This window comes from Nerophis lumbriciformis, linkage group LG04 (genome assembly GCF_033978685.3).
Source record: "Nerophis lumbriciformis linkage group LG04, RoL_Nlum_v2.1, whole genome shotgun sequence".
NCBI lineage: Eukaryota > Metazoa > Chordata > Actinopteri > Syngnathiformes > Syngnathidae > Nerophis > Nerophis lumbriciformis.
Genome location: NC_084551.2, coordinates 32,805,487 through 32,877,575, shown reverse-complemented (window position 1 = coordinate 32,877,575; position 72,089 = coordinate 32,805,487). Strand labels below are relative to the sequence as shown.

At 38.8% G+C, this 72,089-nt stretch overlaps 3 protein-coding genes across 4 annotated transcripts in view; 1 reads left to right on the top strand and 2 right to left on the bottom strand.

Annotated features, from left to right (window-relative positions):
* tyrobp (transmembrane immune signaling adaptor TYROBP) overlaps positions 1–3,608 on the bottom strand; it is an 8,518-nt gene extending 4,910 nt beyond the window's left edge. The window contains exons 1-3 of one of the 2 annotated variants that reach the window (XM_072913003.1): positions 958–3,608; positions 837–889; positions 680–742 (exon numbers count right to left, since the gene is read on the bottom strand). In XM_072913003.1, the coding sequence (XP_072769104.1) occupies positions 686–742; positions 837–889; positions 958–1,105 (258 nt within the window). In that variant the 5' untranslated portion in view covers positions 1,106–3,608 and the 3' untranslated portion in view covers positions 680–685. Of the gene's footprint in view, positions 1–616; positions 743–836; positions 890–957 lie in introns of those variants that run through there. The other variant, XM_061952821.1, reaches the window with a different exon arrangement.
* Positions 3,609–6,994: 3,386 nt separating this feature from the next.
* Positions 6,995–19,650, bottom strand: hcst (hematopoietic cell signal transducer). The gene is made up of 6 exons (XM_072912918.1): positions 19,611–19,650; positions 11,816–11,859; positions 11,522–11,592; positions 9,046–9,066; positions 7,487–7,630; positions 6,995–7,410 (listed from the first exon to the last, which is right to left on the bottom strand). Exons 3-6 carry the CDS (start codon positions 11,565–11,567, stop codon positions 7,367–7,369), a joined length of 255 nt encoding a protein of 84 aa, XP_072769019.1. The 5' UTR covers positions 11,568–11,592; positions 11,816–11,859; positions 19,611–19,650; the 3' UTR covers positions 6,995–7,366.
* Positions 19,651–34,182: 14,532 nt separating this feature from the next.
* nfkbid (nuclear factor of kappa light polypeptide gene enhancer in B-cells inhibitor, delta) lies at positions 34,183–71,871 on the top strand. Its single transcript, XM_061945416.1, has 12 exons — positions 34,183–34,287; positions 48,770–48,906; positions 48,990–49,020; positions 50,266–50,453; positions 51,411–51,583; positions 61,012–61,117; positions 61,198–61,344; positions 64,003–64,054; positions 64,960–65,117; positions 70,234–70,350; positions 70,430–70,594; positions 71,653–71,871. Exons 1-12 carry the CDS (start codon positions 34,272–34,274, stop codon positions 71,725–71,727), a joined length of 1,365 nt encoding a protein of 454 aa, XP_061801400.1. The 5' UTR covers positions 34,183–34,271; the 3' UTR covers positions 71,728–71,871.
* The last annotated feature ends 218 nt before the right edge of the window (positions 71,872–72,089 follow it).

The following is a 72,089-nucleotide window of genomic DNA, read 5'->3' as shown; positions in this document are numbered from 1 at the left end:
AAGGTCACGGGCTTAGCTGCTTACGTGCAGTGATTTCTCCAGATTCTCTGAACCCTTTGATGATATTACGGACCGTAGATGGTGAAATCCCTAAATTCCTTGCAATAGCTGGTTGAGAAAGGTTTTTCTTAAACTGTTCAACAATTTGCTCACGCATTTGTTGACAAAGTGGTGACCCTCGCCCCATCCTTGTTTGTGAATGACTGAGCATTTCATGGAATCTACTTTTATACCCAATCATGGCACCCACCTGTTCCCAATTTGCCTGTTCACCTGTGGGATGTTCCAAATAAGTGTTTGATGAGCATTCCTCAACTTTATCAGTATTTATTGCCACCTTTCCCAACTTCTTTGTCACGTGTTGCTGGCATCAAATTCTAAAGTTAATGATTATTTGCAAAAAAAAAAAGTTTATCAGTTTGAACATCAAATATGTTGTCTTTGTAGCATATTCAACTGAATATGGGTTGAAAATGATTTGCAAATCATTGTATTCCGTTTATATTTACATCTAACGCAATTTCCCAACTCATATGGAAACGGGGTTTGTATACAAATACTGTAGCAAGTTTTTTTTTCTAATTTTACTCACAAGATTAAAATAAGGCAATGAAGATGAAATCATAAACAACAATCTTTAACATATTTCAATGCACAAGTGACAACAGTGTTAGGATACAAAGTTTCACTTCCTAAAGTCTTGAAGTTCACTGTACACATCTGATTGGACTCCATGTAACTCCTACAAAAAAAACACATTCATTAGCTAACAATTTCTATTTTCATAACATGAATAAGTGTCGTTCTTATGAACCAAAAAATAAACTCCACTAGACCTGGTAGGGAGATTCTGTTGACTCTGCTGTTTTTTCATTGGCGGATGATCCGACTGGAAAGATTTCATGTTAGTGGCAAAACAAAAACTGTCACGCTGTCGGTCATAAATCTAACACTCACCGTTCTGTTCTGCTTTCCTCTTGTAGAGGGTCACAAAGCAGAAGATAGAAATAGCGATGAGGACGGTCAAGATGATATCGCAGGCAATAATTCCTACGACAGACTGCATGCTGATGAGATAACAGGAGGCACACTCTGTTGAAGACATAAAGAAACATTAAACTAGCTCCACCTCCAACAGGAGTACAAATAATTACCTTGTCCCGTCGAGCCTGCAAGACAATGTTGTTAATAATGACGACTACAGACACACTGGATATCATTCACAACATAAAGTTTTCACACTTAACTCACCAAATAGAGAACCCTCAACACAAAGTGTGTCCTTCATGCTGGTTTAGGGCACAGTAGTGATGTCCCATCAGAGAGCGGAGACAAGCCCTTAGAGGAAGTCATATTTCCATGGTAACTTGATGGAGGAGGAGGAGGAAGGGGCCACTGTTTGCACTTCCCTCATTTGATAAAATGTTAACCAATGGAGAGGAAATCATCGCTCTAATAATATTAGAAGTATTTTATGAAGTGAGAGACATCATGTTTTCTATTTAGTACAACCATTATACAGTATTATATCACGCTGCATTTACAAGCTGCAGTAGTCTAGAAGCAGCGCCATCTGCTGTTGTAAAGGGACAAGCTACAGTAGTTTACGAGGGCTATGACTTAGAGCTACCAAAGCTCAGTTCAAAGGTCAAATTACAACACTATCCAATCAAGCTTCTCGGCATTTCTGTACAACATTCACACACTAGGGCCGATTTAGTGTTGCTAATCAGCCAATCAGTCTGTCCAAGAATCACAACTTTGTCCAACGTCCACGCACATTTTGGCCAGTCAGCCTCATTTTCACCAAATTTGTCTCTGAGCGACACTCACACGCGTACATCAACTGTCCAATCTAAACTTCTGTTTATGTCTTGTGTAGCTGAAGCAGGAACAGCAACATTTAGAATACAACAACATATTAACTATCTATTGCTCAAACAGCACAAGTGTCATCCTGCCACATACACTATATTGCCAAAAGTATTTGGTCACCTGCCTTGACTCACATATGAACTTCAAGTGTCATCCTATTCCTAACCCATAGGGTTCAATATGATGTCGGTCCACCTTTTGCAGCTATTACAGCTTCAACTCTTCTGGGAAGGCTGTCCACAAGGTCGCGGAGTGTGTTTACAGGAATTTTCCACCATTCTTCCAAAAGTGCATTGGTGAGGTCACACACTGAGAGTTGGTCGAGAAGGCCTAGCTCTCAGTCTCCGTTCTAAGTCATCCCAAAGGTGTTCTATCGGGTTCAGGTCAGGACTCTGTACAGGCCAGTCAAGTTCATCCACACCAGACTCTGTCATTCATGTCGTTATGGACCTTGCTTTGTGCACTGGTGCACAGTCATGTTGGATGAGGAAGGGGCCCGCTCCAAACTGTTCCCACAAGGTTGGGAGCATGGAATTGTCCAAAATGTTTTGGTATCCTGGAGCATTCAAAGTTCCTTTCACTGGAACTAAGGGGCCAAGCCCAACTCCGCTTCAGCATCCACTGACCCCTCTCTGTCAGTTTACGTGGCTTACCACTTGGTGGCTGAGTTACTGTTGTCCTCAAACTCTTCCATTTTCTTATAATAAAGTCGACAGTTGAGTTTGGAATATTTAGGAGCGAGGAAATTTCACGACTGGATTTGTTGCACAGGTGGCATCCTATGACGGTTCCACGCTGGAAATAACTGAGCTCCTGAGAGCGTCCCATTCTTTCACAAATGTTTGTAGAAACAGTCTCCATGCCTAAGTGCTTGATTTTATACATCTGTGGCCGGGCCAAGTGATTAGGACACCTGATTCTGATCATTTGGATGGGTGGCCAAATACTTTTGGCAATATAGTGTAGCTCAGACCTACTTCCTGTTCCTATCTCCACGCTAAGCCTTCTAGGTAATGTAAGAGTGAACATTTAGCAACACACCGCCGTCCTCACTTCCTTGTCTACAAGTATTTACATATTTATTTAACCATCATTTATCTAGGGCAGTGATCCTCAACAGGCGGACCGCGGTCCATGTCTGGACCCAGCGACGTGTCCGTCCGGACCCAGCACGAATTATAGTAAAAAAAATAAAAATAAAATAAAAAAATGTTTTTTTTATTATTATAATTATAATTATTATAAAAAAATATAATAATTGTATTTATCTGTGAGTTATCGCTAGCGCAAGTCAACGTTCTTTGTTGTTTTTAGTCAAATATCTCCACGTTTCGTTTACACTTCTCGTGTCTCACTCACTCCGTCTCTCTCTCTCTCTCTCTCTCAGAGAAAGAAAGAGAGAGAGACGGAGTGAGAGCGAGAGAACGCCACTCTGATTGGCTAATTCCGGGGTATGGGTTGTCATCTCTTTCACAACGACGCGCTGATAGGCTGTTACCGCCTGGGTCATGTGCACAGTGCATGGAACCTTTCGCTGCAGGCACACAGTTGTCTCGTATCGCTACTTCGCTAACTGTTCACTTGTCAGTCACTGAATGTGAATCAAATCACAATGGCATGCTCCAAGTTGGCTCAGGCTGGTAAAAGAAAGGTGGACAGGGAAAACCGACGTTTCAAGGAAGAATGGACAGAGCAATATGTTTTCATCCTACCTACTGCAAGTACCAGACCAATGTGTCTACTATGCAACACTACTGTTGCTCTGGTGAAAAGTGAAAATCTGAAACGTCACTATCTGAAAGAGCACCGCGAATTTGAAGAGACATTTCCTCATGATTCAGAGCTAAGAAAAAAAGAAATCACGAGGCTGAAAAAGCCATATGAAACATCAAGCAAGATTTTTGTTAAATCTATGACACAACAACAAATAGCAACAGAGCAGTAACGTGCGGTGAGGTTGATGGCTGGTGAGGCACTGACTTCAACACAGTCAGATTTACAAACATATGAACCCTAAAGAGTATCTTATTCACCATTTGATTGGCAGCAGTTAACGGGTTATGTTTAAAAGCTCATACCAGCATTCTTCCCTGCTTGGCACTCAGCATCAAGGGTTGGAATTGGGGGTTAAATCACCAAAAATGATTCCCGGGCGCAGCGCCGCTGCTGCCCACTGCTCCCCTCACCTCCCAGGGGGTGATCAAGGGATGGGTCAAATGCAGAGGACACATTTTTTCAAAGTTCTTATTTATTTTTGTTTCAAAGAAAATATTTCATGTATTTTATTGGATATTTATTTTATTTTTGTTAATTTTAAGAAAATGTTAAACTACCTACCTCCTGCTATTATATAAGCTTGACCGATAATAAACGGACCCAGCCTGTTTCAAAAAAACATTTGTGGACCTTCAAGATTTGTACTTGAGGACCCCTGATCTAGGGTAAGCCAATGAAGAACATATTTTCGCTTGTATTGGTGACCTAGCAAATAAGCGACATTTTCATGACAGACATGTTGAAGTGTGATGATAATCTCTCATCATTTCTGGTTTACCAACACAGATGAGCGCTATAGCACGATCTCAACTGTACACAAATGTTTCTGATGTGCGGGGGTAAATGTGTGGGAACATAAATGAATGTTTAAGATGGACAAACACTTTTCAAGCGTAACTTGTGGACGACAGAGCAGACAGCGGACACGAAGAAAGCATTTGGGTGGTGTTTCTTTCTATAATTCTATGGACCATGGCTACTAGGGCTGTGAATCTTTGGGTGTCCCACGATTCGATTCAATATCGATTCTTGGGGTCACGATTCGATTCAAAATCTTTTTTTTTTTTCAATTCAACACGATTCTCGAATAAAAAAAGATTTTTTTCCCGATTCAAAATGATTCTCTATTCATTCAATACATAGGATTTCAGCAGGATCTACCCCAGTCTGCTGACATGCAAGCAGAGTACTAGATTTTTGTAAAAAGCTTTTATAATTGTAAAGGACAATGTTTTATCAACTGATTGCAAGAATGTAAATTTGTTTTAACTATTAAATAAAACCAAAAATATGACTTATTTTATCTTTGTGAAAATATTGGGCACTGCTATGTTGAAATTGTAACTAATATTGATACTGTTGTTGATAATATTCATTTTTGTTTCACTACTTTTGGTTTGTTCTGTGTCGTGTTTGTGTCTCCTCTCAATTGCTCTGTTTATTGCAGTTCTGAGTGTTGCTGGGTCGCGTTTCGTTTTGGAATTGGATTGCATTGTTATGGTATTGCTGTGTATTGTTTTGTTGGATTGATTAATTAAAAAAAAAAAAAAAAAAAAAAGTTTTATAAAATAATAATAAAAAAAAAAATCGATTTAAAAAAAAAAAGAGAATCGATTCGGAATCACACAACGTGAGAATCGCGATTCGAATTCAAATACATTTTTTCCCACACCCCTAATGGCTACTCATGCACACATACTCCTGCTCCCACCCATTAGCCACCGCTACAGCCCACGTGGTATGAAGGACAACAGAGCAGCACCTGAGTGGCTGGCTCCCCTCCTGTTGCAAGTTTTGTGGTTAATGTGTGCTTATTGGGTTTTTTTCTCGGTCCCAGTCTGTGACACCTCCTCCCACAGGAGCCCAGTCTGAGATCAACTTTTTTTTTTTTACACTCATACCTCCCCAGCATCTACCTTTCCCCCACCTTTTACTGGGCGCCGTTAAGTGGCGACCCATCCCCGTTCCTGTTCTGTCTACTTGTACAATGTTTGCTGGTCTAATCTTGAACAGGTTTGTGGTGAAAATTAAATGTCTTTGTACTTATGCCGTGACAATAAAGAGCACACTGTACCAAACCATACCATTTTGATCATTAATTACAATGAATTAAAACAGTCATGAGTATGTGCTTTTCCTGCCATCTAGTGTCTACTTTCAAGTCTGTGCGTGTGTTTATTAAACGATTAAAACAACACGGTATTTGTTTCACAATTTTTGTTGAAATCCGGGACTTTTTGAGGTTACAAGGAACACTTAAAACATTGATGACAAATTTATAAAATCACAAGTTGCTTAAATGGTTTTGAAATTTATAAAAAAAAAAAAAAAAAAAAGCTTCAAAACATCGCTGTCGTGAGCTCAGGCATTTTATCCCGCAACCATCCCGAAAAAGCCCAAGAAATCCTGCAGGGACTGATAAATATACACAAAGGCTATTCAGCTCGCCAAATTCGGCACCAATAAAAACTATGTGCACATTTACTATTTATTATTTATTGCTCATGTTTTTGTTTTTCATTGTCTTTTACTTGGACAGCATGGTGAAACAGGGGTTCGTACTTGTGCCTCACAATAGGAAGGTTCTGGGTTCAATCCCCGGACTCGGAGTCTTTCTGTGTGGGGTTTGCATATTCTCCCCGTGATTGCCTGACTTCCCTCCGGTTACCCCGGCTTCTTCCCACCTCCAAAGACGGCTGATTGGCAACACTAAAGAGTCCCTAGTGAATGAATGTGAGTTTGAATATTGTCTGTCTATCTGTGTTGGCCCTGCGATGAGGTGGCGACTTGTCCAGGGTGTACCCCGCTTTTCGCACAAATGCAGCTGAGATAGGCTCCAGCACCTCTGCGACCCCGAGAGGGACAAGCGGTAGTGTTTTACTTTTGTAGCTGTATGCAGAAATGTGACCACTGAAGTGGCAGCTGAATGCATCAGCTCTTTGAATGTATTTTGTGTTCTTTGACGTGTCCCTCTTGTTTTCATGTGGTTTATACTTTATTTTTGTGGAAATGTTGTATCTGTACTGCAACCACATAATTTCCCCATTGTTGGACAAATACAGTCATATCCTATTCTACAAATTTTTTTGCAGCAAACTCCTAAAAATCACTCCTGTTTTACAAGAAACTAGCAAAACACTTTTCAATATATATGTAAAAAACAGTGTAAAACATACTATAAGTACATAACTGTAGAAACATAAATGACATAATTGTAGCAAATCAAAACATGGTAATTACACCGTACTTAAAGACATAGCAAGCAGCCAACTATTTGCCATGTGGCCTGGTCAAAATGTTGTGATCAGGAACGTAGATTTTCTAAAACACATTTCCTGCTAAAATCGACAATGGTAACATGCAGTATAGGGATATCAATCAAATACGTAATCTGAATGGGCTAAAAACAATAACCTCTTTTGTTGTTTGGCATAACAATATTCAAGACACATTTTTCTATCGCGTCACGGCTGCATCTCTTGAGCTTACTGGTGTGTGTAGGTGTGTGAGTGACGAGGAAAAAAGCTCTGATTTGCTTGGGGGTAACTATGCAGGTTTGTGCAAAAAAACTGAATATAAAGCAACTTTTTGGTGGGAGCGAAATGACAGTTTTATATTTGGTCAATTCACATTTGTTATATAATAAACAAAACAAACTAAACATGTACATTTCAATTTGTACGTTTACAGTAAAAAAATAAAAACAAAATAAAAATCACGTCCTGCGTTTGGCCTGGAAATTCATATACACTGTTTTACCTGTGAAGAGATGTCAGATGGGACAATATGTTAATGAATCACCTTTGCTGGAACACACGCACGCACCCACACTCACCCTCCTTATGAGGGGGCTTTTTTGGATGTTGATTGATGGTCCATCGGTAGGTGAGGAAGACCAGGATGAGGGTCAACAGTACATCTGCGCTAACAATGCCTGCAAGCAGGCCAGGCTGGATGTTGTAGCAGGAAACGGGGTCGTCTGACAAGTAGACAGCACACAACACAAGGAGAGTGGGCGCACTGAAAGATGACTGGAAACAATGATTCAAGCCTGCAAGCTGTGCAACTGCAATTGCACCTACACTAATAAACATATTGTCAACCTTAACACTATTCAACAGTGCTATTCAACTAGTGGCCAGGGGGCCAAATCCGGCCCGGGAAGGACACTATACCAGGCCCCGAGTCCGGTTACAAAATTGAGGGACAAACATTTTTGCAGCAATTTCCTAAAAACACCAGTGCTCCTGTTGTATAGAGGAACTTGGACCACAGTAAACACTTTGGCAGATCCTTGCGTTGACATTTTAACCTTGCTAGCAAACATAGAACACTGGGGTCCAAACTTGTGATTTACACAACTGAGGCGTTCCTCAAAGCACTCCTTTATGTCCTCTCCTTTTTGGAAGTAATATGATTTATGTAACTAAGGTGTTGATATAGCTTGTTTCTGCAAGATCAAGTCAGTAGTCAATTGTTCAACTTCTTTAGATGTATGGTGATCCTCAAGGTTCCATTTTCTTTCTTTCTTTCTTTAGTTTATTTCGAACATGGACACACTTACAGCATAATACATCACACAATTTCCTATCATTTCACTTTACATCATGTCCGAAAAGGAGTAGGAAGAAGCAAAGCTTATTTAACCCGACCGCTTTCCCACTTCAGAGCGTTTATAAATATATACATTCATTTACTGACTTTTTTATATTAAAATGACACTCGTGAATGAGTAATACAACAGTTTTGTAACATATAATTAATTCAGTCATTATTAACATACTGAAATGAAGAATATATTATTTTCAATAAGGTTGAAAGTGTTTCTTATAATTCCTCTTTCAATTTTAGGTCCTCCTTTTTTTCATCATTTGGGCTACCGGTATTCAACTACAGGCCCGTGAATTCAGTCTTAAAACATTGTGAGAGACTCACATTTTTGCAGCAGATTCTTAAAAACACTTAAGCGCTGTCATAGATACGATCTTTTAACTGGCTTTTTCACAGAATGTCTTTAATTGAACTGACAAAAAAACATATGTCAAAATTGAATGTCGACTGTAGAGGATGCTGATTCTCTAATAGTGTTTTTCAACCACTGTTCCGCCGCGGCACACAAGTGTGCCGTGAGATACAGTCTGGTGTGCCTTGGGCGATTATCTAATTTCACCTATTTGGGTTAAAAAAATTTTTTGCAAACCAGTAATTATAGTCTGCAAATGATGTGTTGTTGTTGAGTGTCGGTGCTGTCTAGAGCTCGGCAGAGTAACCGTGTAATACTCTTCCATATCAGTAGGTGGCAGCAGGTAGCTAATTGCTTCCATCAATCCATCCATTTTCTACCGCTTATTCCCTTATATACCTCACAAATAGTGTTGATGAATGTGTACATACCTGTGAATACCACAGTTAGGTCTGGAAAAAAAAAGAAAAGAAACACATCACACTCACTTTTTAAGTGTGCAGGGCCGCCCCGCCCTATAAACAGCTGTGGGACCCCATGATCCGTGGAGGCTCAGATTTTGCGTGAAGAAGTACAATTCAGTTCAATTCAAATATGTTTATATTCAAGATAATATAGAAATTTCACATGAGAGGGTAAAAAAATTAAGGTTGACTGACCTAATGGGAAAGAAAAGTGTTAAATATCGCCTACCACAGGGAAGCCAATTCAAAGCTTTTACGCCGCTTCAGCATTAATTGAAAAACAAAATGCAATAAATGGGCAACAACTATGACAAAACAAGTGTTCTTTCGGAATTATATTTTTAAGTAAAAAGGTTTGGCTACGAAATAAACTTAAATATTTTTTTTTAGAAATACTGTCATAAATCTGCAATGGGGCAGCGTGGCACAGATGGTAGAGCGGCAGGCCAGAAACTTGAGGGTTCCTGGTTCCGCTCTCCGAGTCACTGCTGTTGTGTCCTTTGGCAAGACACCTCACCCACCTTGCTCCCACTTACACCCACACTGCTATAAATGTAGCTTAAAGGTGCCATATGTAATGATGTTGCCAGAAATGGTACTGCAATCACTGTCAAAATTATGTAGTACCCTCCTACTCTCCCTGACTGAGGTTGCCAGATACGCTGCCGAATCCAGCTCGATCGACTGGGCGACTCCAAGGAACTTCAAACTTCCACTGCCTCTTACTAGGGGTTGAGATGCTGGAACCATAATAGCTGAACAGACAAGCGTTTTGTCAACAACAAATCTCTAACCAAGACGTTTTATGCAGAAATTTGGCTATTTTGAGGAAGAAGTGCGCCATACCTGCGTACAACATCACAACAGATGGCAATCACATGGTTATTGTCAGTACTATCAGAAAACAAAGATTAAAACTAACTACAACCAACGCTAGCAACGGTTATTCTGGTGAAAATAAGTAGAGCATGCTTAGCAGCCTAATATACACCCAAAACTAAAGAGGAAGCATTTTAGCAAGGTATGCCTATAGGCTACACGAATGAGGAATTATTTTATCATGTGATCTGGCTGTCTCCATACATTCACGTTGCATTGATGACAGCCATGCGAATGTTACAACTCATTTCCTCAGCGTGTCAGCATATTGAGAACGAAATAGGCACCGACACTACCCATATCCACATAGGTCTTATTTGTTGAAAGTATATTTTGCCCTGTCAGTTCGAATACACATCGACATACAGGCTAACGGCTATATATTTCCCCAGTTAGCCTGTATGTCAATGTGTCATTGAACTAAGCACCGTCACACTAAGCATTCGTTGCATGAACATACTAGCTTTGTTAGACAAGATCATACACTGTATTGGACAATGTAGTTTACATACGAAATGTCCATTTCCATATATTACAAATAATAAGAAACACGTGAATGCCTGACTTACCTATCAAGTAGGAAATTAGCAAGTTTGGCGTCGGATGAAAAAATCTTCTCCGTCTTCAATCGTCTCCATCTTTCAAAGGCATCCCTGATACAAATCCTCGTTTTGTTCATGGCTTTGTCATGAATAAGTTGAGAATCGTAACGACGCCTTTTAGATTTACTAAGGTCTGACATGTTTAGTAACTTTACCAGTGGCAGTAGCTCGATGAAGAAGGCGATGCGTAACTGGCAACTTGGATGTGACACACTCACAGACTTTCTAATTGGTCAAACGGTAGAGGGCGGGACATCAAAATGAAAACAATAAAGGGATTTCGGGGCTGTAAATCTAATTTTGAAATGAGCATATCTCGACTGAACTACTGTTATCACTTTTCGAGGTATTCGAAAAGAACATGATTTATTAATGCCTTTTGACATATCAGGGCCATTTAATGATGACTTGACATGAAATTATTACATATGGCTCCTTTAAATGTAGATAATGGGTTTTTCAGTGTCAAAGCCTGTCTGTATTTTGTATATTAAATGATGTATATTTTAACTGTGGGTCCCTATCCATAAGCTCTACACTTCTAGGGATTCCCTTTTTGCAAAACAGACTCTAATATTAACAAAATAAACAATCATGCAATATAAAATCATGTCTGTAAATAAAGAGCTTTGAGTCATAGAGAAAAAGCGCTATATAAATATAATTCACTTCACATGACGGTGGTCGAAGCGATGCCAAAATAGCATTAAAATAATTACATTTTAAGTTTGAATAAAAACAGTATGAAAATCTTTTGGCAAAAATGTATAAGTGAAACATTTCTGTAAAGGGGGAGGGGCTCAAACTAAAATTCTTCTTTGGACCCCAATTCAACCAGTGCTAGAAGTGTGGAACAATTGGTTTAGGCTTGGGTTAATCATTTTTGTAATGTTTGTGGTTTCATCTTCCTGCATAAAAAAAAGGGTGCTAACATTCTAGCCAGAAACAAAACTAACACTTACTGCAGAGTATGGAGACGAGCATAATAGATACTCTCCTGGGTGTCATTTTGTTCCAAGTTACTGCAGGCTTTCTAATGGACAAAGAAACAAGTTATATTAAAACATTGTTAATGTAATGAACTATTCTATTGTTCTACAGTATTATATATTCTTGTATTTATACTTTCCATTTTAGATTGAAAGGTCATGAAATATGATGCAGGTAATTCTTCCATATAGGAATTTCAATGATGTTGAGTCTTATATTTGAATTCCCTCTTTGCCATCGTAAAAGTATTAAAGACATGTTCTTACTTCGTCAGCTGCTGTGCCTTCCACAAACCAGAAGAGGATGTGATCTGAGAATGCAGCGGTTACATTTTAGTTGATTTTCGCTAATGACGTCACATTATGCCCTCCCCCTTGTGGAAAAAGGGGTTTTGATAAGACTGTTTATGGGCTGTCAAAATATTGCATTTTTAATCAAAATAATTGCAAGGTTTTTTATAGATTAATTTCAATTACTAAATATAAATCACTAATTTTAAATGTATGTTTGTTTCATTTTGCATTAGCAAAGAGAGTCAAGACAAAAGGGGATATGCACTTAACACGTGTATTGAACATATTTATCATGATAACAGGACAAGCGGTATAAAATGGATGGATGGATGTTAACAAAAAAGAAACAAACCTTTATCCACATTACTGTGGACCTCTTTTCAAGCTTGGAATTAAATACAGGTTGGATAGTGATGTTGTTTTTTGTAACAGCAGAGGGCGCTGTTAATACATGCAAGTGTGTATATTTATATATACTGTACCTGTATATTGTAAAAGCTACTGCAAAGTGGAAAAAAAGACTCTTAAATGACAATTTTTTTTATTTTAATTCAAATCCACCCCAGCTTCTACTTTTTTTCTATTACATATTTTGAATTTTTTATTCATTAAATCATGTATTTATTCTTCTTAATTTTACTTACATTGTGTTTATTTTATGTGTCTTCTTCTTCTGTGAAGCCAAACATATCATTAGGCAATTACCAACAACCAAGCATTTACAATTAACACATAAGTTTAACGGCGTATTGATACTGAGCATAGAATTAAAAGTGTGTTTTCTATTATCACATTCTTGCTACCACTTAACCTGGGGTTTTTGTGTGGGTTCCAGAGGGCCAAATTAAAATTTACATTTATATCCATAATCTGGATTTTTTTTACCTACAAATTTACTAAGACTACGTCATATGTATGAGGCAATAATATCGATAAATTACGTACGTTATTGGATCCAAAATTTAGTTTATGGGCAAGTGGGTCTATAAGGTCTGTAAAATAAGTATGGGTACTTTTTTAGGAGACACTATATTATCATACAGTATATCACGCACATTTGCTTCGGTACCTATAACATAAAGATAAGATGTAGTTGTTCAGTTAGCTTATGTAGTTGCGATCAAAAGTTTACATACACTTGTAAAGAACATTATGTCATGGCTGTCGTGAGTTTCCAGTAATTTCTACAACTCTTATTTTTTTGTGATAGAGTGATTGGAGCACATACTTGTTTGTCACAAAAACCATTCATAAAGTTGAGTTGTTTTACGAATTTATTATGGGTCTACTGAAAATGTGACCAAATCTGCTGGGTCAAAAGTATACATACAGCAATGTTAATATTTGGTTACATGTCCCTAGGCAAGTTTCACTGCAATAAGGCGCTTTTGGTAGCCATCCACAAGCTTCTGGCAAACTTATGGTAGAATTTTTGAGCACTCCTCTTGACAAAATTGGTGCAGTTTGTTGGTTTTCTGACATGGACTTGTTTCTTCAGCATTGTCCACACGTTTAAGTCAGGACTTTGGGAAGGCCATTCTAAAACCTTAATTCTAGCCTGATTTAGCCATTTCCTTTACCACTTTTGATGTGTCATTGTCCTGTTGGAACACCCAACTGCACCCAAGACCAGAGATGGGTAGTAACGCGCTACATTTACTCCGTTACATCTACTTGAGTAACTTTTGGGATAAATTGTACTTCTAAGAGTAGTTTTAATGCAACATACTTTTACTTTTACTTAAGTATATTTATAGAGAAGGAACGCTACTTTTACTCCGCTACTTTTATCTACATTCAGCTCGCTACTCGCTACTAATTTTTATCGATCTGTTAATGCACGCTTTGTTTGTTTTGGTCTGTCAGACAGACCTTCAAAGTGCCTGCCTTACTGGTGACGTTTCACTTCGTTCCACCAATCAGATGCAGTCACTGGTGACGTTGGACCAATCAAACAGAGCCAGGTGGTCACATGACCTGACTTAAACAAGTTGAAAAACTTATTGGGGTGTTACCATTTAGTGGTCAATTGTACGGAATATGTACTGTACTGTGCAATCTACTAATAAAAGTTTCAATCAATCAATCAAAAGTGTGAAGGAAAAAAGATACTTTTTTATTTCAACCGTACATCCCGTCAAAAGCCTAAAGACTGAACGCACATGAGGACGTTCCTGTCTTCACAATAAAAGTGCCGCTCCATCGCGCCTGCGCTTTCAAAACAAGAGTCTCCGAAAGCCAGCGCAAACAAGCTAGCAAGCTACGGAGTTTGCCGCCAATGTATTTCTTGTAAAGTGTATAAAAACAAATATGGAAGCTGGACAAATAAGATGCCAAAAACCCAGCACTTTCATGTGGTATTAGACAGAAAGGAGGAACTTTTCTTCTCCTCCATTTGAAAACGTGGACGTTATCATCACTACTGTCTGATTACAATCAATGCAAGTCATCAGAATCAGGTAATACACCAACTTATGTTCTTGTCTTCATGAAAGAAAGGAATCTATATGTTAAACATGCATGTATATTCATTAAAACACCTTTAACATGTCAACAAAAACAGCAAAATAAATAAATATAAATTATATACTGTATATATCAATGTATGTATATATATATATATATGTGTGTGTGTATATATATATATATATATATATATATATATATATATGATATGAGTGTGTATGTTACTCATCAGTTACTCAGTACTTGAGTAGTTTTTTCACAACATACTTTTTACTTTTAATCAAGTAAATATTTGGGTGACTACTCATTACTTTTACTTGAGTAATAAATCTCTAAAGTAACAGTACTCTTACTTGAGTACAATTTCTGGCTACTCTACCCACCTCTGCCCAAGACCCAACCTCCCGGCTGATGATTTTAGGTTGTCCTGAAGAATTTGGAGGTAATCCTCCTTTTTCATTGTCCCATTTACTCTCTGTAAAGCACCAGTTCCATTGGCAGAAAAACAGGCTCAGCGCATAATACTACCACCACCATGCTTGACGGTAGGATGGTGTTCCTCGGATTAAAGGCCTCACCTTTTCTCCACCCATAATAAATTCATAAAAGAACCAAACTTCATGAATGTTTTTTGTAACAAACAAGTATGTGCTCCAATCACTCTATCACAAAAAAATAAGTTGTAGAAATTATTGGAAACTCAAGACAGCCATGACATTATGTTCTTTACAAGCGTATGTAAACTTTTGATCGCGACTGTATATTAGCCTATACATTGTACTATTGATACATTGTAAATGGTCAAAATGACTACCAAAGTAACTCATTGGCCCTCTATTCTTCTAATTTCTATTTATTCTAATGTCTTATTATATTCTATGAGATGTGTCAAATACTAGTCAATATTTTATTATTATATTTAGCACTAAGATTTGTCCTTCAAATATAAAAGTGTGTTATGAATAAAATGTATTACATTATTTCATACATAAATGATAAATGGGTTGTACTTGTATAGCGCTTTTCTACCTTCAAGGTACTCAAAGCGCTTTGACACTACTTCCACATTTACCCATTCACACACACATTCACACACTGATGGAGGGAGCTGCCATGCAAGGCGCTAACCAGCACCCATCAGGAGCAAGGGTGAAGTGTCTTGCTCAGGACACAACGGACATGACGAGGTTGGTACTAGGTGGGGATTGAACCAGGGACCCTCGGGTCGCGCACGGCCATTCTTCCACTGCGCCACGCCGGCCATACGCTTCCTTTAACTGTATTTTGCTTTATTTTTGTATTATAAGTGTATGAGTATTATTACATTTATTATAAAGCGTAGTTATATATCATTCAGAGCTCTATCTCAGGTGACTAATTTAGTAAATAGACTTGCCCAAGATGGTGGGTGCGTTGACGCATGGTTCCAATGGACAGCAGTGTCAGAGGCAGCACCTACCTATAAAATGCTCAATGTTTGGACACTCCTGATGCAGAGGTGTCTTTGCGAACAGGGAATATCTAAAATTAAGTTTTTAAACGCATCCATCCGTCCATGTGTATTAATATGTTCAATAAATAACAATGATTAATTATTTCAAATTTAGCACACTTCCAAGACGACGCCAAGTAACAAAGTCCAAGAGTTTTAGATTTACCCGTACAAAATGAGCTAAAAATGCTACCATAAAAGGTTAGCATGCAAACAGTTACTATACTTTCAAGATGGTGCGCAGTAATGAAATCCATAATTAATTAAAAAATACTAAAAGTTAAGACACCTCTAAAGTAGAGCCATACCTTTGCCGACAAGGAATATATTAAAATCAAGGCGTTTTGAGCAGTCTGTGTATTATGTGTAAGAAATACTTACTTAATTTATACTATATAATTCCAGGATTGCACCACGTAGCGAAATCCATGATCTTAGGTTTACTCGTACAAAATTTGCTAAAATGATAGCATAAAACGTTGCCATACTTCCAAGATGGCGCACGGTCACAAAATCCATGATTTTTAGGTGTACCCATACAAAATCTGCCAAAACAGTTGCATAAAATGTTAGCAAGCTAACATTTGCATGCTAACACGGGAACAGTTCTTATACTTCCAATCGCCCTGAGAAGGGAGATGTTTGAGTATACAGATACGAGGACACAACTTCGTTCTGCTCACGTCTGTATTGACTGCCAACAAATCAAACACCAAACATGTACAAGTACACAGTATTGCAACAAACATAAAATGCACTCCCATACTTGCCAACTTTGAGACCTCCGATTTCGGGAGGTGGGGGGTGGGGGGCGTGGTTAGGATATATATATATATATTAGAGATGCGCGGATAGGCAATTATTTAATCCGCAACCGCATCAGAAAGTCGTCAACCATCCGCAATCCACCCGATCTAACATTTGATCAGAACTGCATCCGCCCGCACCCGCCCGTTGTTATATATCTAATATAGACGATGCAAGGCATTAGTGAGGTTATAAAGCTTTTGCCTGTTAAAGAAAGGAGACTGATCCAACGCAGCACAGACATTCGCGTGCCACGCTGTCACGACCCAGACGCACACCAGTGCGCAATCATATGGAAGCCGCGCTGAGCGCACCTCCAAGCGCGTCTCGCTGCCGGCGACGGCCGGGTATATGGGCCCGACGCTCCAGCGCCATCCATTTTCAGGGCTAGTTGATTCGGCAGGTGGGTTGTTACACACTCCTTAACGGGTTCCAACTACCATGGCCACCGTCCTGCTGTCTATATCAACCAGGGTGAGCCCCACCCCTTTCGTGAGCGCACTGCGCGCGGAGTGACCCCTGTTACGCGCCCCCGGCCACGGGGGTAGCGGGCAGGTAAGCTGCTTACCTGCTGCGCGTGACGCCGGCCGCGGCGAAGGCGGACGAGGCGGGGTGTCGGTGCGGTGGGCGCGGTGGTGACCCTGGACGTGCGTCGGGCCCTTCTCGCGGATCGCCTCAGCTACGGCTCCCGGTGGGGCCCTCTCGGGGGAAGGGGCCTCGGTCCCGGACCCCGGCGAGGCGTCGGGGGCCTTCTCCGCTCCGTAAAAGTGTCCATCTCTTTTTTTTTTTTTCTTCTGTTGTGGCATATGCAGCAGGTGCCTGCTCGTTTTTCGTATGTGGGTAACAACATTTAACTATGTATATATTGTAATGTTCCCAGGAATGTAGGCTCATAGACTTACTCGTTTGTCTCGTATTTATTGTAATAAGATGCAATGTAACCACACAACAGCTCCAATGTGCGTCTCCCCTCTTTCCCGGCAAAACTCGAACTAACACTTCCTGTCAACAACGTCACTTCCCTAACTTGCCCGGAAGTCCCGCCCCCCAGCCAAAGCCATTGGCTAACACCCCGTAGCTAGCCGCTACATCATATTTCCGAATTGGTTTAACTGCCACCCGCCTGAATCTATTTAAAATCTAATTTTTTTTAATTTCAATCGCCCGACCCGACCCGACCCGACCCGCTGATAAAATCTAATTTTTTAAAATTTCATCCGCCCGATTCGCGGATAATCCGCAGACTCCGCGGTTGTGCCCGCAAACCGCGCATCTCTAATATATAATATATATATAAGAAATACTTGACTTTCAGTGAATTCTAGCTATATAGATTTTTTTTCATTACATTCATTCAAGTATTTCTTTTATTTATATATATATATATATATATATATATATATATATATATATATATATATATATATATATAAATAAATAAATAAAAGAAATACTTGAATTTCAGTGTTCATTTATTTACACATATACACACACATAACACTCCTCTACTCATTGTTGAGTTAAGGGTTGAATTGTCCATCCTTGTTCTATTCTCTGTCACTATTTCAGAACACACACATTATACAAATATACATTATGAAATCAATAAGAAACCGGGAGCTCTAATTTGGGAGTCTGAATTAGGATCAGAAGTTCCTATATAAAGATTGCGTACTCACGTCGCCATTTTGTATTGATTACTGCAGCTGTGCACTGGATTCATTCACAAATACAAACTACAACTCACAAACACTTTAGAGTTAGGCTCCACCATCAGAATATGTACTTAAACTTATAAAGATCACATGGATATTATTCAGTGAGTTGATTCACCAAAACTAACCTGTTATACAGGAGGAAAAAGCACACAGGACGTTTCAATTGTTCACAGACTGGTCGCTCTCATCAGAATGACAAGACACTTCCGGTCTGCAGGTGATAGCATTCAATTGGGAAGAAACGCCCTACTGCCCCCTACTGACCAATGTGAATACTGATAAATGTGTAATGACAGCTCCAAAAACGAATTCAAACCACAAAATAAAATAAATAAATCAACACAAAAATGTGACACATTATGGGTGGGTCACATATGCATGTACAGTAGATGGCAGTATTGTCCTGTTTAAAAGTGTCACAACATTGCTGTTTACGGCAGACGAACTGCTTTACGGTAGACAAAAACTTGACTGCTGTTGTTGTGTGTTGTTACCGCGCTTGGAGGACATTAATGAAACTGCCTAACAATAAACCCACATAAGAAACCAAGAACTCGCCCTCGATCATTCCACAGTTATAACGTGATTGGGCAGGCATGCTGTTTATATTGTGGGAAAGCAGACGTGAGAACAGGCTGTCAACATGTCACTCAGGTCCGCATGGAGCTGGAGGGGGCGTGGCCTCCAGCTCCGCCTGAATTTCGGGAGATTTTCGGGAGAAAATTTGTCCCGGGAGGTTTTCGGGAGAGGCGCTGAATTTCGGGAGTCTCCCGGAAAATCCGGGAAGGTTGGCAAGTAGCAGCACTACAGTATTATCATACGGATTTTACATTCAAATAATCGAGTAGGTTTTTCTGTTCTTTGCACTAATAGACTTTACCTTAGTGTAACAGTATTTGAAGATGTCTCAACAAGTAAATACAAAGGTTCACCCACTACAGTAAGCCTATATTGTTTTAGTAACAAAAGTCACTTATCATTCCTTAAGATTAAACAAACTACACTGAATTAGTTCCAGAAACTGTAGTAAATACACATTTCATCAGCAATATACACAGATTAATAATTAACTACGCACAGTACCTTTCTATATATTTAACACTGTTGATGCAGTTAGCATCTGCTTCGTCATCGGCAGTACAATTAGCTTTAGCATTAGCTTGGTCATGTATAAAGCCTTGTCGACTGAAAAGACACATATCATAAAAATATACCCTTTCAAACATGTTTAAACACTATAAAGATACATTCGGGGGTAAAACTATTTACATAAAGACACGTGTACCTGAGAAGTGAGATGTTTGAGTATACAGATACGAGGACACAACTTCGTTCTGCTCACGTCTGTATTGACTGCCAGCAGGAAGTCAGGTGTCCTCTAGTATAGCTCCCAGCACAACGCGCCCCCTGCTGGAGCCGTCCAGTACTACAACAGCTCTTATTAATGCTGGCATTACAATAACATTAGCTCCATATTCTACAAATAACGGTGCTTTACTGTTGTCATTAACAATAAACATTTTTAAGTTGCGAATATAAAATGCATTGTAATACAACTCAAGAGCTTACTTTGCTACTTACAATCACTGTATTCTACTTGTAGCTCCTTTCGGTACACGGCAACACAGGAAAGTTCCTTTTTGTAAAACGGGCGTTTATTGACTCCTCCTTCTTGCTGTACACACCATCCACGCCAACACGCCAACACGCCTACACGCCTACACGCCGTGAGAACTTACAAAATACAGTACAATACATCAGACTTTGATTTCACATCAATAAACATTCAGAAAGAAATTAAATTACAAAAATACAATACCTCGTTGGCTGCTTGTAACGAAAAGAGGTTCTAATAATCACTTGCTTGAAGTTTTTGCATAAATAATCGAATACACTTAAATCTTTTGAGGAGCTGAAGACAACGTGCTCAAGCACCCTCACCTCTTGCAAGTTCTGCCTTATTTACTGTCCGTGGGGTCGCAACATCACAACAATCGTTCCGCCTTGCAACACAATTAACTCAATACATTTACATTTTGCTCAGGAGATTTTACAATCACACATTTTCTAATAATATTTTATAACTCTGCATCATTAACTTATTTATTAATATTTATTTATTTATGACACATATTTAAAGCATGCAAAATCTCAGCAACAGCTACACTCCCACCAAATCACTCATTGACCTGAAATGTGGGATTTTCCATTTTTATCAAAACCAGTTTCAATCATCTGTATGTGTGTGCGTCTTAATTGGCTTCTACTAATGTGACTATTTTATGAATAGGTCTTTCTAGATTAATCAGTCGCGTATGAGGTTTGCCCTTGTCAACAGAAGTCTCACTGAGCACTAGTTTCAGCTTGCGCACCATGCCGTCTCTTCCAGGCTGAGCTTCGACTACTCTTGCGAGCTTCCATTCATTTCTTGGGGTACACTCGTCCTTTAAAATCACAATGTCATTCACTTGTGAGTTCCTTGATGGGCTGTGCCATTTTTGCCGCTGTTGTTGGTTCAGCAGATATTCTCGCTTCCATCTTTGCCAGAATTCATTCGCCAAGAACTGCACCTTTTTCCATCTCTTGTGCAGATACAAATCCTCTTTAAAGAACTGGCCTGGAGGTGGCAGTATTACTGCAGATTTCATGGTGAGAATATGGTTTGGTGTAAGAGGCTCTGGAGCTGTTGGATCGTGAAGATGCTCAACACTCAAAGGTCGGCTGTTGATAATGGCCATTGTTTCATACATGAGCGTCTTCAAGCTTGTGGTGTCGAGTCTGTTTGCCCACTTGTCAAGCATGGTCGTCAGGATGCTTCTAATCGTCCGAATTTGACGCTCCCAGACTCCACCCATATGACTTGCTGATGGGATGTTCACAATGAACTCACAACCAACTGCTCTTTGGCGCTCTTGATCCATGCCCTTGAGTAGCTCTGCAAATTCTCTTCTAGCGCCCATAAAATTTGTTCCCTGATCACACCTCAATTGTCGCACGGGGCCTCTGATGGCGATGAATGTTCTGAGAGCGTTTATGAACGCATCGGTGGTCATGTCGTCTAGGGTCTCTATATGCACTGCTCTAGAGCATAAGCAGGTGAAGATCAACCCATATCTTTTAAGTTCTTTTCTTCCTTCCTTTACAAGGAATGGACCAAAACAGTCAAGTCCGCAGTAGGTAAATGGAGGACTTGTCAGAGTTCTTTCTTTTGGGAGATCTGCCATTTGTTGGACTTCTGTGGTTCTCCTGTACCTTCTGCATGGGACGCACTTATAAATGTGTGAGGAGACAATACTTCCGCATCCAAGAATCCATATTCCATTTGCGCGTATCTCATTCATTGTCATCCCTCTTCCTTGGTGGTCTACACGCTCATGGTGATATTTCACAATCAGGTCTGACACGTGTGATTTCCTTGGCAATATTGCAGGGTGCTTCACGTCATGATGAAGGGCTGACTGCGACAACCGTCCTCCCACCCTGAGTATATTGTTTGCATCAAGGTAAGCGTTGAGCCGGTAGAGCTTGTTGCGTTTGCCGAGTTTTTCAGCTCTATTGCATTTGATTTTCTTTATGTCATCAGCAAAGGCTTCCTCTTGTGTGAGCTTGATGATGAAGAACTCTGCTTTACGTCTTTCTTTAAGATTTGTAGTTTGGTCTGTCCATACTTGACCTCCACTACGTCTCCTGACGCATTTCTTCAGTCTGGCGACAGCTTTCACAGCTCTGGACCAAGCTGAGAACTTGCTATGACGGCTGATCAATGGGTTTGTGTTTTCGGCTTTGACGGTATGAACATGAGCTTTCCGCAGTTCTGGGTCAGGGTCATCCACTTTTACTATTATATGTTTGACTGACAGATTTGGTTGCCAAAGGAAGTCTGGTCCCTTCAACCAACATGAGTCCTTCAATTGGGCTGCACTGGCTTCTTTAGACGCAAGGTCTGCTGGGTTGTCTTTCTTGAACTGTAGTGGTAGCTCATAGTGTCCATCTTTTTTCTGTCTTATCCCCTCTTTCACTCGTGACATGAAGAGAAGATCTTTTTGAGAGACTGGATTGTTGTCTGTTGAGTGGTCTGTAAAATCCATTTCGAGCATCTTAATGATTTCTGAAGGACTTGGCTCTTTGATCTGATTTCTGCAGACAAAGTGCTCTTCATCTTTAAGTTGACTTAGAGGTTGTGCGGCAGGAGTCACTTGTCGTACAATGACCCTATGGCTCACACCAATTGCGTCTTCAAACTTAGTTGCTGGCTTGGAACAGCCAACAATGCTCCATCCAAGGTCGGTTCGCTGACCATATGGATGGCCTTCTTCTCCGCATAGAATTTCTCTGGGAAGAAGAGCTTGATGGCAGTTATAGCCTATTAGTAGGCCGACTTGGCACTCCAATTGTGGAGGAATCTTGTGGACCAATGGTTCAAGATGAGGCCATTTTTGGGCTGTCTCTGTAGTGGGAATGTGAGACCTCTCAGCAGGAATGAACTCACGTGAGAAGAGAGGTGGTAATGAGATCATTTTTTCTAAGTCATATCCTCTCACTTGGAGGTTAGACAATTTTTGACAGGGTATGACTGTAGAGACTGATGACATTGTGGAAAGCCGTAGACAGACATTCTCCTTCTTTGTGTTGAGCTCTTGAGCAACTTGGTCCAGGATGAATGTTGTGTCACTCTGCGTATCCAGCAACGCATATGTTAAGATCTCATGCTCAGGCTGTTTTGAGGAAGAGACCCAGACTGGTACTATTGAGGATGTATGTGAGCCTTGATTGCCTTGGGCAACTCTATTGGTAGTTGCTGTTGCAGTTGCAGGGATTTGCTCCGTTCCTCGTGCTTTATTTGAATCACTCTCCACTTTCTTTGATGAAGAACCTTTCTGAAAGTTGTCATCATGCAAGCATGTTGGATGTCTTCTTCGACAGGTATCACACTTACTTTTGTCCTCACAGTTTCTAGAGTGGTGACCAGTCTTTAGACAACCAAAGCAAAGTTTTTCTTCTTGTACAAACTTGATGCGATCCAGGATTGTCATTTCAGCAAACTTTCTACACTTCTCCAGCTGGTGTCCAAACTTCTTGCAGAAGACACAAGAGACAGTGTTCTGTGTTGTATTTGTTGACAACGTTTTTGCCTTTATGGTTTCAGTTCTTGTCTGTCTTGGTTTCTCATTCTGTATACTCTTGAGTGCTTGTACAGAGGATATGGGGTCACATGCCAGATCAGCTTCATTTGATAAGAAGTTCACCAACTCTTTGAAAGAAGGATATTCAGCTTTCGCTTGTCTGGTTTCCATTGCTTTACGGTTCCATCTGGACACAAGCCAGTCTGGGAGCTTTGTCAAGATCTTCTGACTTTCAGTGCAGTCATTGAGAATCTCTAATGTCTTGATATGAGGTATTGCAGCCTCACAGCTCTGGAGAAAATCTGCAAATTCTCTCAGTTCGCATCCATCTTTGGAGCTTACTCTTGGCCACGCATGCAGCTTATCTCTGAAGGACTTCCCAATTACGTAAGGGTCTCCAAAGCGCTTCTCTAGCAGCTTCCATGCAGTGTCATATGCTCCCTCTGTGCCGATCAGGAAGAGTCCTTCAACAGCCTTCCTTGCAGCACCATTTAGATACTTTCTCAAGTAGTAGAGTTTTTCATTTTTTGGAATACCTTTTCTGTCAATCAATATCTGAAATGACAATTTCCAGTCGTTGTATTTTATAGGATCTCCCGTGAATACTGTAGGTTCAGGTGTTGGGAGACGATTGGCACTCATGGCTTCAGCGAGAGCAGTTGCTAAATCAGGACTTTGCACCTGCAAATTTGGTGGAACTTGTGGGACTGATTGAACGTTGGGATGACTTGGATTATGACTTGGCTCTTGAGCTTGTTGAGGAATGAATGGAGGACTTGATGCATTGAGGGTTTGTGCCTTATCAGGTTGTTTGATGTTATGTAGTAAACTAATGACTTCGGACTTGTCACTTAGTTCGTCATACACCTTGACTCGGGCCTTAGCTGCATTCAGCTTCTTGACTTCCTCTAAGCGCTCAAGCTTTCGGAGCTGATTCTGCATTGCCTGTTGTCTGGCTAGAGATTCAGCCTCAAATTGTGCAGCACGTAGCTTCTCTTCAGCCTCCAGTCTTTGAAGTTCAGTGACTTCCTTGTCTTGCTCTTTTAGCACTGACAAAACCTCTTTGGCCGCAGCTGCTTCGGCCACAGCATCATCTCTCTTGACTGAAAGGTTACTTAAGTGAGTGTTGTGTTCCGAACGAAGGTATAGAGACTTTAATGATGGACTTGATGAATTTAGAATGGAGCCGACATCTGGCCACTGTTCTTCATTCACTGCAGCATCACCTTCAATGAGTTGTTGTGCTCTTTTAATCATGAATTCAGACATCGATACACATGCATCCACTTTACGTCGCACATCTGCATCAGGAGCTTGCATTTGACGGAATTCCTCATATACTGCCTTCACATCTGCACATGTGGCTTGTAGATGATCCATCGACTTGTTTAATTCTTCCTCTGAGATTTCATCACTCATCAACTCTTTGGCTACCTTTGCATTATACTTCCATTTCTCATATGCAAGTTTGTATCTGCGATGTACGCCTTTCAATTTTTCTTCTTGAAGTCCTTTACCTTTTTCCGTCAAGGTTCGAGTTCTTCCGCTTCTTCGCACAGTGTCTTCTCCTTCTGCAGCTTGGGCATTAACCTCAGGCTGAGCTAATGAGTTTGTGTGCTGTTCTGTAATCTTTGAGTTTGTGTCAGACATATCGAAATAATATGAGGATTGTCAATTGACAATGTTTTTACACAACAAAGGCTTAATTTAACTTGGTAGTAGGCTAATAATTTGAAATACCGGTACCTACAGTTCTTTAAGTATGTAGACTACTTTTTAAACGTGAATAATGTTTACTTTCTTGTTAATGTTGTAAATGCTTCCTACAAGCTTGTGCAAACAGTTATTAATAAAGAAGAAGTTACTTGGGCCTATTTTTAATTATTAACATTCAGGCCTTTCTTAATTTTTTTTTTTTTTTAATCACTAGTAGGCCTATTTAATTAATTTAAAATGCACTTTGCTTAATTAACAGGAAATTCACCAATCTTGGTCAAACTCAAAAAATGCCTGTCTTATAGCTGTCTTAAGTAACAGACACATGCAAATCTTGGTTTAACTCATAAAATGCCTGAGACACCTGGTGGAATAAACTGAAACTACACACTCTTCCTGTTGAAACCTAAAGCCTTCCTATTTTGCCTTACGGTTTGACTAATAATTTCCAGTTAAACACATTCAGTACAACAATGTCAGCAAGTGAACATAATACTATTCATTCATACAAAGCACCGTTTGCAAAGTGATAAACCTGAGTCCTTGTGAATTCCAGAAGCACGCCTCTTCTCCCACCACTCGGCTTTGGCGGGGCTCTTTGGACACGCCCTGAAACTCGACTTGATTGACAGGCAGGTTATCTCCGTTGCTCGCATGCGCGTATGGTCCCGTGTCTCTCCTACCCGCGAAGGCAGTCGAGTTCTCACTGTAGCTCCTTTCGGTACACGGCAACACAGGAAAGTTCCTTTTTGTAAAACGGGCGTTTATTGACTCCTCCTTCTTGCTGTACACACCATCCACGCCAACACGCCAACACGCCTACACGCCTACACGCCGTGAGAACTTACAAAATACAGTACAATACATCAGACTTTGATTTCACATCAATAAACATTCAGAAAGAAATTAAATTACAAAAATACAATACCTCGTTGGCTGCTTGTAACGAAAAGAGGTTCTAATAATCACTTGCTTGAAGTTTTTGCATAAATAATCGAATACACTTAAATCTTTTGAGGAGCTGAAGACAACGTGCTCAAGCACCCTCACCTCTTGCAAGTTCTGCCTTATTTACTGTCCGTGGGGTCGCAACATCACAACAATCGTTCCGCCTTGCAACACAATTAACTCAATACATTTACATTTTGCTCAGGAGATTTTACAATCACACATTTTCTAATAATATTTTATAACTCTGCATCATTAACTTATTTATTAATATTTATTTATTTATGACACATATTTAAAGCATGCAAAATCTCAGCAACAGCTACACTACTAGTAACTAAATTTACATCCTGTCACACAAACACTACAAAATGAGCTAAAATGCTAAAATGTAAAGCCAGGTCTTTCCTCGCAACACATTACTTAATATTTTATACATAGCATACCTCCAAGTTGGCGCCAGGTAACATAATCCATGATTTTTACCCACATACAATTAACTAAAGTGCTTGCATAAAACGTAAGCATGCTTTTATTAGCTCACCTGGGAACAGTAAGCTTTTCCCCAAGATGGGGCGCAGTAAGGAAATCCATAATTTTCAGGTTTAAAACACAATATTTGCTTAAATGCTGTAAGTTAGAACACCCCTAATGTACAGCCATGTATTTGATACCAGATATCTAAAATCCAGACATTTTGATACATGTGTGTTAATATAATTTAAAAAAATGACTTTATAGTCTATTCCAGGGGTCCCCAAACTTTTTGACTCAATGCCACATTGGGTTACTTTAAAGTTTAGACACACCTTCTCATTCAATCTCTACAATGTAAAAACTATTTATATTGTAGATTGTCACCAAAGGCATCAAAACTATAACACCTGTGAAGTGAAAACCATTTCAGGTGACTACCTCTTAAAGCTCATCGAGAGAATGCCAAGAGTGTGCAAAGCAGTAATCAGAGCAAAGGGTGGCAATTTTGAAGAAACTAGAATATAAAACATGTTTTCAGTTATTTTACCTTTTTTTTGTTAAGTACATAACTCCACATGTGTTCATTCATAGTTTTGATGCTTTCAGTGACAATCTACAATGTAAATAGTCATGAAAATAAAGAAAACCCATTGAATGAGAAGGTGTGTCCAAACATTTGGCCTGTACTGTATGTATATATATATATATATATATATATATATATATATATATATATATATATATATATATATATATATATATATATTAGGGCTGTGAATCTTTGGGTGTCCCACGATTCAATTCAATATCGATTCTTGGGGTCACGATTCGATTCAAAATCGATTTTTTTTCAATTCAACACGATTCTCGATTCAAAAACGATTTTTTCCCGATTCAAAACAATTCTCTATTCATGCAATACATAGGATTTCAGCAGGATCTACCCCAGTCTGCTGACATGCAAGCAGAGTAGTAGATTTTTGTAAAAAGCTTTTATAATTGTAAAGGACAATGTTTTATCAACTGATTGCAATACTGTAAATTTGTTTTAACTTTCAAATTAACCAAAAATAGGACTTATTTTATCTTTGTGAAAATATTGGACACAGTGTGTTGTCAAGCTTATGAGATGCGATGCAAGTGTAAGCCACTGTGACACTATTGTTCTTTTTTATTATCTTTATTAATGTCTAATGATAATGTCAATGAGGGATTTTTAATCACTGCTATGTTGAAATTGTAACTAATATTGATACTGTTGTCAGGGGCGCCGAAAAGGGGGGGTAAAGGAGACGGATTCTAGGGGCCCATGATGGAGGGGGGCCCAGAGAGGCCTCTAATGATGATGAAATTATAATACAGAAAAAATAATGACACTGTGTTGGGGGCCCTGTAAAGATTCTTTTCATGGGGCCCAAAATCCCTAGCGGCGCCCCTGACTGTTGTTGATAATGTTCATTTTTGTTTCACTGCTTTTGGTTTGTTCTTTGTCGTGTTTGTGTCTCCTCTCAATTGATCTGTTGCTGGGTCGGGTTTGGTTTTGGAATTGGATTGCACTGTTATGGTATTGCTGTGTATTGTTTTGTTGGATTGATTAATTAAAAATAAATAAATAATAATTAAATAAATAAATAAAATAAAATAAAAAAATCGATTTTTTAAAAATGAGAATCGATTCTGAATCGCACAACGTGAGAATCGCGATTCGAATTCGAATCGATATTTTCCCACACCCCTAATATATATATATATATGTATATATATATATATATATATATATATATATATATATATATATATATATATATATATATATATATATTGTGGATTATAGTTCGGCATTTAACACCATAATACCTGACAGACTGGTGTCCAAACTGTCAGACATGGGTCTATCATACGCCATCTGCATGTGGATTAAGGACTTCTTATCCAACTGCCCCCAGAGGGTGCAGTTGGGCCACCACAAGTCATCGAGCCTATACCTCAGCACCGGCTCTCCACAAGGCTGTGTGCTGAGCTCCCTACTCTATTCCCTCTACACATACGACTGCACACCTGCCCACTCCAGCAACTCCGTCATCAAATTTGCGGATGACACCACCGTAGTGGGGCTCATCTCAAGGGGAGACGAGGCTGCGTATCGGGACGAGGTGGAGAAGCTGTCGGAGTGATGCACAGTAAACAACCTGGCCCTGAACACCTCCAAGACCAAGGAGCTGGTCATAGACTCCAGGAAGAAAAAAACGGACATCCTGCCCCTGGTCATCAGCGGTGACTGCGTGGAGAGGGTCTCAGACTTCCGCTTCCTGGGAGTCCACGACGACGGCCTAAACTGGAGCACCAACACCACGGCTACCATCAAGAAGGCACACCAGAGACTGCACTTCCTGAGAATACTCAGGAACAACCACCTCTCACAGGAACTGCTGGTGTCCTTCTACCGGTGCTCTATTGAGAGCATCCTGACCTACTGCATCTGCGTGTGGTTCAGCAGCTGCACGGCCGCAGAGAGAACGCCGGATTATGGCAGACCCTTCAGCGATCCTGTTCTGTCTCCCTGTAATGTTTGTCTGATCTTGAATGGGATTGTGCTGAAATTTTTAATTTCCCCTCGGGGATTAATAAAGTATTTCTGATTCTGATTTTGATCTCCGGGTTTAAGTTGAAAGTCAAAGTTGACCCACCTCTCGGTTTATGGTAACAACCTTCTACTGTACAAGTGAGAGGCATGATTTATCATCTAGAGTTAACTTTTACCAACTCAGAGACGATGCAGCAGCTCAGTATGTCAATAGCTACGTAAGCTCGTTAGCACTAACAATAGTTTGTCTGTGTTAGCGCTTATAATAACAATATTGCTAATACTTGATTAATATTCAGGGCATGGCATATGTAAATGGACTATTGTTGGCGGTTTTTGGATGGTTTTTTGGAGGTCTTTATGGATGAAATAGATTACTCCCATTATTTGCATTTTTAGCCACCTTGTACTTGCCATATTTTACGATTTAAAATGCATATACAAACATTTATGTGTTCTGTTCTTACGTAGGGATTGTGAATGAGAGGCAAAATTCCCCAAAAAGTGCAGTTCCCCAGAACAACATATATTTTTTGCCCAAAGAGTATATTGTGTGACTATTTATTTATTGTATAGAATAGTGTTTTTTATTAAAATTGTTTATAGATGCGTATATAAGCACTTTTTGAGCACAATACCGTGATAATAATAACCGTGATAATTTTAGTGACAAAACCAGTGATATGAAATGTTCATATTGTGACATCCCTGAATCTGACACAGTAAAAACAATAATCAATGCATCAAAATAAGTTGTATTACTAATCTTATGTGTATTCAAGCCTTTAATATTTACTATAATCTGGCTGAAGTTGTAATTATTAGAATAACACTGCCATGTGTTAGTGGTGGTTTGTGCTGCAAAAAACATGTTTTTTTCCGTTATTCTAAAATACATTTTATGACTAGTTATCATTCAGTCCCGTCCCCCCCACCTTGTCATAATGTCCCCAAACTTGTCCCATTCGTTTATGCTATGTAAATGCTGCAATTTATTTGTGTATTATGTTTTTTATGTGATTAACATTTTATTATTCATGACCAGCCGGCCCCTCACACCTTGTCAAAAACTCCCCAAACTTGTCCCCAACATGTTTGCTGTTTGTGCTGCAAATTTTTTTTGTCAAAACTATTATAGTGTTTGTGCTATTAACATTTCATACTTTTTACCTTATTAACGTGTAATTAGCATGTTATTCATAACCATGTCAAAATCTCCCCAATCTTGTCCCATTTGTTTGTGCTATGTATACGCTTTTTTAAATGTTTTTGTCTAACTATTGTAGTTTTTAAGTTAGTAACATATCATGATTCATAACCACCTTGTCAAGATTTCCCCAAACCTTTGTGTAGCATTTTTTTGTCTAACTATTATTGTTTTTATGTTATTATTTTTGTTATTCATACCCAGTTCCCTAACCACGTTAAAATCTCAGCAAACGTGTCCAATTTGTTTGTGCTACATTTGTGCTGCAATTTTTTTTGGATGGACAGATGGATATTGTAGTTTTTACCTTATTAACATTTTATGATTCATAACAAGCACCCTCCCCACCTTGTCAAAATCTCCCCAAACTTGTCCCAATTGTTTGTGCTACGTTAGTGTTGCACATATCTTGTCTATTATAGTTTTTATCAACGTGTTATTATTTATAAACACCCCCCCCCCCCCAATCATGTCAACATCTCTCCAAACTTGTGCCATTCCTTTGTGCTATGTTTGTGCTGTTTTTTTTTGTCCAACTGTTATAGTTTATATTTTATTACGGTTGTATTATTCATAACTATCCCCTTTGTGAAAAAAACATATATATATTGTACAATATGGATCATAACTCATTTTATGCAAATTGTTCAAAATACAATAACTGACATAATTTGATGAAATGGGCATTGAAAGGGTTAAAAACATGACATTTTTTTGTCATTTGTATTTAGGACTAATGTTAATTGAGAGATTTGAGCAAAAAAAAGAAAATAAATAAATCCAAACATGTTTTGCACACGCTAAAGTCCTTGAGGACTCTTTCGTCGCCTAAATTGCTACTCTATGGCTACAAAATGGTGTAAGGGTTAAGTGTTTACTTTTAGTGTTATTTGAGATGTTGTATTTGAACACACACACACACACACACACACTCACACACACACACACACACACACACACACACACACACACACACACACACACACACACACACACACACACACACACACACACACACACATTCTTGAATTTGTTATCTTCTTGAGACCTCCAAAAAATGCCTCCCTCTTTAGGATCCCCCTTTCTAGATATATAATGATATGTATTTACAACATTAATAATATATACATACTATGCAAATATGAGAAAGCTTGTTGTGAAAAATGAGTTTGAATTTCACAAGACAAGGTCACAATTTCACAAGAAAAATTTAGAATTTTGGCAGTGTTATAATAAAAGTTGTAATTTTACTCAACGCAAGTCAAAATTATACAAGAAAAACTGAACATTTGTGGAATATTAGGATAAAAGTTGGAATTTTACTCAATTACAGTCGGAATTTTACAAGAAAAGCTTAAAATTTGGGCAATTTTAAGAAAAGAGTCGTAATTTTACTCGACAAAAGTCACAATTTTATAAGAAAACTTTAACATTTTGGCAATATTATAATTGTAATCGAAATTTTACTTGTCATTATTTTACAAGAACCACAAAAAAATTGGCAATATTGTGATAAAAGTTAGAGTTTTATATGACAAATGTCACCATTTTGCATTAAAAAGTAATAATTTTATATGAAAAATATATAATTTTACGAGAAAATATTGTAATATTACAGAAACAGAAAGAATATGAGGAATTGTTCCCACTTTTATAAGAAAAAAGTTGACACATTGTATAAAAAAGACTGCTTTAAGTTATTTATTTGTTTTTTTGTGAATGTTTTGTTTGTAAATAGTTTTTAATCTTCATTATTTACTTCAGGTTATTACTCTATATACATACTTATTTATTTTTTAAATTAATTTTGGCCAAAGGGGACGCATTTCAATTTCTTACACACACTTGTTATTACATATGTTGACCAGAGGGGGAGCACGTTTAAAACCGACACACAGTCAATTTGAAAAATCCCTCTTTTTTGGGATCACCCTAATTTTGATGGATTTCACCACCAGGGGTGCAAATGAGACATTCTCTATTAGATGCAATGGTTTTCCTTATTGGGACCATGCTTTCGGTTCTTACTTGTTCACCGGTCCTCATATGGAGGGTACTTGTTCCCTTGTTGATGTCTCAAGAAGGGTATAAATACAAGAACACACACATACACACACACCAGTGACCAGTCAGGGGAGGCAGGTGAGGCGGGGCCTCACGTGCCATCATGGAAAGAAGAAAAAAAAGTAAAAAGAAAAAATAATAATTAAATTGTTATATGTATCCAGTGAGTATACTATAAAGTTATTTTCCATTTAACTTCACCAGTTTTAGATTATTTTTATTCAAAATCGCTGAATTTTCACATTTGCCGTTCAAATACTGAGAAGAGAGTTGCGGTGAGTCAGCAGCCAGTTGAGCCTCGCCATGGATTGCGCAATGACTCGGCTAACTGCTGGCCTGCTGTGCAGTGAGACCGTATTGCTATATGAATTATATTATACATTTCCATAGTTTAGTTAGCTGAGGTATATAATGTACAGTGTATTTTGTCAACAACTGTATGTGTGTAACGTATTTCTTGTGCTGAGCAATCATAAAACGGCTGCGAAGACGCACTGTGTGAGGCTCGCAGTAATCCCGCCTCCTGGTGGTAGAGGGCGCTAGTGATCCCAGAGATCATTCTTGCGACTACTCGGCTGCAGAAGAAGTGACAACAAGCAGCAACAGTTAGCGATCGTTTATTTTTTCCTCTCGCCTGGACTTTTAACATGGAGGATTACATATCTAAAATAAAACAGTTTTCTAAACTGGACTTTCAATCGAACCAGGAGGTAATAATTAAAGGAAGATCTCCATGGAGACAGAGAAACTTTTAAAACTGAAGAAAGATAAGGAAGACTTCTATAAACAAGTTATCGATGCTTTTGTTCAGAAGGAGCGGCGCATGGACTTCATTTATAAGTAAAGGTAAGACCATAATAACGTTTTTTTTTAATTAAATGTGCTTTTTTGTGTGCTACAGTTTGTATGTGTAAAGTGAAAGTTAAGTTAAAGTACCAATGATTGTCACACACACTAGGTGTGGTGAAATGTGTCCTCTGCATTTGACCCATCCCCTTGATCACCCCCTGGGAGGTGAGGGGAGCAGTGGGCGAGCAGCAGCGCTGCGCCCGGGAATCATTTTTGGTGATTTGGCGTGGCGCAGTGGAAGAGTGGCCGTGCGCGACCCGAGGGTCCCTGGTTCAATCCCCACCTAGTACCAACCTCGTCATGTCCGTTGTGTCCTGAGCAAGACACTTCACCCTTGCTCCTGATGGGTGCTGGTTAGCGCCTTGCATGGCAGCTCCCTCCATCGGTGTGTGAATGTGTGTGAATGGGTAAATGTGGAAGTAGTGTCAAAGCGCTTTGAGTACCTTGAAGGTAGAAAAGCGCTATACAAGTACAACCCATTTATCATTTATTTAACCCCCAATTCCAACCCTTGATGCTGAGTGCCAAGCAGGGAAGAATGCTGGTATGAGCTTTTAAACATAACCTGTTAACTGCTGCCAATCAAATGGTGAATAAGATACTATTTAGGGTTCATATGTTTGTAAATCTGACTGTGATGAAGTCAGTGCCTCACCAGTCATGAACCTCACCGCACGTCACTGACACACACACACACACACACACACACACACACACACACACACACACACACACACACACACACACACACACACACACACACACACACTCACACACACACATATACATATGCAAGAAGGAGGAGTAGACACCCACACATGGGGGCGGTGATAATGATCAGCATGCTTCATGTGTACCAGCAGGGCTGAGTTGACAACAACAAAGCAGAGGCAGACTTGAGACAAGCACACATCACTCACCGCACTGCAGGCTGACTTTGCCGTTGTTTGATCCCCGTCACTTCGAGACCTCAGAGACATGCACTTTGATAAAGGTGAGTACAACTTTACTGCTACGGGCATTCGACATGACACTTTCTTGAAATGATTGACGGATGCTCTCCATTGCTTTATTCCATCTTTACAAAATACCAGCCAACGGTGTGTACCATGTAATCATGTCTTAGGTTCTTTGTTTTCGGAAAGACTTGTGGTGACGTCAAAGCTTCCCCGTCCACTCTCTGACATATTTGATCATGCATGTTGATAGTGTTTTAGACCACAGAATGAGGAACTTGGCACAGTCTTTATGTGAGAGACAGCGAGCCCAGAAGAGAAAGGTCTCTGGAATCCCCAACCTGACACCCACACACACATGAGTCTGTGTCCAGGGCTTTCCACATTGCCCTCATTTGAATACAGCACAGGTAGCCCAATGTACAGAAGCCAGTGGAACTTCCAAAGCCAAACACAACCCATCTACTTAACTTGACTTAACTTAACTTAACAACATTCTTAACTGTCGCTCAATTATAAAGAGATTGTGTAATAAAAGTCAAATAAAGTCAAAATACAGTGCATGGTACCTCAACTTAAGAGTGTTTTGAGATAAGAGCTGTGTCTCAGCTAATTGTTCTGTTTTAAGTTGCAAGCAAACATTTGATCTACAAACATCCACTAATTGGTCTTGCAAATGTAACAGTGAACCCCATAAGATCCGACCAAAACATCTGGTCTTGCTAGTAATGTTGTCCCGATACCAATATTTTGGTATCGTTTTTTTTGATTGATTGATTGAAACTAGATTGCACAGTACAGTACATATTCCGTACAATTGACCACTAAATGGTAACACCCCAATAAGTTTTTCAACTTGATTAAGTCGGGCTCCACTTAAATCATTTCATGGTATCATCATAATACAGTCATACCACAATCATCAGAGTACATACATTGAATTATTTACATTATTTACAATCCGGGGGGTGGGATGTGGAGAGGGTTGGGGCGGGGGCGGGGGGGGGGGGGGGTGTTAGGTTTGGTTGATATCAGCACTTGAAATGGACTCCAGAAATGGACATTGTAAAAGTGTAGGTCTGACTTCGTAGGATATGTACAGCGAGCAGTGAAACAAAATTATTTCCATATTTTTCAGTACTTTTCAGTACTTTTCTAAATAAAGGGGACCACAAAAATGGCATTATTGGCTTTATTTTAACAAAAATGTTTCTTATTGCAAGTTTGTCCTTAAATGAAATAGTGAACGTACAAGACAACTTGTCTTTTATTTGTAAGTAAACAAACAAAGGCTCCTAATTTAGTCGTATGCAGTAACATATTGTGTCATTTATCATTCTATTATTTTGTCAACATTATTAAGGACAAGTGGAGCAACTGAATTATTAATCTACTTGTTCATTCACTGTTAATATCTGCTTACTTCCTGTTTCAACATGTTCTATCTACACTTCTGTTAAAATGTAATAATCACTTATTCTTTTCTTGTTTGATACTTTACATTAGTTTTGGAGGATACCACAAATGTGGGTATCAATCCGATACCAAGTAGTTACAGGATCATACATTGGTCATATTCAAAGTCCTCATGTGTCCAGGGACATATTTCCTGAGTTTATAAACATAATATAAATTCTAAAAAAATGAAAGAAGATGTTGTGATGCCAAAAAATATTGACGTAATCATAGTATTATCGGCTAGATACGCTCCTGTACTTGGTATCATTACAGTGAATGTTAGGTGTAGATCCACCAATGGTGTTTGTTCACATTGTGGCGCCGGTGAGCTAAGGTGTGTAGTGAAGCATGTTTAGCTATGCCTCGTCCTGCGGGGATGATACTTGTAAGAAACGTACTTTATTTGTCGCCATGGAGACAAGGATTAGTGACTTAGAAGTAGCTACAACACTGCCGACTGGGGCTGGACTTTAGCCATGTCTTAAAGCACCTTTTCCTGAGGGCGTTTCAGTGTTATAACTTCACCTTTATCGTTAGTTTTTACACCAAAATGCGTCCATTCTCCCTTTTCTGTCTACACACTGTGTCTTCTTGTAAGTACTCTGTGATTGTGTGCTGCCGAACATGCTCCTCTGCTCGTAAACCAGCAATGACACGACGTGAGGACGACGGGGGTGCAGGGGGGTGTCGCACCGGTACTTTTCAGAGGCGGTATAGTACAGAATATGATTCATTAGTATTGCTGTACTATACTAATACCGGTATACTGTACAACCCTACTTGCTAGCATAAGCGTATAGCTAGAGATGGACATGGCTTTGTTTTCCAGGCATCATGGTTAGGAAGAAAGTGAGTGTGAAGGACATACATTGAATTAAAGAAATCAATCAATCGGAGCGTATCCCTGCTAGTCTGCACCATACTGAAGCAGAATGAGTTGATAACGCCAGGTTAAAGTTAAAATAATATTTAAACGGCAGACATTTACACGTGAAAATATGGGAACAAGCTGCTGATGGTGTGTTTGACGGAGAAGCCGCTGGAATTCCACTCTCCAATAAAACTAATGTAGTTGTGTGTTTTTTTAAAAGACATGTTACTTGTGTGTTGTTTTTGTGGGGGTGAGTGAAAAAATACATGGATTTAAATGATACAACATTGATTCGAGATACAAGTGTTTTGAGTCAGGAGCACCGTCATAGAACCAATTCATCAGCTGGTAAATTGAGGTACTACTGTACTGCATTACACGCCTGACGCTCACATAATGGAGGGGGAACAAGAGTAATTACAATAATCAATTTTGTCACTCATGTCTTACATGTGCCCTGACAATATCTTATGGTGGCCTCTCACCCAAAGTCAACTGGGATAGGCTCCAGCTCCAGCCCTGTACAGAATATATAAGCGGTGGAAAAAATAAGAATGACTGGATCGATGAATGTCTAGCTCATATTGACCCTTTACTATGTCTCAGTAAGTCTCTTGTATGCTTCTGTGGTTATCATCACACTTTTCCTCTAGTACCTCTATGTGGTACTAATAATAATAATACCTGGGATTTATATAGCGCTTTTCTAAGTACCCAAAGTCGCTTTACATGTAGAGCCCATCATTCATTCACACCTGGTGGTGGTAAGCTACTTTCATAGCCACAGCTGCCCTGGGGTAGACTGACAGAAGCGTGGCTGCAATTTGCGCCAACAGCCCCTCCGACCACCACCTATCATTCATCATTCAATTCACCGGTGTGAGTGGCACCGGGGGCAAAGGGTGAAGTGTCCCGCCCAAGGACACAACGGCAGCGATTTTTGGATGGTAAGAGGCGGGGAGCGAACCTGCAACCCTCAGGTTTCTGGCACGGTTGCTCTACCCACACACACACACACACACACACACACACACACACACACACACACAATGGTTATCATTTGGAATGGGGGCCAAGTTTTTGATCATCACTTGTGGGGACCACCCTTTCTACAGGTTGTGGAGGCATAAAACATTTTTGGTAAAATGACCACTGCCTAGTTAGCTCATACATGTCTTTAAATCTCTGGATTGATGAAGTAATGTGCTGATCATTCTTACTGGGGACCCTGGGGGAAAAAGAGTTAATATGTTTCATGGGGACCAAATTTAAATAATTTTGCATAATTCACACACATTTGTACGTGACTACTGAGGACCATTTAAAAAAAACAACAACAAGTAAACATGTATTATGGGCCAAAGCTTAAAAATCACTTAGGCATCTTCAGAATGGATCTGACTATCAGTTACAAAGGTTTCCTTTTAGGGGACCTGTTTTTTTGTCCCCATACCGTCAGAGGTCCCCTAAAGTAAACAGAGCAATGTCCCCATTAAGTAAGCATTGCCAGAACACACACACACACACACACACACACACACACACACACACACACACACACACACACACACACACAAAACAAACTTGCAAAGTTTATATTTTGGATGCTCACCGGGTTACAGCCTCAAAATAATTGTTGATGTTGTCACATGCCATAACTGTTTAAATTAGGGATGTTCCAATAAGGGTTTTATGCTGCTGATTCCGATCATACATGCGTGAGATCGGCCGATACCAATACTGATACCAATCACATGTATTAATTGTAAACTTTTCATGGCGAGTGCTATTGACGGTTTAACAATATCAACACAATGTTTAAACTAGTTTCTTATTTTCTTCCTTTGTGTGCAACATGTTAAGCCTCAATCTCCAGTGATAATGTTACTTGATAATGATACTTAAAATACAAAAGAATGCAGTTGTCAGGACGTGGACTATGGAGTGGTTGTTTTCCCGAGATGCAAGTGAACTCGGACCGGACATGGCGTGAAGGTAGTGACATCTTTTATTTTAAACACTAACAAACTACAAAAAAAGGATACAAACAAAAGGCGCGCTAACAGGCGGAGATAAACTTGGCAAAGAAAACAAAAACTAGGACAAAGGCAAAACTATGGACGTGAAACTAATAAACACTTACTGTGGCATGGCATGAAGCATGAACTATAGTGGACATGAATATCATGGGTAGCAGAGGAAGTCTGGATGGTTAGGATATGTCACCAGGACGATCAAAAGACACAGACAGGCTTAAATAGCAGTGACATGATTGACAGGTGTGCGAGTGCAAATGAATCAGGTGTGTGACATGAAACGTGAAACAGGTGCGTGACATGACAGGTGAAAACTAATGGGTTGCTATGGTGACAAAACAAACAAAAGTGCGCAAAGAGTACAAAAACAAAACCGAACATGACTAAAACAAAACATGATCACACAGACATGACAGCAGTAATGGAGGTGATTCTTATTAGAGGATCGACATTTATGATCGGCAATAAAATGCATTAATCTGCAAAGGCGATCACGTGCTTTTTTCCAATAAATCAGGCGAGACTGATCGATATCACAAGTTTCATGATTTTTTTCTGGTTAAACTTAGTACAGTGCAACTCTCTGAGCCTCTGATATAGAAGCTCTCACTGTATTATGTGTGAGAAATTTCGCTAATTGATAAACATTTTTCAAACTTTCTTTTTCCATTACAGACTGCACTTTTTGACCAAAGTTGACATTTCCTTACAAAGATCAAATGACTCAGACTCAGCGTGATATATTGTAGCACCTTCAGATCTAGATCACGAATCTCAATATTCTGATAAAGTGACCTTTATGTGGCTACATCAACCACACCGTGACTTATTGTGTAAGCAGTGTAGACTGAATCCTCACGTCATTTGCAAATACTGTTCAAGAAGCACTTTCTGAACATGGGAAATGGACTAGACGAGACTGGGGAAGAAAAAGAGACAAGGTCGTCCTTTCAGACGTTTAGTAGAAAGCAGTTGAGGCCCGTGAATGTGCCAGGGTGACACGTTCACGTGTGTCACACACAACAGGAAGATTGTGGTTTGTGTTTCTGTGAGCGTAACGGAGCACAGAAATATGTCATAGAAATGAAGTGGTAATCCCATTCTGAAGGTTTTCTGTTCAATCTACCCGATTAAGCCGTTTCCCTAATGGAAGACGTGTATCAGCTCAAACAGAGAGTGGAAACTGTGCAAGAAGTCTATGTGTGTTTGAGGACATCATCACTGTTTCCTAGAGTTCTTATTTTCCTGCCTAAGGAATTTCCAGGACATAATCATGCAATAACACTTTTTATACTGATGTAGTGCAACAGGTGATGGAGAAAAAGCCAACATAGACAGGTTACTATATGAAAATCAGCTTTTACCTTGAAAATCAGCTTGTGCCTTGAAAATCAGCTTTTACCTTGAAAATCAGCTGTTGCCTTGAAAATTAGCTTATGCCTGGAAAATCAGCTGTTGCCTTGAAAATTAGCTTATGCCTTGAAAATTAGTTTATGCCTTGAAAATTAGCTTAAGCCTTGAAAATCAGTGTTTACCTTGAAAATCAGCTTTTACCTTGAAAATCAGTTATTGTCTTGAAAATCGGCTTTTGTCTTGAAAATCAGATTTTGCCTTGAAATTCAGATTTGCCTTGAGAATCAGCGTTTGCCTTGAAAATCAGCTTTTGCCTTGAAAATCAGCTTTTACCCTGAAAATCAGCTTTTGCCTTGAAAATTAACTTATGCCTGGAATATTAGCTTATGCTTTGAAAATTAGCTTAAGCCTTGAAAATCAGCTTTTACCTTGAAATTCAGCTTTTGCCTTGAAATTCAGCTTTTACCCTGAAAATCAGCTTTTGCCATGAAAATCAGTTTTTACCTTGAAAATCAGCTTTTACCTTGAAAATCAGTTTTTGTCTTGAAAATCAGCTTTTGCCTTGAAATTCAGATTTGCCTTGAAAATCAGCTTTTGCCTTGAAAATCAGCTTATGCCTGGAAAATTAGCTTATGCCTTGAAAATTAGCTTAAGCCTTGAAAATCAGCTTTTACCTTGAAATTCAGCTTTTGCCTTGAAAATCAGCTTTTACCCTGAAAATCAGCTTTTACCCTGAAAATCAGCCTTTGCCTTGAAAATTAGCTTATGCCTGGAAAATTAGCTTATGCCTTGAAAATTAGCTTAAGCCTTGAAAATCAGCTTTTACCTTGAAATTCAGCTTTTGCCTTGAAAATCAGCTTTTACCCTGAAAATCAGCTTTTACCCTGAAAATCAGCCTTTGCCTGGAAAATTAGCTTATGCCTGGAAAATTAGCTTATGCCTTGAAAATCAGTTTTTACCTTGAAAATCAGTGTTTACCTTGAAAATCAGCTTTTACCTTTAAAATCAGTTTTTGTCTTGAAAATCGGCTTTTGTCTTGAAAATCAGCTTTTGCCTTGAAATTCAGATTTGCCTTGAGAATCAGCGTTTGCCTTGAAAATCAGCTTTTGCCTTGAAAATCAGCTTTTACCTTGAAAATCAGCCTTTGCCTTGAAAATTAGCTTATGCCTGGAAAATTAGCTTATGCTTTGAAAATTAGCTTAAGCCTTGAAAATCAGTTTTTACCTTGAAATTCAGCTTTTGCCTTGAAATTCAGCTTTTGCCATGAAAATCAGTTTTTACCTTGAAAATCAGCTTTTACCTTGAAAATCCGTTTTTGTCTTGAAAATCGGCTTTTGTCTTGAAAATCAGATTTTGCCTTGAGAATCAGAGTTTGCCTTGAAAATCAGCTTTTGCCTTGAAAATCAGCTTTTACCCTGAAAATCAGCTTTTGCCTTGAAAATTAACTTATGCCTGGAATATTAGCTTATGCTTTGAAAATTAGCTTAAGCCTTGAAAATCAGCTTTTACCTTGAAATTCAGCTTTTGCCTTGAAATTCAGCTTTTACCCTGAAAATCAGCTTTTGCCATGAAAATCAGTTTTTACCTTGAAAATCAGCTTTTACCTTGAAAATCAGTTTTTGTCTTGAAAATCAGCTTTTGCCTTGAAATTCAGATTTGCCTTGAAAATCAGCTTTTGCCTTGAAAATCAGCTTATGCCTGGAAAATTAGCTTATGCCTTGAAAATCAGCTTTTACCTTGAAATTCAGCTTTTGCCTTGAAAATCAGCTTTTACCCTGAAAATCAGCTTTTACCCTGAAAATCAGCCTTTGCCTTGAAAATTAGCTTATGCCTGGAAAATTAGCTTATGCCTTGAAAATTAGCTTAAGCCTTGAAAATCAGCTTTTACCTTGAAAATCAGCTTTTACCCTGAAAATCAGCTTTTACCCTGAAAATCAGCTTTTACCCTGAAAATCAGCCTTTGCCTTGAAAATTAGCTTATGCCTGGAAAATTAGCTTATGCCTTGAAAATCAGTTTTTACCTTGAAAATCAGTGTTTACCTTGAAAATCAGCTTTTACCTTTAAAATCAGTTTTTGTCTTGAAAATCGGCTTTTGTCTTGAAAATCAGCTTTTGCCTTGAAATTCAGATTTGCCTTGAGAATCAGCGTTTGCCTTGAAAATCAGCTTTTGCCTTGAAATTCAGATTTGCCTTGAGAATCAGCGTTTGCCTTGAAAATCAGCTTTTGCCTTGAAAATCAGCTTATGCCTGGAAAATTAGCTCATGCTTTGAAAATTAGCTTAAGCCTTGAAAATCAGTTTTTACCTTGAAATTCAGCTTTTGCCTTGAAATTCAGCTTTTGCCATGAAAATCAGTTTTTACCTTGAAAATCAGCTTTTACCTTGAAAATCCGTTTTTGTCTTGAAAATCAGCTTTTGCCTTGAAATTCAGATTTGCCTTGAAAATCAGCTTTTGCCTAGAAAATCAGTGTTTACCTTGAAAATCAGTGTTTACCTTGAAAATCAGCTTTTACCTTTAAAATCAGTTTTTGTCTTGAAAATCGGCTTTTGTCTTGAAAATCAGCTTTTGCCTTGAAATTCAGATTTGCCTTGAGAATCAGCGTTTGCCTTGAAAATCAGCTTTTGCCTTGAAAATCAGCTTTTACCTTGAAAATCAGTCTTTGCCTTGAAAATTAGCTTATGTCTGGAAAATTAGCTTATGCTTTGAAAATTAGCTTAAGCCTTGAAAATCAGTTTTTACCTTGAAATTCAGCTTTTGCCTTGAAATTCAGCTTTTACCTTGAAAATCCGTTTTTGTCTTGAAAATCGGCTTTTGTCTTGAAAATCAGATTTTGCCTTGAAATTCAGATTTGCCTTGAGAATCAGCGTTTGCCTTGAAAATCAGCTTTTGCCTTGAAAATCAGCTTTTACCCTGATAATCAGATTTTGCCTTGAAAATTAACTTATATGCCTGGAATATTAGCTTATGCTTTGAAAATTAGCTTAAGCCTTGAAAATCAGCTTTTACCTTGAAATTCAGCTTTTGCCTTGAAATTCAGCTTTTACCCTGAAAATCAGCTTTTGCCATGAAAATCAGTTTTTACCTTGAAAATCAGCTTTTACCTTGAAAATCAGTTTTTGTCTTGAAAATCAGCTTTTGCCTTGAAATTCAGATTTGCCTTGAAAATCAGCTTTTGCCTTGAAAATCAGCTTATGCCTGGAAAATTAGCTTATGCCTTGAAAATCAGCTTTTACCTTGAAATTCAGCTTTTGCCTTGAAAATCAGCTTTTACCCTGAAAATCAGCTTTTACCCTGAAAATCAGCCTTTGCCTTGAAAATTAGCTTATGCCTGGAAAATTAGCTTATGCCTTGAAAATTAGCTTAAGCCTTGAAAATCAGCTTAAGCCTTGAAAATCAGCTTAAGCCTTGAAATTCAGCTTTTGCCTTGAAAATCAGCTTTTACCCTGAAAATCAGCTTTTACCCTGAAAATCAGCCTTTGCCTTGAAAATTAGCTTATGCCTGGAAAATTAGCTTATGCCTTGAAAATCAGTTTTTACCTTGAAAATCAGTGTTTACCTTGAAAATCAGCTTTTACCTTTAAAATCAGTTTTTGTCTTGAAAATCGGCTTTTGTCTTGAAAATCAGCTTTTGCCTTGAAATTCAGATTTGCCTTGAGAATCAGCGTTTGCCTTGAAAATCAGCTTTTGCCTTGAAAATCAGCTTTTACCTTGAAAATCAGCCTTTGCCTTGAAAATTAGCTTATGCCTGGAAAATTAGCTTATGCTTTGAAAATTAGCTTAAGCCTTGAAAATCAGTTTTTACCTTGAAATTCAGCTTTTGCCTTGAAATTCAGCTTTTGCCATGAAAATCAGTTTTTACCTTGAAAATCAGCTTTTACCTTGAAAATCCGTTTTTGTCTTGAAAATCGGCTTTTGTCTTGAAAATCAGATTTTGCCTTGAGAATCAGAGTTTGCCTTGAAAATCAGCTTTTGCCTTGAAAATCAGCTTTTACCCTGAAAATCAGCTTTTGCCTTGAAAATTAACTTATGCCTGGAATATTAGCTTATGCTTTGAAAATTAGCTTAAGCCTTGAAAATCAGCTTTTACCTTGAAATTCAGCTTTTGCCTTGAAATTCAGCTTTTACCCTGAAAATCAGCTTTTGCCATGAAAATCAGTTTTTACCTTGAAAATCAGCTTTTACCTTGAAAATCAGTTTTTGTCTTGAAAATCAGCTTTTGCCTTGAAATTCAGATTTGCCTTGAAAATCAGCTTTTGCCTTGAAAATCAGCTTATGCCTGGAAAATTAGCTTATGCCTTGAAAATCAGCTTTTACCTTGAAATTCAGCTTTTGCCTTGAAAATCAGCTTTTACCCTGAAAATCAGCTTTTACCCTGAAAATCAGCCTTTGCCTTGAAAATTAGCTTATGCCTGGAAAATTAGCTTATGCCTTGAAAATTAGCTTAAGCCTTGAAAATCAGCTTTTACCTTGAAAATCAGCTTTTACCCTGAAAATCAGCTTTTACCCTGAAAATCAGCTTTTACCCTGAAAATCAGCCTTTGCCTTGAAAATTAGCTTATGCCTGGAAAATTAGCTTATGCCTTGAAAATCAGTTTTTACCTTGAAAATCAGTGTTTACCTTGAAAATCAGCTGTTACCTTTAAAATCAGTTTTTGTCTTGAAAATCGGCTTTTGTCTTGAAAATCAGCTTTTGCCTTGAAATTCAGATTTGCCTTGAGAATCAGCGTTTGCCTTGAAAATCAGCTTTTGCCTTGAAATTCAGATTTGCCTTGAGAATCAGCGTTTGCCTTGAAAATCAGCTTTTGCCTTGAAAATCAGCTTATGCCTGGAAAATTAGCTCATGCTTTGAAAATTAGCTTAAGCCTTGAAAATCAGTTTTTACCTTGAAATTCAGCTTTTGCCTTGAAATTCAGCTTTTGCCATGAAATTCAGTTTTTACCTTGAAAATCAGCTTTTACCTTGAAAATCCGTTTTTGTCTTGAAAATCAGCTTTTGCCTTGAAATTCAGATTTGCCTTGAAAATCAGCTTTTGCCTAGAAAATCAGTGTTTACCTTGAAAATCAGTGTTTACCTTGAAAATCAGCTTTTACCTTTAAAATCAGTTTTTGTCTTGAAAATCGGCTTTTGTCTTGAAAATCAGCTTTTGCCTTGAAATTCAGATTTGCCTTGAGAATCAGCGTTTGCCTTGAAAATCAGCTTTTGCCTTGAAAATCAGCTTTTACCTTGAAAATCAGTCTTTGCCTTGAAAATTAGCTTATGTCTGGAAAATTAGCTTATGCTTTGAAAATTAGCTTAAGCCTTGAAAATCAGTTTTTACCTTGAAATTCAGCTTTTGCCTTGAAATTCAGCTTTTACCTTGAAAATCCGTTTTTGTCTTGAAAATCGGCTTTTGTCTTGAAAATCAGATTTTGCCTTGAAATTCAGATTTGCCTTGAGAATCAGCGTTTGCCTTGAAAATCAGCTTTTGCCTTGAAAATCAGCTTTTACCCTGATAATCAGATTTTGCCTTGAAAATTAACTTATATGCCTGGAATATTAGCTTATGCTTTGAAAATTAGCTTAAGCCTTGAAAATCAGCTTTTACCTTGAAATTCAGCTTTTGCCTTGAAATTCAGCTTTTACCCTGAAAATCAGCTTTTGCCATGAAAATCAGTTTTTACCTTGAAAATCAGCTTTTACCTTGAAAATCAGCTTTTACCTTGAAAATCAGTTTTTGCCTTGAAATTCAGATTTGCCTTGAAAATCAGCTTTTGCCTTGAAAATCAGCTTATGCCTGGAAAATTAGCTTATGCCTTGAAAATCAGCTTTTGCCTTGAAATTCAGCTTTTGCCTTGAAAATCAGCTTTTACCCTGAAAATCAGCTTTTACCCTGAAAATCAGCCTTTGCCTTGAAAATTAGCTTATGCCTGGAAAATTAGCTTATGCCTTGAAAATTAGCTTAAGCCTTGAAAATCAGCTTAAGCCTTGAAAATCAGCTTAAGCCTTGAAATTCAGCTTTTGCCTTGAAAATCAGCTTTTACCCTGAAAATCAGCTTTTACCCTGAAAATCAGCCTTTGCCTTGAAAATTAGCTTATGCCTGGAAAATTAGCTTATGCCTTGAAAATCAGTTTTTACCTTGAAAATCAGTGTTTACCTTGAAAATCAGCTTTTACCTTTAAAATCAGTTTTTGTCTTGAAAATCGGCTTTTGTCTTGAAAATCAGCTTTTGCCTTGAAATTCAGATTTGCCTTGAGAATCAGCGTTTGCCTTGAAAATCAGCTTTTGCCTTGAAAATCAGCTTATGCCTGGAAAATTAGCTTATGCTTTGAAAATTAGCTTAAGCCTTGAAAATCAGTTTTTACCTTGAAATTTAGCTTTTGCCTTGAAATTCAGCTTTTGCCATGAAAATCAGTTTTTACCTTGAAAATCAGCTTTTACCTTGAAAATCCGTTTTTGTCTTGAAAATCAGCTTTTGCCTTGAAATTCAGATTTGCCTTGAAAATCAGCTTTTGCCTAGAAAATCAGCTTTTGCCTTGAAAATAAGCTTTTACCCTGAAAATCAGCTTTTACCCTGAAAATCAGCCTTTGCCTTGAAAATTAGCTTATGCCTTGAAAATTAGCTTAAGCCTTGAAAATCAGCTTTTACCTTGAAATTCAGCTTTTGCCTTGAAATTCAGCTTTTACCCTGAAAATCAGCTTTTGCCATGAAAATCAGTTTTTACCTTGAAAATCAGCTTTTACCTTGAAAATCAGTTTTTGTCTTGAAAATCAGCTTTTGTCTTGAAAATCAGCTTTTGCCTTCAAATTCAGATTTGCCTTGAGAATCAGCGTTTGCCTTGAAAATTAGCTTTTGCCTTGAAAATCAGCTTTTATCCTGAAAATCAGCTTTTACCCTGAAAATCAGCTTTTACCCTGAAAATAATCTTTTGCCTTGAAAATCAGCTTTGGCCTTGAAAATCAGCCTTTGCCTTGAAATTCAGCTTTTACCCTGAAAATCAGCTTTTGCCATGAAAATCAGCTTTTACCTTGAAAATCAGCTCATGCCTTGAAAATCATCCTTTGCCCTTGAAAATCAGCTTTTAGCTTGAAATTCAGCCTTTGCCTTGAAATTCAGCTTTTACCCTGAAAATCAGCTTTTGCCTTGAAAATCAGTTTTTGTCTTGAAAATCAGCTTTTGCCTTGAAAATCAGCTTTTGCCTTGAAAATCAGCTTTTGCCTTGAAAATCAGCTTTTGCCTTGAAAATCAGCTTTTGCCTTAGGGAATAAACCAATATACTTAAATTAACTTGCAGTTAGTTAAAAAAATAATTACAATTACATATTATAATTAGGTGTGTCCCGATCCGATGTTGTTATCGAATATCGGACTGGTATCAGCAAAAAAAAGTATCGGATGATGACTTGAATCTAAAATCTCCGATATAAGCTCTGATACAAGCAGGCTTGCAGCGTGTTTACTTGTACAGCCAGTAAACATTTAAATGTCCTCCATTAAACGCACAAGTCTGATCTTTCCTTGTAATTTAGTGAACTCATTTACAAAAGGTAAACATGGTAGGCTATAGGCTACTGAGAGCTCGCAGCTACACAACAGCTAAGCACACAAAGACGTACGTAATAGGTGTCCTTATTTGTACGATATTACAGTCTTGAACAACCCATTTGTCAAAATAAACATCAAATAGTTATTGTTGCATATTGTTTACATCTGCAAAATATCCAAGGTAGAAGTGTGTTAGAAAATATCCACAATAGCAAACACACAGTATCATCTGGATCATTCAACTTCCTGCGTCATACCCTCTATTTAATGTATTGTTATGACCACTTAGGTATCACCAAAATGCAAATTAACGCTCCACTTCAAGAGTATTAAGTTGTCAGAAGGTTCGTGTTTTCCATACCCATACCCATTTTCTTAGAGTAAGTATACCTAATTAAACCTTTTCTAACATTACACACTCCAAAATAATACAAGCATGTATAAGGATGTACTGTGATCTGTGATGATATCGTATCAGTTTAATATCGATATTGGCCAACATTCAAAGCTCCAATATGGGTATCGTAACAGAAGTGAAAAGCCACATTTAAACTATCTATTGTGTATCATTTAAACTTCAATATTCTTTAATAACGCAACAAATATTATATTATCATATATTTCGTTTTTTTTTGGTAAAATACATCTGCTTGTCTTGTGATTTCAAAGCAAGTTATTCATCGGATTGTATTTAAAAAAACCCACAACCAAAGGCATAGGCAATTGTGCAAAGTATCGTGAGACTATACATTTACATCCAATTTATAGTTTACGATTCAATCCAAATAGAAGTGTTGAAAATTACTGCACATTTTGGCATCGATCCGATACCAAATGAATAGAGGGTCATTAAGACCGATACTTTTTGACTTGAAGATTTTCAGGCGCATTAAATGATTTAGAATTTAATTTGTTGATCATGATTACAATTGTAATAAACAATGAGAGTAATAAAAAAATGGTATCAACAAACTTATTTGTGAATATGTTTCTATTAATTATGTAAACACAACATAATTAGATAATGTAACACTATCAATGCAATGATATCATTTCATAAAATACAATAGTTTGAGCAAAAAAAAAGTCGGAAAAAAACAAGTAAACAAATGCAAACTATTGGATCTCATATCAAATATTTATTACCTGGCTTTGTAAACAATATAACCATAAATAGATGCATTGGTTTACTAATATCAACGGTGTAACAATATGAAAACCACCCCGACGGGCAAGAGTAAACATTAGTAAATCCATCATGTTAAATTTTGCTTTCCAGCGCCAAAGGAGAAGCCTTGTTGCAGCCAGCCCACAGTGAAGGAACTGTTGGAGCAAAAAAGGAAGCGAGAAACATCCTCCTTGTCGACTTCCTGCCCCCCAAACACAACCAGCCCCGTTGGTTCAAGCATGGTTGCTGTAAGAAAACACATGCATGTCTGTCACTATCATATTAAGAGTTTATTTCATGACTATTAAATGTCTCCACTTCCTATCTGCAGATGTCTGCATCAGAGCCGTTAGCCTGCACAGGTAGGACAGCTATTTGTTTGTTTGTCAATGAAGTAGTAACATTCATAGTCAGTGGACTATTACAGGAAATATTCTGCACCATGTCGGGAAATAGTTGCTCTAACCACTGTCAAAGTACTTACATGGACATTTCAACAGTAAAACGCATTTAAACACTTATACTGTATGCAGAGCCACCCCAAGTTAAATTGGGACCCTAAGCAGAATTTTTTTTTAAGGACCCCAAGAAAAAAAGCAAGTTTATGTATCAGAAGATATCGGCTTGCAAAAGAGAGTTTATTTGTGTAAAGCTGGACAGCCAGTTAACATGTAGACGTCCTCTAATAAGTTCACAAGTTTGGTATTTTCTTGTATTTTAGTGAAGTCTTTTACCAAAAACCATGGTTAGGAGCTAGCAGCTACAAAACAGCTAAGCACACACTAGCACACAAGCTAGAAACATATACGTGTCCTTAATTGAACAATATTGCAGTCTAAAAAACATTTTTTTTGCAATATAAACACATATCAAATAATTATAGCTGTATATTACCTGCACATTCAAAGTCTCCAAGGCAGAAGTGTATTATAAAGTATCCAGTAACAAACGTGTTTGCATCATTCAACTTACTGCATCATGCCCTTAATTATTATGACCACTAGGTATCGCCAAAACACAAATTAACACTCCACTTGACCTGCTCAGTGGTGTTGTGGTTAGAGTGTCCGCCCTGAGATCTGTAGGTCGTGAGTTCAAACCCCGGCCGAGTCGTACCAAAGACTACAAAAATGGGACCCATTACCTCCCTGCTTGGCACTCAGCATCAAGGGTTGGAATTGGGGGTTAAATCACCAAAAATGATTCCCGAGCACGGCCACCGCTGCTGCTCACTGCTCTCCTCAATTTCACCACACCTAGTGTGTGAGTGACTATCAGTGGTACTTTAACTTTAACTTCAAAAGCATAAATCTGTCCTAAGGTTATTGTTTTTATAGCAACTATTGTTCTTTGAGTAATTCTACGTGATTTAACCTTTTGTAAGATTCCACACTACAAAATAAAGAAAATACGTGCTATTATTCCTGCTGCTATCGTATTGGATTAATATTGGTATCCGCCAACACTCTAGGGCTCCAATTTTGGTATCAAATCGGGACCCCCCTAGTCTGTATGTCAAATGTGTTATTTTTGTTCTGAGCTGGTTAAATTGTGTACGTTTTAGCTTGCAATATGAGGGACACCTATTTTCTGCCATTCTCTTCCAGGTGCATCAAGCAGCTACACGGACGTGGACTATGAGCAATGGGCACTCATGCAGGAGCCCACTGTGTCTTACGACCCCAACCAACTAGAACCGAGCTTTCCAGTGGGCTACAATGTCCCACAGAACTCAGGTTTCGGCTCCCAGCAGCAGCAACTTCAAGGGTTTGGAGGCGTTGCGTCGGAAACATATGTAAGAACAAATTCTTCCATTTGTTATTTGTACAGAAAGAAGAAGACGGCACAGATAGGAGGGACGGCATATTAACTCTATTTATTAATATATATATATATATATATATATATATATATATACACATACATACACACACACACAGGTATATATACACACTATATGTGTATATATATATATATATATATATATATATATATATATATATATATATATATATATATATGTATATATATATATATATATATACACACTATATGTATATATATATATATATATATATATATATATATATATATATATATATATATATATAAATAATGCACGAGGGAATGGAGTGTGACTAAATCCAAAAGTGTATGGTGTGCGACTATGTGTGGGAATTAACTGCTGAGTGTTACCGGGAGTGGTGAGCGAGAGGCGGAAGTCCAAGAGGGGTTAGGCTGGCTCGGAGGTCCGTGAGCAGACGTGAGGTCGAGGGGAGGAGAGAGGCGTCAAAGGTCCGTGTCCAGGCGGGAGGTCGAGATCCAAGAGGCAGCCTGGGAAGCAGAGGGAACGCGGGGAGACGAGACACACAGCTCGTAACGTGGGAACGAAGGCAGGCTGCAGGGAGGACGACTAGGAGGACACGAGACGATTCAACACGACGGGGGAGAACACAGAGAGAGCAAGAGTGCATAGAGCTAGATATTCGCTTACTGTACAGGGACAGATGACTACGTTCTGGCACCGGATAGCAGGTTGTGCAGGCTTATGAAGTCAGGTCTTATCATCAGCTTCAGGTTATTGATTGCAGATTCTTGCTGGAGCCGGATTGGCTCCAGCAAGCAGCTGGCGAGCTCCTGGAGGTGCGCCCAGCGCAGCGCACACATGAACGCGCACTGACGGCGCCCGGGCTGTGACACCATTGATTCTACCTTAGAGGTTGAATGTAACGTGTAGCGTTCTTTTCAGCAGGAGGGCCTCATGGCAGCTGGCGGACAGAGTGCAGTTTCCTCCTGGTCTCCTCTCGAGCCCGGTCCGGCCACTTTAGGAGCATGGTTAGATGACAGCACACTGGAGAAGGCCAGGAGGCTGCTGAGAGACATGCACTACAGCAGAGTCGCGGGCCAGGATGAGGACGGAGACACGTGAGTAATCATCAGTGTGTGTTCAGCAGGCTTCAAACATAAACGTTTACACTGCAGGCCAAAGTGGCCCAAATCTGATTTTTTTTCCCGAAATGTGATTTTTTTTTCCAGCGGACTGTTTACACTACAAGTAAAATGTGACCTTTATCAGACTCCGGTGTAAATGTGACCCCAGTGTGGCCCCAATGTGGCCTCGACGTCACTTGCATGCGCAGATCAATAAAGTGAAAACATAGGAAGTTGACTGGATGCTGTAAATGAACAAGGAAGTCGCTACTACAGCAAAATAAAATAAAAGTCGCCACCATAGATATGGTCGCCACACGTTAAAAATTAGTGGGGGTTTTTTTACGTGAAAATAAGTAATTTAATGTATGAATGAATCTATATCGTGTAATATTTTTGGGCTGTTAATTAGAGGAGACGGTTCAGTTCAGTTCAGTTCAGTTTCAGTTTATTTCGAACATGCATACGATACAATGTAATGCATCACACAATTCCTGTTGTGTCATTGCAGCACGTCCGAAAAGGAGTAGGAAGAAGCTGAGCTTATTTAATCCTACCCCTTTTCATACCATAGCAATTTTATCCTTGTTCTCTGTAACATAACAGTGAACAAATAAATAATACACCATAGTAAGTTAACAAATATTAAATACTTAAATAATATCTGTCTCAATGAAAAAAATAAAACATTAAAATAATTAAAAAAAAGGTTCAAGATGTGCATCATAATTCTTGTTGTGTGTACTTTGTGAACACTTGTAGTTTTAACAGTCTCTTAAACTAAATCATTCTGGTGCTTTGTTCGATTTCTTTGGTTAATCCATTCCATAATTGAATTCCACATAAGCTAAATGTTTTAAGTGTTGTACGAGCATACAAATGTTTTAAATTAGATTTTCCTCTCAGGTTATATTTCTCCCATTTTGTTGAGAAGAATAGTTGTACATTCTTGGGTAGCAGGTTATAGTTTGCTTTATACATCATTTTAGCTGTTTGCAAGTGCCCCAAATTGTTAAATTTCAATATTTTTGATTTAATAAATAAAGGGTTTGTATGTTCTCTATATCCAACATTATGTATTATTCTAATTGATCTTTTTTGTAACACTGTTAGTGAATGAAGCGCACATTTGTAGTTATTTCCCCATATTTCTACACAATAACTCACATATGGTAACACTAGCGAGCAGTAAAGAATATGAAGTGATTTTTGGTCCATAGCATGTTTTGTTTTATTCATTATTTACGTGTTTCTTGCTACTTTATGTTGTATATTTTTTTACATGAGATTTCCAGTTAATTTTATCATCTATTATTACGCCCAAAAATGTGTTTTCTTTTATCCTTTTTATATCTACGCCATCTATTTGTATTTGTGTTTGACTTCCTCTTCTACTGTTACCAAATAGCATTTTTTTTTTTGAGCCAAGACACATTTTTTTCATTGAAAAAATCCAGAGGCACACCACCAGCAGAAAACATTAAAAAATGAAACTCAGCAGCCGATATTGACAGTAAAAAGTAGTTGTCGCAATTGTTGTGTATGAATTTAAGCCATAACCAACCATGCATCACTATAGCTCTTGTCTCAAAGTAGGTGTACTAATACGACCTGTCACATCACGCCGTGACTAATTCTGAGTTTTTTGCTGTTTTCCTGTGTGTAGTGTTTTAGTTGCGCTCCTATTTTGGTGGCTTTTCCTGTTTTGTTGCTATTTTCTTGTAGCAGTTTCATGCCATCTTTGACCGCTATTCCCCGCACCTGCTTTGTTTTTAGCAGTCAAGACTATTTAAGTTGTTTTTGTCCTTCTTTGTGGGGACATTGTTGATTGTCATGTCATATTCAAATGTACTTTGTGGACGCCGTCTCTGCTCCACAGTAAGTCTTTGCTGTCGTCCAGCATTCTGTTTTTGTTTACTTTGCAGCCAGTTCAGTTTTAGTTTCGTTCTGCATAGCCTTTTTTAAGCTTCAATGCCTTTTCTTAGGGGCACTCGCCTTTTGTTTATTTTTGGTTTAAGCATTAGATACCTTTTTACCTGCACACTGCCTCCAGCTGTTGTCTGCCTATTGTGATCACGACAAACCATCGTTGTTGTTCCCGACATCTACAAAGCGATTAACTACCTGCTGCCACCTACGGATATGGAAGAATATTACACGGTTACTCTGCCGAGCTCCAGACAATACAGACACTCAACAACGGCACATTATTTGCGAATTATAATTACTGGTTTGCAAAAAAATATTTTTAACCCAATTAGGTGAAATGACATCATCTCCCACAGCACACCAAACTGTATCTCACGGCACACTCGTGTGTCCACACAGTGGTTGAAAAACACTGGTGTAGATGAGTCTTGCTTCTACGCTCCTTCACGATAATAACGCTGTACGTCACATCCAGTCCTACTGTGCAAACTAAAAAATGGTCACACTTTATTTAATGATTACAGTTTCTCTCAATCACAGTAAAAGTTGGGGTCAGTAGGAGAAAAAAAAAAAAGATTAATTTGCAGCGTGCATGCTAGTACATTGTAGTACATTTAGAAGTTAAATAAGTTAAATAAATAGCTTATGTTTTTTCTCACAATTGTTGTGTTGCAAATGTATTGTTTTTGCATTTTAAATGATATGGGCGGGGGAGCGCAAAGTCCACTCCTACCAAAATGTGCTTATCAGACATACCTTGCCTGTGTCATTGGAAGTTTCTTTTTCTGGTTCTATGGCTATAAATACACTTTTATTCCTGTTAGTAATGTCAAAAGAGTTCAAAGGAATGGGAAATGGAATTGTGCATTGAATAAATCTTTCACGTGAGTACAAGAGTTAACGCTGTATTTTGTATACATTTAACACAATACGAACAATACACCAATCTAATTTATTAGGTTATGGATTCATGTGATGATGTTGAAAATCAAGTGCTGCAAGGCATGCTGGGAGTGCTTGTGGTTTAGCAAAAAAAAAGTATACTTTTGATTAGAGATGTCTGATAATGGCTTTTTGCCGATATCCGATATTCCGATATTGTCCAACTCTTTAATTACCGATACCGATATCAACCGATACCGATATCAACCGATATATGCAGTCGTGGAATAAACACATTATTATGCCTAATTTGGACAACCAGGTATGTTGAAGATAAGGTACTTTTTAAAAAAATTAATAAAATAAGATAAATAAATTAAAAACATTTTCTTGAATAAAAATGAAAGTAAAACAATATAAAAACAGTTACATAGAAACTAGTAATTAATGAAAATTAGTAAAATTTACTGTTAAAGGTTAGTGCTATTAGTGGACCAGCAGCACGCACAATCATGTGTGCTTACGGACTGTATCCCTTGCAGACTGTATTGATATATATTGATATATAATGTAGGAACCAGAATATTAATAACAGAAAGAAACAACCCTTTTGTGTGAATGAGTGTAGGGGAGGTTTTTTGGTTTGGTGCACTAATTGTAAGTGCATCTTGTGTTTTTTATGTTGATTTAATAAAAAAAAATAAATAAATAAATACAAAATAAAAAACCGATACCGATAAAAAAAAAAACGATACCGATAATTTCCGATATTACCTTTTAACGCATTTTATTAAAATGTTATATCATTGAATACAAATAAAAGCTGGCTTATGTCGCCACGGCGATATTTAGTGGCGGGGGTGTCACACCAGCACGTACCCATATCCGCAGCAGGTCTCCAAGGTGAACAACCTCTGGCATGTTAGAACATTCCTACTTTTGATCGTTTGTTGTGTGAAACATGCACTGTATATTAAATGACAAAATACTAAATATAGTGTTTGTTGTACTCATGTGAAAGATGACTTTTTTACATTTTTAAGTACACAAGGCCACCTGCTCAGTGGCCTTATGGTTGGACTGTCCGCCCTGAGACTGGAAGGTCGTGAGTTCAAACCCCGGCCGAGTCATACCAAAGACTATAAAAATGGGACCCATTACCTCCCTGCTTGGCACTCAGCATCAAGGGTTGGAATTGGGGGTTAAATCACCAAAATGATTCCCGAGCGTGGCCATTGCTGCTGCTCACTGCTCCCCTCACCTCCCACGGGGTGGAACAAGGGGATGGGTCAAAATGCAGAGGATAATTTCACCACACCTAGTGGTACTTTAACTTTTAACTTTAACACTGGTTCAACCAAAACCAAAGCACGTTTTCCCATAATAAATAATGTAAATCTTATCCAATCATATCAATCTGTCCCAGGCATTAAACTATATACATTTTACAGCAAATAATTATAGTTTTACATGCAGTAAACGATGTGAACATTTATCATCACTTTTACCTTCATTGAGGACTCTTGTTGGCAAAAATGAGCGGAAAAGGAGCAGATGAGAGGAGAGCCATATTTTTTCTCACCTTCTTTATCGCAGAACTTGCACTCGCATTTTTCTTTGGCCCCATGGTGCCTTATTTTGCAGACATTTACAATAAATAAAAAAGTACAGTCACCAATGTATGGGTTCCTTGCTTAAGCACTTGATTACCCTGAAGGATAATTTAGATGTATGTCTGCCTGATAGTAACCCAGAAATGTACAAAAATTGGGGGACAATTTTGGTCAAAATGTAGTCAAATAACGAATCTTAGGAAAAATGGGGAGTACGTAAACGGAGGTACCACTGTACAATGTACAATAGTTTCATGGTTTGAGTTCCAGGTTTTTTTTTTTACTTTTGAGGCATATTTTTACAGTAAAACATTGGTTGAATTGTCTTTCCAGTAAGTCAACCGCAGTTATATTGTGAGTAAATGAGTATGCTGTAGTTTTCTTTAAAAAAACCCAACAACACGTGTTCGACACCTTGTTTACGCTGCGTTTAAAAAAAAGCCGGCTGAGTCATTCCTGACATGTTTGATGAGTGTGTGAAATTAAAGACTATTTGTAAACTGAAATCAGAACATTTGAAATCTGTTTACGTCCACAAGAGATTTGCTTTCGGCCGTGAGCTAAAAAGGGCACATGTGCGAGTGTGCGTAACCTTGAAGAGAAAATCAAAAGCCAGTGAGTCATACTAAATTAGGAAACAAGGTCAAACTTAGTGCGAGTCACATTTACAGTGTCGCACTAAAAAAGAGAACTCATCTTTTTTTTTTTTTTTCTTTACTCGTGTCGACATGGTTTAATTTTGTCAATATGTTTGTTAAATTTCCATTACCGTATTTTCCGCACTATAAGGCGCACCGGATTATAAGGACGGCGTGGCGCAGTGGAAGAATGACCGTGCGCGACCCGAGGGTCCCTGGTTCAATCCCCACCTAGTACCAACCTCGTCATGTCCGTTGTGTCCTGAGCAAGACACTTCACCCTTGCTCCTGATGGGTGCTGGTTAGCGCCTTGCATGGCAGCTCCCTCCATCAGTGTGTGAATGTGTGTATGAATGGGTAAATGTGGAAGTAGTGTCAAAGCGCTTTGAATACCTTGAAGGTAGAAAAGTGCTATACAAGTACAACCCATTTATCATTATTTATCATTTACCTTCAATGAATGGCCTATTTTAAAACTGTTTTCATATATAAGGCGCACAGAATAGACGCTACAGTAGAGGCTGGGGTTGCGAGACCTGTTGTGGCTCAATATTGGTCCATATATAAAGCGCGCCGGGTTATAAGGCGCACTGTCAGCTTTTGAGACAATTGGAGGTTTTTAGGTGCGCCTTATAGTGCGGAAAATACGGTAATTGCATTGTTTCATTAAAGTTAAAGTTAAAGTACCAATGATTGTCACACACACACTAGGTGTGGCGAAATTATCCTCTACATTTGACCCATCACCCTTGATCACCTCTGGGGAGGTGAGGGGAGCAGTGAGCAGCAGCGGTGGCCGCGCCCGGGAATCATTTTTGGTGATTTAACCCCCAATTCCAACCCTTGATGCTGAGTGCCAAGTAGGAAGGCAATGGGTCCCATTTTTATAGTCTTTGGTATGACTCGGCCGGGGTTTGAACTCACAACCTACCGATCTCAGGGCGTACACTCTACCCACTAATAAATGTTCCATGATTATCTGAATTGTTCCTCAAAAATAGGCCAGATATAACGTCTTGAATCTATTACATGAGAGGGCGATCTGTCATGACAGTTTGAACTTTGCTGGGTTATTTTCCTCTTTTTAGCACCTTTTTAGTACCGAATCGGGTACTTTTTTGGCACCGACCGAATCCTGCCGGTCTTACCGATTGACGTCAAATCCAACGGTGCCATGTTTCGCTATCTGGGTTGCGCGTGACATCACACCCGATTGCTGACTCAGCACTTCGGCACTTGGGGATCACTCCAGCAGCAATGAGAGCACACTCAGGTAGACTACCTCTCGGTAATGTTGCATTTTCAATGCCAACAAAGTAAAAAAAAACACTCCAACTTAGCTTAAGTAAGACTCCACTTTTCCACAAATGCGCTAACTTGATGCTAATATCAATTGTCTTTGCTCAGTGGCCTAGTGGTTAGAGTGTCCGCCCTGAGATTGGTAGGTCGTGAGTTTAAATCCCAGCCGAGTCATACCAAAGACTATAACAATGGGACCCATTACCTCCCTGCTTGGCACTCAGCATCAAGGGTTGGAATTGGGGGTTGAATCACCAAAATTTATTCTCGGGCGCGGCCACCGTTGCTGCTCACTGCTCCCCTCACCTCCCAGGGGGTGAGGGTGATGGGTCAAATGCAGAGGTTAATCTCACCACACCTAGTGTGTGTGTGACAATCATTGGTACATTAACTTTAACTTTATTGACAATCATTAGCAATTGATATGTTTTAATTTCAACAACTTCAAATTTGTTAATAAAAACTACAACTAAGACGCACGTTGTGTAGTTAGTACAACACATGCAGTATTAGAACTTTGTAGGGTGCAACAGAACGCAAAGACGGAAAAGACCCAAGACACCATAAACTGTACACTACTGCCATCTCATGTCTTGGACTTGCAACTGCAACTTAGTGTCATACCTGCAAATCATACTCACAAATGTAAGTTGTAATTAGCTCATTTTTAAATGTTGCAATAAAAAAATATTATCAAAAGAATTGATATTTATTGACACATTTAAATGTACCAACATTTGGGACTGTTGAGTACCGGTATCTATTTCCAGGTACTGGGATGGATGGAATTGATGCCATGTGAACCGTACCCATCCCTTTTTGATTGATTGATTGAAACTTGTATTAGTAGATTGCACAGTGAAGAACATATTCCGTACAATTGACCACTAAATGGTAACAACCGAATAAGTTTTTCAACTTGTTTATGTCGGGGTCCACTTAAATTGATTCATGATACAGATATACAGGTAAAAGCCAGTAAATTAGAATATTTTGAAAAACTTGATTTATTTCAGTAATTGCATTCAAAAGGTGTAACTTGTACATTATATTTATTCATTGCACACAGACTGATGCATTCAAATGTTTATTTCATTTAATTTTGATGATTTGAAGTGGCAACAAATGAAAATCCAAAATTCCGTGTGTCACAAAATTAGAATATTACTTAAGGCTAATACAAAAAAGGGATTTTTAGAAATGTTAGCCAACTGAAAAGTATGAAAATGAAAAATATGAGCATGTACAATACTCAATACTTGGTTGGAGCTCCTTTTGCCTCAATTACTGCGTTAATGCGGCGTGGCATGGAGTCGATGAGTTTCTGGCACTGCTCAGGTGTTATGAGAGCCCAGGTTGCTCTGATAGTGGCCTTCAACTCTTCTGCGTTTTTGGGTCTGGCATTCTGCATCTTCCTTTTCACAATACCCCACAGATTTTCTATGGGGCTAAGGTCAGGGGAGTTGGCGGGCCAATTTAGAACAGAAATACCATGGTCCGTAAACCAGGCACGGGTAGATTTTGCGCTGTGTGCAGGCGCCAAGTCCTGTTGGAACTTGAAATCTCCATCTCCATAGAGCAGGTCAGCAGCAGGAAGCATGAAGTGCTCTAAAACTTGCTGGTAGACGGCTGCGTTGACCCTGGATCTCAGGAAACAGAGTGGACCGACACCAGCAGATGACATGGCACCCCAAACCATCACCCAACCATGCAAATTTTGCATTTCCTTTGGAAATCGAGGTCCCAGAGTCTGGAGGAAGACAGGAGAGGCACAGGATCCACGTTGCCTGAAGTCTAGTGTAAAGTTTCCACCATCAGTGATGGTTTGGGGTGCCATGTCATCTGCTGGTGTCGGTCCACTCTGTTTCCTGAGATCCAGGGTCAACGCAGCCGTCTACCAGCAAGTTTTAGAGCACTTCATGCTTCCTGCTGCTGACCTGCTCTATGGAGATGGAGATTTCAAGTTCCAACAGGACTTGGCGCCTGCACACAGCGCAAAATCTACCCGTGCCTGGTTTACGGACCATGGTATTTCTGTTCTAAATTGGCCCGCCAACTCCCCTGACCTTAGCCCCATAGAAAATCTGTGGGGTATTGTGAAAAGGAAGATGCAGAATGCCAGACCCAAAAACGCAGAAGAGTTGAAGGCCACTATCAGAGCAACCTGGGCTCTCATAACACATGAGCAGTGCCAGAAACTCATCGACTCCATGCCACGCCGCATTAACGCAGTAGTTGAGGCAAAAGGAGCTCCAACCAAGTATTGAGTATTGTACATGCTCATATTTTTCATTTTCATACTTTTCAGTTGGCCAACATTTCTAAAAATCCCTTTTTTGTATTAGCCTTAAGTAATATTCTAATTTTGTGACACACGGAATTTTGGATTTTCATTTGTTGCCACTTTAAATCATCAAAATTAAATGAAATAAACATTTGAATGCATCAGTCTGTGTGCAATGAATAAATATAATGTACAAGTTACACCTTTTGAATGCAATTACTGAAATAAATCAAGTTTTTCAAAATATTCTAATTTACTGGCTTTTACCTGTATACTATCATCATAATACAGTCATCACACAAGTTAATCATCAGAGCATAAACATTGAATTATTTACATTATTTACAACCTGAGGTGTGGGATGCGGGGGGGGGGGGGGGGGGGGGGGGGGTTAAGTTTGGTTGATATCAACACTTCAGTCATCAACAATTGCATCATCAGAGAAATAGACATTGGACACTACTTCCTGTCCTGGTGCTCTTGTTTTGTCAGTATTTCCTGTTTGGTTTCTATGTTTTGCAGCACCTTGACCTTCTGTTCCTTGTCCTGCCAGCACGCCTGTTAATTAGTTGTGTTTAAAAAGGATGGATGGACGGATAGTTACACCTGGTTCATTATTTGATCTTCTGTTGCAATTGAGCTTCCTGCTAAACATGAGTCACATTTCTTCTGCCTGCTTTCCTGCATCCTGGGATCACGACAACGGCCGACATACGGCGTCGTCACACCAGACAAAGACGTAAAAGCTTTTTTTATTTTTTATTTTATTTTGTTTAGCATCTTGCACATCTACACTGCCAAGGGACTCAGAGAGTGGGCCTTTGCTGCTGCGGAGAAGCTGAGAGATTTGGGGAAGCTTGATGCCAAAGAGCACAAAGGCAAAGTACGTACAGTGAGCCAACATATTCTTCCATTTAGAGATGTGGAAATGTTTTCATTACATTTTTCTTTTTCTGTCTGCAGACTGCCTTACTGGTGGCGGTGACAGCCAACCATCCTGACATTGTGCACGATCTGCTGTCGTTTGGAGCAGACATCAACGCTTGTGATGTCAGAGGTCAAAGCGCTCTTCACCTGGCTGCCCACTATGGGTATCCTGGGGTACTGCAGGTAAAGGCTGAAACGGCTTGGGGGTACGCTTCAATGTGTCTGTTTTTAAGTTAAAAAGTTAAAGTACCAGTGATTGTCACACACACACTAGGTGTGGCGAAAGTATTCTCTGTATTTGACCCATCACCCTTGATCACCCCCTGGGAGGTGAGGGGAGCAGTGGGCAGCAGCGGTGGCCGCGCCCGGGAATCATTTTTGGTGATTTAACCCCCAATTCTAACCTTTGATGCTGAGTGCCAAGCAGGGAGGTAATGGGTCCCATTTTTATAGTCTTTGGTATGACTCAGCCAGGGTTTGAACTCACAACCTACCGATCTCAGGGCGGACACTCTAACCACTACGCCATGGGTGTCAAACTTGTAATTTCACTTGGCCCTTGAGGTGATATCAAATTAACACTAAAGCTGGCCCGCCGATTGTATATTGCGGCGGTGCCGCGGTAACACCGCATTCACCGCTAATTCTAATACTTGCCAACCCTACCGGGAGTCTTCCAAACTTCAGCGCCCCTCCCGAAAATCGTCAGGTCTGCTTTTCAGCCAGTCCAACGAGTGCTGGCCCAGTCACATAACATGTGCGGTTTCTGCACGCACACACAAGAGAATGCAACGCATACTTCATCAACAGCGATACAGGTTACACTGAGGGTAGCCGAATAAAAAAAACTTTAACACTGTTAGAAATATACGCCACACTGTGAATCTACACCAAACAAGAATGACAAACACATTTCGGGAGAACATCCGCACCGTAACACAACATAAACACAACAGAAAAAATACCCAGAACACTTTGCAGCCCTAACTCTTCCGGGACGCTACAAGGTGTGTGTGTGTGGGGGGGAGGTTTGGTGGGCGGGGGTGTATTTTTTAGTGTCCTGGAAGAGTTAGTGCTGCAAAAGATTCTGGGTATTTGTTCTGTTGTGTTTATGTTGTGTTACGGTGCGGATGTTCTCCCGAAATGTGTTTGTCATTCTTGTTTGGTGTGGATTAACAGTGTGGCGTATATTTCTAACAGTGTTAAAGTTTTTTATACTGGCACCCTCAGTGTAACCTGTATCGCTATTGATGAAGTATGCGTTGCATTCACTCGTGTGTGCGTACAGAAGCCGCACATATCTTGTGACTGGGTCTGAACGATGTTAGAATGGATGAAAAACGGATGTGACGATAGCTCGTAGAGTACGTTAAAGGCAGTGCATTTAAGGCACACCCTCAAGACTGTGGTCTGGGTGGATGAGATATAATGACTAATGAACACCTTCGTTCGATAATGAAGGTTGCCTCAGCTCAAAGCCTGAGCCCCGACATTAATAAACTAGCATCCAAAGAAAGATGGCAGGTATCTGGCTTGGGCACATCAGATTAGATCAGTGTGTTGCAAACTGAGCAGTTTAAAGTCCTGAATGGTTGTTTTATTCATTATTTTATTTTCAAATTTATTAGCCTGTGGAAAAAGTTAATGTTGATATTTACCTCAGAAGGCTGCAAATAGAAAAGAGGCATTCAATTTTTATTTAAATTGTATTTGATATGCCATTGATATTTTTTATTATTATTATTTGAAACTCGATTTTGCATGTCACTATAAAGTTATATAAGCCTTGCTTGTTCAATATTCAATGCAAAACTTGTTTGGGTCCCTATTAAAAGGTTCATTTGTTCAACCTTGGCCCGCGGCTTTGTTCAGTTTTAAATTTTGGCCCACTCTGTATTTGAGTTTGACACCCCTGCACTACGCCAATGAGTTTTGATATTTTCTGTGCGCTCACTTTAAGGCTGTCACTGTACGTATTGATCACTATATTGATGGAAATATGCCTTATCTGTGTATGAGGTGTTTCACAAGACAGTCTAAAAAAACAGAAACCTCCTACTTAGTTATTGAGGGTGCACATTTTGACAAAGTGGTGCTGTCCCAAATTGTCATTATGCACGTACCCCTAAATGACGTTTGCTGTCATGACCTGCCACAGCAGGTCTGGCTTTACATATTATTTCCCAGTGTTGGTGTCAGCGCTCCTTCCCCCATTTCCACTTCCTGTGTGCTCCCCCTGCCTCACCACAGCAGCCATTGTGGAGCGCTGATTGACACACCTGCCTACCTTTAGGTGATTAGGACACGCACTTGGTGGCAATTACTATCGGAGTCTCAGATTTTGCTGGTACATTGAGTGCACATCTTAGTGCATATTTCATGTTCTGCATTCCCTCCACCATGTCGTCTCTTTTCTCTATTTATCAGATTTCGTTTCTTCTTTAACATTTAACTGCAAGTAATGGAGTTAGTCCCTTTCCTTCTGCTACGTAGCCAACAGGGCGATGATTGAAAGTGGTTAGGATCCATTACAGAAACATCCATTATGCCCGACTTCTCAGTAGAAATGTACCATATTCCAGTAAAAAGCATGTATCTGAAAATTTTGATTATTTTTGTTGTATTTTTCTTTTTAATCATGCATTTTTTTTAAAAATGTTTTACTTTTGTTTCACAAAATGTTGAAATATTAAACATCAATATATAATTTATTAAAAATGCCATCATATATCAATCTATGTGAGAATTCAAATGGCCACATCCAATAAAAAGTATGTATTCATAATTTCAAACTCAGATTTTTTTTGTTTAGAATGCATTTATTTTTTGTGTGTTTTTCAGGTCATCCTTTCATGCAGACCTGCAGTCCACCTTGAGGCCAGAGATTTTGAAGGTGATGACACACAGCACACTTTTGTTAATAGACATGGAAATACATTATGATAGGGATTTTCAACTGCTGATTTGTATTTGAAAATAATGGATATAGATTGTTGTCCATTGACACAGGACCAATTTAAAGTCAACATTGGACAATGAGCCTGAATTTGCTCTCACTGAGACATGCTGTTTTATTATTTGCAATGACTGTTCCTGTACATGTTCCTCTTCAATTTGGGTTCTGAATTTAGACATATTAGAAAAAAATTCTTTATACATTGTTAAACTCTTCTTCCTCATTTTTGTATTAGTAATTGTGGTTTTAAATAAATTGGGTTGTATTGGCCAGGACAGAGATGTATACACTTTTTATAGAAAGTTTTCAGATAGAAATAAAATAAATTATATATATATATATATATATATATATATTAGTACAGGCGAAAAGTTTGGACACACTTTTTCATTTCAATGCGTTTTCTTTATTTTCATGGCTATGTACATTGTATATTGTCACTGAAGGCATCATTATGACACCTGTGAAGTGAAAACCATTTCAGGTGACTACCTCTTGAAGTTCATCGAGAGAATGCCAAGAGCGTGCAAAGCAGTAATCAGAGCAAAGGGTGGCTATTTTGAAGAAACTAGAATAAAAAACATGTTTTCAGTTATTTCACCTTTTTTTGTTAAGTATATAACTCCACATGTGTTCATTCATAGTTTTGATGCCTTCCGTGACAATCTACAATGTAAATAGTCATGAAAATAAAGAGAACGCATTGAATGAGGAGAAGGTGTGTCCAAACTTTTGGCCTGTACTGTACTGTATGTTCCCATTGTAGTAGATATTGTGTATTTTTGGTAAATAGAACTATGTATTTATCCATTTGACATTGTTATCTTTTATTTCTCCTGTAGGGATGACTCCTCTGCATTGTGCAGCCATCTCTCACTGCGTCACCATGAAGGCTTTATCGGCCAGTGGGATGGCGGATGGTCACCTGCAGAGCAAAGCTGCAGAGCAGCTCTCCTGTGTGCAAATGCTTCTTGATGCGGGCGCCTCTCTACTCAGTCAGGTGGAGTTGCAATCACCATGCTGCTTTGTTTCTAACTGTTGGTTTGCTTATAGACCTCGACAAACTTTATTCATCCCCAAACAGAAAGGATAACAAACACTCTTAAGGGCACTAAAAAAAGCGGAAGAAATAATAAATATACGATATAACAGACAATACAAAAGCGATAGTAACAATATAATGTGTGTGTATATATAAGTGTGTGTGTATATATAAGTATGTGTATATATATATATATATATATATATATATATATATATATATATATATATATATATATATATATATATATATATATATATATATCAGTGACGTGCAGTCACTAGAGGGAGGTGAGGCGGGGCCTCACCTGCCATCATGGAAAGAAAAAAAATGTAAAAAGAAAAAAAATTAATTAAATTGTTATATGTATCCAGTAATTATACTATAAAGTTATTTTCCATTTAACTTCACCAGTTTTAGATTGTTTTTATTCAAAATCGCTGAATTTTCACATTTGCCGTTCAAATACTGAGAAGAGACGGTGCGGTGATCAGCAGCCAGTTGAGGCACGTCACTCAGTGCCGCAACATGGATTGCGCAATGACTCGGCTAACTGCTGGCCTGCTGTGCAGTGAGACTGTATTGCTATATGAACTATATTATACATTTCCATAGTTTAGTTAGCTGAGGTATATAATGTACAGTGTATTTTGTCAACAACTGTATGTGTGTAAAGTATTTCTTGTGCTGAGCGATCATAAAACGGCTGCAAAAGACGCACTGGCTGAGGCTCGCTTCCTGCACCCCCGCCGTAGAATTGTTATATCAACTAAAGCCCACACTTAAACTTTCCACGTGCAAGATTGAATCTATTTTAAAAAATTATTTCATAAGAAGCCAAAAAGTGCAAAAACAATAATGTTGGTGTTGGAGGAGTTGTGAATGACTGCAGGGACAAAAAAAATAAATTAAATTGTTATATGTATCCAGTGATTATACTATAAAGTTATTTTCCATTTAACTTCACCAGTTTTAGATTATTTTTATTCAAAATCGCTGAATTTTCACATTTGCCGTTCAAATACTGAGAAGAGACGGTGCGGTGAACAGCAGCCAGTTGAGGCACGTCACTCAGTGCCGCAACATGGATTGCGCAATGACTCGGTTAACTGCTGGCCTGCTGTGCAAGATACACCTGCAGACTGCAGGTGTACCTAATTCACAACTCCTCCAACACGAGCATTATTGTTTTTTCACTTTTTGGCTTCTTATTAAATAACTTTTGTAACCTATTTTCATGGGCTTTCCTCTTTGTGATGTTAAGTTCCTGTTATGCGCTGTTATACAGTATATGCCTTGAGCTCTTTTTTTGAAGGCGCTAAGAGCGGAAGTGATGTCACGTTGCGGAGGTTTTTGAAAGAAGGTAAATAAAGTGGTCCTCGTGTAAACTGGAGCCTCCGTGTTTGTTATTTTGTAGTTTCATACAGTATAGGCGACATTTATAAACCCTCGGTTACACTTTTTTAAATAGATTCAATCTTGCACGTGGAAAGTTTAAGTGAGGGCTTTCGTTGTGGACTTAATTTCTAAGTAAAGGTAAGACCATAATAACGTTTTTTTTTATTAAATGTGCTTTTTTGTGTGCTACAGTTTGTATGTGTAGAGTTAAAGTTAAGTTAAAGTACCAATGATTGTCACACACACACTAGGTGTAATGAAATTTGTCCTCTGCATTTGACCCATCCCCTTGTTCACCCCCTGGGAGGTGAGGGGAGCAGTGGGCAGCAGCGGCGCCGCGCCTGGGAATCATTTTTGGTGATTTAACCCCCAATTCCAACCCTTGATGATGAGTGCCAAGCAGGGAAGAATGCTGGTATGAGCTTTTAAACATAACCTGTTAACTGCTGCCAATCAAATGGTGAATAAGATACTCTTTAGGGTTCATATGTTTGTAAATCTGACTGTGATGAAGTCAGTGCCTCACCAGCCATCAACCTCACCGCACGTCACTGATATATATATATATATATATATATATATATATATATATACACATACATACATACATACATATGTATATGTCACAATGTGTAGGTGACGAACCCCAAGATGCAGAGATGGCGGCAGGCATTGACCAGGAAAACATGATTTAATTTAACACTATAACCAAAAACAAACAAAAGGCGCGCACAAGGCGGAGAACAAACTTGGCTATGAACAAAACTAGCACAAAAGCTAACTGTGGACAAGAAACAAAAACACTTACTGTGACACCAAGGAACTATGACATGAGCAGAGTGAACAGAAGTAGCCACAGCTACAACGACAAGTATAAATGACAGGTAGTAGCGACAATAATCCAGCGCAGCGTGGAGGACAAAGCAGGTTTAAATAGCAGCTGGCTGATTGACACCAGGTGTGGCCCGGTGCCAATCAGCCACAGCTGAGGGGAAAAAGCACTCAGGGAGACAATCAGGAAATAACCAAAATAAGAATGCTGACAGGAACTAAAGACAGGAAACAAAGACAAACGCAGAGGAAAAATTAAGACATAGCCAGACTGTCAGGGACAAGCCTGACAGTATATGCATACATATATATGTATGTATGTATGTATGTACAAACCCCGTTTCCATATGAGTTGGGAAATTGTGTTGGATGTAAATATAAACGGAATACAATGATTTGCAAATCATTTTCAACCCATATTCAATTGAATATGCTACAAAGACAACATATTTGATGTTTAAACTGATAAACATTTTTTTTTTTTTTGCAAATAATCATTAACGTTAGAATTTGATGCCAGCAACACGTGACAAAGAAGTTGGGAAAGGTGGCTATAAATACTGATAAAGTTGAGGAATGCTCATCAAACACTTATTTGGAACATCCCACAGGTGAACAGGCACATTGGGAACAGGTGGGTGCCATGATTGGGTATAAAAGTAGATTCCATGAAATGCTCAGTCATTCACAAACAAGAATGGGGCGAGGGTCACCACTTTGTCAACAAATGCGTGAGCAAATTGTTGAACAGTTTAAGAAAAACCTTTCTCAACCAGCTATTGCAAGGAATTTAGGGATTTCACCATCTACGGTCCGTAATATCATCAAAGGGTTCAGAGAATCTGGAGAAATCACTGCACGTAAGCAGCTAAGCCCGTGACCTTCGATCCCTCAAGCTGTACTGCATCAACAAGCGACATCAGTGTGTAAAGGATATCACCACATGGGCTCAGGAACACTTCAGAAACCCACTGTCAGTAACTACAGTTGGTCGCTACATCTGTAAGTGCAAGTTAAAACTCTCATATGCAAGGCGAAAACCGTTTATCAACAACACACAGAAACGCCGTCAGCTTCGCTGGGCCTGAGCTCATCTAAGATGGACTGATACAAAGTGGAAAAGTGTTCTGTGGTCTGACGAGTCCACATTTCAAATTGTTTTTGGAAACTGTGGACGTTGTGTCCTCCGGACCAAAGAGGAAAATAACCATCCGGATTGTTATAGGCGCAAAGTTGAAAAGCCAGCATCTGTGATGGTATGGGGGTGTATTAGTGCCCAAGACATGGGTAACTTACACATCTGTGAAGGCGCCATTAATGCTGAAAGGTACATACAGGTTTTGGAGCAACATATGTTGCCATCCAAGCAACGTTACCATGGACGCCCCTGCTTATTTCAGCAAGACAATGCCAAGCCACGTGTTACATCAACGTGGCTTCATAGTAAAAGAGTGCGGGTACTAGACTGGCCTGCCTGTAGTCCAGACCTGTCTCCCATTGAAAATGTGTGGCGCATTATGAAGCCTAAAATACCACAACGGAGACCCCCGGACTGCTGAACAACTTAAGCTGTACATCAAGCAAGAATAGGAAATAATTCCACCTGAGAAGCTTCAAAAATGTGTCTCCTCACTTCCCAAACGTTTATTGAGTGTTGTTAAAAGAAAAGGCCATGTAACACAGTGGTGAACATGCCCTTTCCCAACGACTTTGGCACATGTTGCAGCCATGAAATTCTAAGTTAGTTAATATTTGCAAAACAAAAAAAAAGTTTATGAGTTTGAACATCAAATATCTTGTCTTTGTAATGCATTCAAATGAATATGGGTTGAAAAGGATTTGCAAATCATTGTATTCCGTTTATATTTACATCTAACACAATTTCCCAACTCATATGGAAACAGGGTTTGTATGTATGCATGTGTGTGTGTGTGTGTGTGTATATATGTGTATGTATATATGTGTGTGTGTATATATATATATATATATATATATATATATATATATATATATATGCAAATACAACTATACATTATTTTATGATTTTTTTTAATTTGGCGGTCTTTTCTTGTAGTTTAGTCATTTACAAATTGTAGTTTGTAGGCTACTAGAAGCGTGCAGCTACACAACAGCTAAGCACAAAAGCGAGACCTACGTAAGTGTCCTGAACTGAACAGTATTGCAGTTTAAAACCTGTCATTTGTCAATATAAACAAGACGCAAATAATTATAGTTGCATATTATTTACGAGGTAGAAGTGTATTAGAAAGTATCCAGCAGCAAACATGTCCGCATCATTCAACGTCCTGCGTCATGAGCTTGATTTCAGAACACAAAATATCACTCCACTTCAAAAGTATACATCTGTGATAATGGGTGTTTTTCATAATAAACATGGTTATTTTAGTAATTTCACTCTACAAAATAAGACAAGAATGTACTCTGATGACTTATTCTAATATATCGGTATCGGCCAACACTCAAGGAAGTGAAAAAGTTGTATCGAGACACCCTACTTAGAATACAGACTGGTGCAACATAGAAAGTGTCCGGTAATCAATTATTTTTAACCTAAATACGGTCAAATATGAAAAAGTATATGCAGTAAAAACTACAACCACCATAATTAGATTTGTCTAAAGATAAATGTGCGTCGTGCAGGTGTGCCTAATGGTGTGTCCAGTGAGCGGATTGTTTGAATGGGGAAGTGTCCTTTTTCATCATGAGATGTTGTCCCCATATGCACACACACACACACACATCACTTTTTGTTTTTAATCTCCTTATGTGCGACTTATTGTTGTTTTTTTCCACCTCCCCACCACTCCCACTCGTCCAACTGCAGGAAATCAAAAGCAACAAGACGGTGTTGCACTTGGCTGTGAAGGAAGGTAACGTGGACCTGCTCCACTACCTGCTGAGCATCCGTCTGCACAACGTCAAGGACTTTGTCAACATGAAAGTGAGTCTGTGTGTGTGTGTGTGTGTGTGTGTATACTTTCTTGTCCGTCTCGGTGACTCATCGTCATGTCTCCTGAAAGGCACACGGCCACACGGCTTTACACATGGCGGCCTGTCTCCATGGCAACCCCCAGCAGGCGCATATCCTGCAACTGCTGCTGAGCCGAGGAGCCGATCCCAGCATCCGCAACCTGGAGAACGACCTGCCCGCTCGCTTACTGCCGGGCGGCCAGCAGGGGGAGCAGGTGAGCTTTCGTAACTATTTCTATAGCAGGGGTGTCAAACTCATTTTAGATGGGGGTCCAAATGGAGAAAAATCTACTCCCAAGTGGGCCGGACTGGTAAAACCACAGCACGATAACTTAAAAATAAAGACAACTTTAGATTGTTTTCTTTGTTTAAAAATAGAACAAGCACAAATGCACAAATCATAATGTTGTTAGGTTTTTTTTACACTTACATGTTGCGGTTAATCATTTATTTGTCGTTATTTATATTTTCTGAATAAATTATGTGACAATGGTCATCAGTAAACTCATTGGTGTCTATCAAGATAAAAAAAATTACATCAAAATCAAATTACAGGATGTTATTTATGTAGTTTGATCATTTTCCTCGACTGATGTACTAACATCATGTGGTTTATTTTGTACATGTGTAGCATCATCTACAACAGTGGTTCTAGACCTTTTTTCAGTGATGTACCACCTGTGAATTTTTTTTAATTCAAGTACCCCCTAATCAGAGCAAAGCATTTTTGGTTGAACAAAAAGAGATAAAGAAGTAAAATACAGCACTATGTCATCAGTTTCTGATTTATTAAATTGTATAACAGTGCAATATATTGCTCATTTGTAGTGGTCTTTCTTGAACTATTTGGAAAAAAAGATAGGTTTTTATTTATATTTATAAAGGATTTTTGAATTGTTGCTATTTTTTAGAATATTTAAAAAAAATCTCAAGTACCCCCAGGGGTACACGTACCCCCATTTGAGAACCACTGATCTACAAAATACAAAGAATTGCTATTGCGACATCCAGTGGACACATTTAGAACAGCTGTTTCTTTCATTAAAAAATTTCAGGTTCATTTTTACACTTAGCAAACTCATCCCACGGGCCGGATTAAACCTGTTTGCGGGCCTGATCCGACCCTCGGACCGTATGTTTGACACCCTTGTTCTAGGCGTAAACCGACACTTTAGCGCCGTACAATCCTCCCCCTTCATTCAAGTTTGAGCTTCTCCTCTATTCACTCACACAAATCAGTTTAAGATGATGCATTTTCCCCTTTCTCTCTCAGCTCAAACTCTTGCTGAAGAAACGAAGCACGCCGACTCGCCGACGTTTGCCAACCTGGCAGGACCACCAGGAATGACTTGTGGTCATGTGACACGCAGTTCATCTTCCATGAAGAAGGCTAGTCACATTCACGACACGCTAATTCACATTGGATTCTAACTCATGCGATTTGTTTCACACATTATGAAGTCAACGTCATTGGCCACAACATTAGACACACCTGCACAAAATCCCACATTTTTAAAATACAATTTGGGAAATCTCCAATAGAAAAACTTTGTAAAAAAAAAAAAAAAAAAAAAAAAAAAAAAAAAAAGTCCATACTCTGCACCTTTTAGCTCAGTGTCCACCCTGAGACTGGAAGATCGTGAGTTCAAACCCCGGCCGAGTCATACCAAAGACTATAAAAATGGGACCCATTACCTCCTTGCTTGGCAC

Coding starts and splice junctions, on each gene's coding strand:
- hcst (XM_072912918.1), bottom strand. CDS start 11,567: ATGACACCCAGGAGAGTATCTATTATGCTCGTCTCCATACTCTGCA. Junction 9,067..11,521: donor GCTCGTCTCCATACTCTGCA/GTAAGTGTTAGT, acceptor TTTTTTTTCCAG/ACCTAACTGTGGTATTCACA. Junction 7,411..7,486: donor AAAGCCCCCTCATAAGGAGG/GTGAGTGTGGGT, acceptor ATCTCTTCACAG/GTAAAACAGTGTATATGAAT.
- nfkbid (XM_061945416.1), top strand. Junction 64,055..64,959: donor TGAGGCCAGAGATTTTGAAG/GTGATGACACAC, acceptor TTTCTCCTGTAG/GGATGACTCCTCTGCATTGT. Junction 65,118..70,233: donor GCGCCTCTCTACTCAGTCAG/GTGGAGTTGCAA, acceptor GTCCAACTGCAG/GAAATCAAAAGCAACAAGAC.